The sequence below is a fragment of the Corapipo altera genome, unplaced genomic scaffold, assembly GCF_003945725.1.
Source record: "Corapipo altera isolate COAL_440 unplaced genomic scaffold, ASM394572v1 158, whole genome shotgun sequence".
NCBI lineage: Eukaryota > Metazoa > Chordata > Aves > Passeriformes > Pipridae > Corapipo > Corapipo altera.
In genome coordinates this window covers 98,147-170,235 of record NW_020884977.1, presented here as the reverse complement: position 1 = coordinate 170,235, position 72,089 = coordinate 98,147, and the positions used below count along the sequence as shown (strand labels likewise).

Here is a 72,089-nt window from a genome sequence, read left to right as displayed (position 1 = left end):
AGTTTCTAATTCTTCATTGCTTTAGGTAGAGTGAATACTTTTTCCAGAAACATATTTTTCTTCTTAGTGTTTGTTGTACACTCTTTATATTTTCATGTCTCTGCGTTTGTATTCCAATTTTTGGGAGAGGAACTAATGATTTTATTGCTACAGAGAACACACTGCAACAGCTTTTGTTCAACAATCATGTTTGGGTTTTGTGTGGCTGTTTTTAGGCTTTTGTAATTTTTTTCCTTTGTCATTGAATTTTTGCAGTGAGAAGGACCACACACTATACAGTGGATAGACTGTGTATATATATAACTGCAAATCCCAGGGAAAGGCAAGGGTAGTAAGGGATAAACACAGTATCCTGTTAGGAAATACTGCTTTGTAGAAAAAAACACCCCTTCCTATCTGTCCCAGAATAGAGTGCTACCCCACTGCTTTGGGTTTTGCTGGGAACAGTGAAAAAACCTAGTATATAGATCTCTCCTAAACTCCTGCACAAGGATTTAATGAAATATGTTAATTGGGACTTCTATTAATTTTAATGGGGTTTCCCACTGGGAATGTTAGCCTGTGAAGCCACCAGTATTTTTAGTGCACTCAGTCTGATGTTCCTTAAGGCTATTGGCAGATCCATAATGGAAATATGTTGACGGCAAGCAGGACTCCCGTGCATCCACGGTGAGTCCATAATGGGGCCACAACAACCCCCTGCAGTGCTACAGGCTGGGGACAGAGTGGCTGGAGAGCAGCCAGACAGAGAGGGACCTGGGAGTTTGGATTGACAGGAAGCTGAACAGGAGCCAGAGTGTGTCCAGGTGGCCAAGAGGGCCAATGGATCCTGGCCTGCATCAGGAACAGTGTGGCCAACAGGTCCAGGAAAGTGATTCTTGCCCTGGACTCAGTGCTGGTGAGGCCACCCCTGGAGTGCTGTGTCCAGTTCTGGGCCCTCAGTTCAGGAAGGACATTGAGGGGCTGGAGCAGGTCCAGAGAAGAGCAACGAGGCTGGGGAAGGGTCTGGAGCACAAGTCCTATGAGGAGAGGCTGAGGGAGCTGGGTCTGTTCAGCCTGGAGAAGAGGAGGCTCAGGGGAGACCTCCTCACTCTCTACAACTCCCTGACAGGAGGGGGGAGCCGGGTGGGGGTTGGTCTCTTTTCCCAGGCAACTCTCAGCAAGACAAGAGGACACAGTCTTAAGCTGTGCCAGAGGAGGTTTAGGTTGGATATTAGAAAGAATTTCTTTCCAGAGAGGGTGATCAGCCATTGGAATGGGCTGCCCAGGGGAGTGGTGGATTCTCCATCCTTGGAGGTTTTTAAGAAGAGACTGGATGTGGCATCAGTGCCATGGGCTAGTGACCTTGGCAGGGCTGGATCAAGAGTTGGACTTGATGATCTCAGAGGTCCCTCCCAACCCAGCTGATTCCATGATTCTATGATTCTATAATCCTGGTTATGGACCAGTTCTCAGTGCAGCCAGGGAGGTCTCACAAGGGTTCACATGAAGCAAAAGCAGACATGCTCCCAAGAAAACCAGATAAGCAAGACAATTCTGAGAATGTGTTCTTGAGTGAATGTGACTCTGTGTTTGTTTGTAATGTGTGTAAACACGAAGGGATAAAAAAGAGGGGCCTGAAGGAGAGCTATTGTGAGCAAAAGCAAAACTCACTGCAGAAGAGGAAAACACACCTAAAGAACCCAAACAAATGCAGGAACAAAGGGTGAGCAGGTGCAGAACTTGGAAAAAGAGATTTAAAAGTAAATCTCTGTTTCCTTATTGTTCTGAAGGACCAGAATATAATTTACACTAATTTTCTCCCCTCTTCTTTGATGCTTCTAACTGCCAAGTTGCAACTGAAAGGGATTAATTTTGAGGATGAGAGCATAATTTTCCTCTAATTTTGAATTCCCTCCTTTTTTTTGCTTACTTTTTGCATAGGTCTTTACTTCTTCCTTAATTAGGCAGTTTTAGGAACTTTATTTTGGGTCTTAGACTTAAAAAAATTAACGCTGCGATGAATATTTCCACTGTTGTTTGTAAAACGAGGAATCATTTAGAAAACCCAAACAAAATTCAAGTCACAGGGGAGTTAGACATATACAGTAAGAAAGTGATTCTGACATGGAGAATTTATATTTTGAAGGGACCAAATAATAAGAGAAATGTTGTTATCTCATTTAAGAATGTGGGATGGAGAGCAGAGCAATGAAGTTACTTGCCTAATGGTTTAGGTCTGAGCTGGGAATAGAATCCAGACTGCCTGACTCCCCTGGCAGAGCATTAAAAACATATTTCCCTTCTTCCCTCCATGAAAAATAAGTGAGGGCTACCTGTTTAACAGCCTGGATTTGATGAAATATACACTGTATATTTTACTTAATGAATTGTGTTTTATCGCAATAGGAGTATTTTCTAAAAGAATCAATATTTTAGCTCACTACTGATAAATCATTTATAGGTTCAGTGTGTCACTGCTAAGAATGATTCTTCTTCCTAATCAAAGTGACTGTATCATGTCAGAAGACACTGATGTTTATTTTTCAGGGAATGAGCACCAGAAAATACTGCACAGGATGTTCTTTCTCTGCAGCCCTTGTTAACATTTACCCCTGAAACACATGGCCTGAGCCTGAAGGACTGAAAACAAATCTGTCTCCTGTAAAATGGTTTAAAATACAGATGAAAAAAATCCATTTTTTTGGACTTTACTATTATCTACTCTGTGCTGCAGAAAGCTCATCCTTTCAAACCAGCCATGGTTTTATGTCCTAAGGAAATGCTCTTACAGTTTACCTCTATAAAGCACATTCTCCAGCAGGGAATTAGAATTAGAGGCTGAATTGGGTAGATTTTACCCTGAGAGAAACCAAACTTGGTAAAACCTGCCTGGTGTGCTGTCTCTTTCAACAGAAACAAAACAAAGTGAAAAAATTATCTAAAATTAAAAATTAAACTAAACAACATTTAGAACAAATTGGAACTCACAGAAGAGAAGAAATATGTTACTTAATTGCATAGGAAGTGCATAGAAAGGTGCATTGTACGATATGTAGAAGTGGGATTTAAAGTGGAACCTTCTTTACTCAGCACGACAACTGTAATAAAGGTTGGAGTTTGTACATTATGTATTCCCAGACATGTCCCTAAGCTGTCCTTAATGAATGCAGCTCTCATTAATTTAAATGCTACTTACATGCAGCTAGCAATAAGGTAATTAAAGAAGTTCTTAATTTAGTAGCATTTTATGTGGTTATTCCACGTGAAGTAGCAGAGCTGTAAATCGTTAAATTTGGGACAGACAGATGAATTTTCAGAGATGCATTTAACAGCTTTGGGGAGGGGGTATGAAGGTGATATAACATTTCAAGGGCCCTATATCAAAAGAGAAAAATTCCTGCTTTCTGCTGCTGGTGAGCTCAGGAACCTTCCATGTTTGTCGTTAGGACACCTGCCATCCAAAAATTAGCTTTGTGCAGAAGATTACCCCTCTTCTCATTCATTTGGATAAATTTTCCCTGGGTTCAATCCTGAGTTTGCTTTCACTTGCCTCTAATTTCCATTTCAGCAGATGTGTGAGAGTGACCCAGCATTGTAAAGCAATGGGGTTTTGTCCCCATTTTCATGTAAAAACTTTTAGGTGTAGAGAGGTTCAGCTGAACTTAGCTGGGCTTGGCTTTGTGCCATTTTATGTCAGTCTTTTACAGATATAATTGAATTCCTCATTTTGAAATGTTTCAGCAGAAGGAGCCCTTATTTTAAGTGATGTAAACATGTGAGACCTGATAATGGATTTCTACCTCTGTGTCAAAATCAGTAGTGTAGTCGTCTCTTTCAGAGTGTTTAAAAATAGAAGAATTCTGGGATTTTGTTTAAAAACAAGAGAAAAACCCCCATACTTTTGTGGTCTGTTTTTGTAATAAGTCAGGAAAAAAAGTTCAGTTTATAGTTTGCATGGTGTAAAACAACTGGATTTCAGCAAACCCGGCTTCTAGCCTGGCTTTGTAAGTCCATTTTTGCCTAATACAAGTAATTCAATGTTTAATATTGTAATTGCATAGTTCTTCATGTCTTTAAGAAAAAAAATCCCCAATCAAAACAAATAACACTGAAAAAGTGACATTTAATGTCATTAGCTCTAATGTCTAAGTGTAACAAGCCTATGGGTAATAAACTGATTTTTTAATATGCCAGGATATGTAAGGAAGCTATAATCTCTGTCACCTATACAAAAATCTGTTTTTCAATGTTCTGTTTTTGGGGTTTTTTTTAGAGATCTGGTTTATGAACTATTCTCAGCCAAGCATTGCTGACTGAGCACTGTATGTACAGACGTGTGGGTACAACTTTGACCATTATAAATGGATTTTAAATATGACTGTAAAGGTTTTACACCATGAAGATAATGAAGAGGTGAGAGATTTTTCAGTGTGGTTTAATGTCAATGCAATGAAATAATCCACTTAAAACATACATTAGGGATCTGTTTGCAGTATTTTGATGAATTTGCTGTTAGTCCAATTTTTTCCCTGTCCCAGCAGCTCTTTCTCAAAGAGATTTCCTCTGTTATTCAAGAGTAGGTGTTGTTGATGTTTAGGATTACTCACTGAAACCTTATGTTCATTTATATGATCGGAAAATAGTAAAAATGAATAAAGACTGTCTGAAAGTACTATATTTATGGCAGTGGTGGTCAAAACTTCAGGGTTAAAATCTGCTGTTCCGAGTTATATTCATCTCTTATGTATGTACTGCTTCTTAATATGTTCAGGAGGAGTCACCTACACTGTTCTTTTTTTTATTTTTTAACAATTCTCTTATTTTCAGCAGCATATAAATTCCTAAGAGTTTAGCAGTAGTTTTAAAATATTAAGTTTTCTTACAGATGACGTGAAGAAGTCTCCTGGGATATACACAACTCATGCAGTGGGACACTGAGCTGCTGCTGTAAAAGTTCAATATCTAAAGAAATCCCAACAGCCAGGTAAATGTTCTTACACTGGCAAAGATTGAATTGCAAGATGTTGCTGTTTCTATGCACGTTTTTTTTAAAATAAGTTCTTAATTTGATGTGAATCAGATAACTGCAGTGGAGCTACAGTGACCCAAACCAGCTGTAAAGCTTTTGGTGATTTCCATAAATTATATCCTGGCTCCCAAGCATTCCTGGTCTTAATTTTATAAATCAAAGCCCCGCTGGTGAGTTTTAGCTCCTAAACTCTTGTCACTCCTGAAACATCTTGCGCTGAGTAGAAAGGTGAAGTGGATTGACCGAGGAACACAGAGCAGCTTTCAACACATTTATTGGAGAGTTAGGATCCACTCTCTCTTTCATTAGGTAATAGAAGCATTCCTACATTTATGGAAACTCTTAAATCATTTTTGCAAAGTGAAACAGCTTCAACAGGCAAAATTTACACCTACTCGAGGGTTAGTATTTTTACAAGTGGAAAATCACTGAGTTTTAAGCAAGTTATAGCAGGAAAAAGTAGGAGGTTGTTGCTGAGGAGGCTGGGTCTTCTGTGATCAGAGATAGTCAGAGATTGCATTTAGAGTGAAGCATTTATGTCTCTGAGTTGCTTTACCAAAGTTTTCTTAGGAATCTGTTGTAAAAGTTGATGTAAACATCAGGACTGCAGAGAAAAAGTTTAAAAACATAAACGAATTGTGAAACGAAGAGTAAGATAAAAAGAATTTGAGCAAACGAGTACATTTGTGTTTTTTTAAAAAGTGGTTTTGATGCATGTATTGGCAATATTCCATAAATATGCAAGTATGATAACTGTATAAATAATAAGATGGATGAGCCTAAATCTGGTTGAATTTCACCTTTTGCTGTTATCCTATTAGTAGTTCACATTTTTTCGATCTTCAGCATTTTGGACCCAATTTTATAATCTTTTATAATCAGTTTTGTTGCTGGAGTCAGTAGGATTCATTTTTTTAAGGGTGTGCTCAGTAAAGGGTTCCAACATTGGGCCCCTGGCTTGCCCTGTGTGTGACATGGGCCCTTTCTTGCCTTCCCTTTAAAGAACTCTGCTTGCATTTACTAATTTGTTGGGAAAACCCTGTTCAAAAAGCTAATGCATGCAATAAGTAAACAAGGAAATGTTAAGAAAACAGAAAAGTATTTGTAGAACCGCCAAGTTATTTTAAGATTTGGAAATGACCTCATAATGCGAAAAAAAAAATAATAAAAAGGAATAAAATGACTTATTAAATGAAAGGTGAAAAATGTCAGGAGTTTAACTGGTGTAATTTTTCTTCCTCATAGAATTTCCAGTCTTTTTGATGATTGATTCAAAGGAAATCATTGTGCTTATAATTCAAAAATGCATTCATTGATTAATTTTCAGATTTTTTGGTAATCATATAAGCATATTTCCCATTCTAATATGTTAATGTGTCTGACAATGGGTAGCAAAACCAGAGCAATACAAGAAATAACCTATTGTACTTTTTTTTGGTGTATTTGAAATCACAATTCCTGCCCAACTATCAAAATCTCTTGTTTACCAGTGTGGGTTGTTCTGAACAAGCCCCATTTTTTCTCCCAGTATTTGAAACCATTTTCCCCCAACACCCAGATTACTCAGATGAGTCTTATTCTCCCCATAACTGTGGTAACTAATTAAACAGTAAATTAACACATTTATTAACGGATTACATGCCTTGGTAACAGTGCATGAGATCCTGTAATTCTTTTGTTATATCTCTGCTCTTCCTCTTGGACTTATTTTTAATTAATTGGATCAACTAACATTATAAATTCATCTTTGATTGTTATCAGAAGAAAAAAATATCTCATCTAGGGAAGTTATTCCTTAATAAAAGCAGGAGAATACTCAGGAGAATCACTGAAAAAAACCTTTTTCCTGAGAATATGTTGGACAGCATTGTCCAACAAGCATTGTCTGGTTCCTGGAAAAAATCTTGAGGCCTTACAAATTTCTTTTTCAGAAAATAGGCAAAGTTTGGGCAAACCAAAAATACTTTTGACAAAGAGAAATGACTCCCAAAGTTAAATTGCAACGTTTGAGAAGTGCATGTTTTTAATATAAGACTTCTGCTCTTAAAGCAAGTTGTGAAATGATAGTTCAGAAATCAGGTTTTTTTCACAGCCTTCCTGCCTTCTCTTTTTTTTTGCAGCTGGATTCCAGTTGGTTTAGTATTTGACATCAAGAATACTTCGAAATGAATTCTGAAGAATGACTTGGGAATTTTCTGATGATGGAAGATCAGTCCTGAATGCCCTCAATAAAAGGCAAAAATCCTTGGGTTTGATGCTTTCAAAAATACAGGTATTGGCTGATAGAGCAGCATTACATTAGCATATCAAAATGTTTCAGGGTAAATTTGCAAAGACATTAAATACATATTTTCCTGTTTAAGAATGACAGTAAATGAAAATTCACTTTGACTTTTGTTCAATTGGACAGATGGCTTGGGAAAAATCCACCTGAGTATTTGGCCTTTGAAAATGCAGAATTCAGTTGCTGAAAAGTCCATTTAGCAAACTCTGCTGCCTCTTGTCAAAACATGGGCTGAGAGCTTTATGTGGCACATAAAGCCCTATTTTTACATTGGATAACTTGGTGAGTTTCCCACAAAGTCATTCCGAGCCTGGGAATGTTCAGGAATTCTGTCCATAGCGGGACATAGCAATGGACATGGTTTTGAAACGGTGCTCAGAGTTATGTGTACTTTTCTTTTTTTTTTAATCATTCTTTGACAGAAAAATAGTCTGTGCTTATTTTGGGACTTTTATGCCATATTAAGCACTACCTATATTTAAAATCAGATCCTTTGGGATCAGCACCCAAATATAACAGGGTTGATGTAAAGACACAACCTCTGGCCTTTCACGTGGCAGTGGGTAAGATCAGCTGACCAGCACATTTCATCCAAACCTTTTTTAAAGACGCTTTCCTGAACATTCCAAAGCAACCTATTTTTTTACACTGACATCATGTACCAAAGAGGCTATTTTGGGATGTTTCATATCCTGGTATTTCATATCCTGTGATAAAATTTCTGCACCGAATGATGTTTCCACCGAATATGAAAGAAAGGAACGATGGATGTTCTTGTGTATCTTCATGTCAATGTGTTCCAGCTTGGAATTCAGTCCCTGAGTGTTCCCCATCCCTGGGGTTCGTAGGCATTGCAAGGCACTGGCTGCACAAACCTATGGCCAGGTTATTCTGCCTGGCCTTGCCTCCCTAGCCCAAGGCTGGCAGAGTATCAGAACATCTCTGGTAGGATCATTTCCTCTGCCCCTCAGGCAGAGAGTATCCTCCTTCTCAATTCTTTCTTTCCAACCCCTTGAATGTCCCTGATTTTCAGTGTATTTGGCTACATACCTACAGGCTTTTCCCCAACTAATTACTATTAACTTGAATACAGTAACAAAAATTATTATTGGGTAGAATTTTTGAGATTTTCCTTACTATTTTGACATTTGGTTGGAGGTTTTTGTGTTTATTTGGTTTGTTTTGGTATTTTTTTGGGTTTGTATTTTTCCTTTTTTTTTTTTTTTAGGGAATGATATTTGGGGTTCATTTTTTTTCTGATGAAACTCTAAACCCCTCCAGTGCAAAGGCAGTGTCTCTCCAGATTACTACAGTGTTTAGTCCTGATCCTTTATGGATTTTTGAATATTATAGAATACAAATAAATCACTATATTAAATCCACTCATTCAAGCACCAGTTATCACTCTTAAGGTGGAGCTAACAACAGTTTTGTGTGAGAGTTCAGTCTGGGTGAAAAAAAAAGCGAACAATAAACCACATCATCTCTTACTGCAGCCAAATATTTGTAAACTGAAGCTGCTGACAACGTAAGTGGTAACAGTCATCTTGCAAACAGATGGGACAGTCCTGTGTTTGTGAACTTTTGCCCTAGGAAGCCAGAGGGTAAAGGAAAGAGGAGAAAGTAGAAGAAATGCTTAGTAATTGTTACTTATTACTCAGTATTACCTTGCAGTTATTGTTTCACTCAGGCGCACGTGTATAATGAATTTATAGAAATAGTCTCAGAGTAATTCAGATGCAGCAGGCAGGTGTATTTTTGAAAACTGCCACTGATGTTTGCATAGTTGTTGGGTTGGTTCGTTTTTCTTAGTCATAGTACACAGAGTGACAGAGTGGTCACTGGACTATCAATGATGTCAGAGATTAAATTGCGTTCTCCAAACAGAAATTTACGCCCTGTACTTTCAACTGAACTGAAAAATCATTTAAAATTTGCAATAAAGAGTCTGCACTTTTTATCTTTTTAAATCTTCTACTTTGAAATCTAAATAAATTAAATTCACAGGGCTTGTGAAGGTGTCTCGGTGTGGTCTAAAATTTAGGCAAGAAGGTTATGTGCTTATCACTTTGCTGTGCGTGTTAAGTGCTCATCTACTTTAAAGCATGAACTTAGTTGCAGAATATTTTAACTTTTAATGTTCCAGAATTCCTTATACACCTTGGCTGTCATTAATGTAGGATATTGGTTTTCACTGCCGGGTTTTTTTACATCCCCTTTCCTAACTGGCAATATCACACTGTTTCATACTCAGTGAAACCTCCAACACTCCCAAAAGTGGTTAGGTAGGAAATATTTTCTACAGAGGTTGATACATGAAATCTACTGGTGTTTTTTTCATTACCTTGTGTTCTCTGAAATATGCTTTATTACTTTGCAGCATCCTAATGAGCTCATCCCGTCTCTCAAGCTCCACTGACACGATTCCTCCAACCACCACAAACTGCCCACGGGCTTTCAGCATAACCACTGAGACACATCCAGTACAAACCAGCCTGGGACAACCTGAAATTGGTGCTAATAGCAGAGATATTTCTATATTTGAAGCCTCCTGCTTCTAGTACAGAGCTGGTCAGGTTCAGTTTACAGCCCAAGAGGAAGCTGGAAACGCAGCCTGTCGATGTTGTAAAATAATCACCAAAAGTAAGAGCTATTTTAAGGTAAGGCTTAACAAATTTGGCTCTGGATGCTGCTGCCTCTTCCACAGTTCAGTTTGTGGTACCAGACTTGGTACCTGTGTTTGTTTCCATGCAGAGTTTGATATCAACTCCACTGTACCAAACAGAGGGAATATTTTAGGTTTAAAAATAATTTTCTGCCTAAAATTTGCTAGTGAACCAGCTCCTTCCTGGAGTATCAGCTCTTTAGTTCAGGGAAACACTTAGTAGGAAATAATTAGTGTAAAAACTGGTATTTTACCATTTACTTGAGTCATAATCAGTTGGGGGCTTCTAGTTGTCCAGTGAACTCTAGTTGTCTTCCCTGCAGCCTCTGTCTCTGATGCTGTGGGCAGGCCCCTGTAAGGTTTGTATTCTCCTTAACAAAACACCACATTTACACGGGGAGGATTTCCAACATTTTAGGTTGCAATGGGAATGAAGCATGTTGAGCAACAGCGTGCTGATGTACTGTCTCAAACACGTTTGCTGTTGTTGCAGCTCCTCTGTGGAACGTTCTGCTCATGTGGATGCTCTCTTTAAGCACTTCATTACAAATTCTGGCCCTTGTTGAACAAAGGTAAATTTAAAATACTTTAAGCTGTGTGTGCAGGCTCAGACTTTGTGCCTGACTGAAGTAAGTCCAGAAAGGCCATTACATCTGTCTTCAGCAGGAGAGGGCCAAGAGGGTGGTAGATTTGGTAAAGAACATTTGGAAATCTTGTTATTTCCACCTGAGAGTACATAAATTGCAGTAGCACAGTTTTTAAAATTAATTTAAGGGTGACCCCATAAAGGATTGATAGCTTTTAAGCATTAGGTTATCAGCCCTAATTCTGTAGCTGAGCACTCTAATAGGCAGAAACAGAAAGCTTTCTGGTCAGCAGAACTTTTGGGAAGGTTTTCGAGCTCATTGCTCTAAACTGAATGAGCTTTTTTAAAGTGCAACCAAATGTTCTAATTCAGAACATTTCAGACCTTAACTCAAGGTCATAACAGTGAAAAAGTAGTTACTGGAAAAGTGGAAGAGAAGAAAGCTACTCCCTCTGGCTTGGTTTCTTACAGAAGACAAAGCATTGACTACAAAGGGTCATTGACGTGATGGTAGAACATGAAAGAACTTTATTGAGGGTGGGAACTACTTCCAATATAACAGCAGGAATGGCTTTATTAAAGCTTTCAGGAAAGTTTTTTGAGATGTTTGGAGTTTGTGTGTTCCCTTCGGTTTCAGGTATACTGAAAAGTCCTGCAAATATGTTCAATGCTACTTAGGCTTATAGTCTATAGATATCATAATTTAAATCTCTTTTTATATTCTGTGGGAATAATCTTGTGCTTATTTCATTGTGAGTTTCAGGTGGAAATTGTGGTTTCTTGGGGTTTTTTGTGTGTGCCTGTGTTTTGAACATATTTTATGAAAATATGGTTTATTACCTGCCAAACCTGCTGAGGTGAAGGCTTCACTTTGGGAAAGAAAATAAAAACAAAGGTTAAGGTTGAAGGCAGTGTTGAGATCTTTGACAGTGGTTTCTTGTAAATGGTTTTACCCCTTTGAGTGTAGGAAACTGAATACTTCAAGACATTCATAATGTTCTTATTTGGCTTGTACATATTGTTTAGAAGTAAATAACACAGGTTGTCTTAGTCATAATGATACTGCACCAGTTGTGACTCTCTCGTTCATTTTAGCAAATTAGTTTGGCTGCTTATCAGGAAGTGACTTCAGTAAGGAAGCACAGTAATTCAGTTATCAAGCACTCCTTTTCTAACCCTTTCAACAAAATGCATATGAACTCAATGTAAGAAAAGCATTTATTTTCAGCTTCTTGTCTTCAATAACTCATTTTGTTACATGCATGATTCACCCTAGAAGGTTTATCTGTCATGGGGGAAGCAGGAGGAAGAATGAAAAGATCTAACAGCACCCGAAATATATCATTGCATTGTAGGCAAGTAATACTATTTCCAGGCAAAATAGCTCACTGATCTTTTAGGAGGAAATTCCTCCAGCCCCTGGGCCTTGTACCCTTTGATCCTGATCATCTTGAGACAAGCAATTAGAAAATCTCTAGCTTGGGAACCGTGTTGCCCCCAGGGTGGCTCTTGCTCATTGTGAATAATTGAATTTGGGTTGCTGAAATTGCAGTGTGTCCTCTGAACATTACTGTTGGTACAGTTTAAGAAACTGAAATAATGGTAATAACCTGAGAGTGTTTTGAGCATTTCACAGTCACTGTTCAAAGTTTGCATTCCCTCGCTGTCAGTGAGAAGGAAAAAAGCCACATAAGAGTAAATTCACAAAATTACATGACAGGTAGTGTAAGTATCTTTCTTAGGAGAAAATCTATCTTTGGAGAAAACTTCTGATGTCTTTCTGATTTTTTTGCCAGTTTTACTTGGCTTTATTTCACACATATAAATTCACTATGAGTTGAAAAAAAACCAGTGTCGAATTAATCTGTATTTTCATCTTGATAGACAAGGCATCTTCACTCCACTTTGAGTATTATGCATGGCTTCAACATACAACTACCTCACCTAAGCCCATCATATTGGAAGCTAGAAAGAATTTCTTAAATCTTTTTAATATCAGTTTAAAGTAGAGGGACCATCTGGGGGTTTTTGTGGCCAAGAACACTTAGCCTCTCCAATGTGCTTTTCATGCATGTTCAACCATGGACCAGCAGGATTTGTTAAGTGTCCATTCTGAAGGTGACATGAAGAAAGCTGTAAGGAGAGCCTAGCACTCCTGTGTCCACAGTTGGATAGTTATCATTCTGTGGAGAAACACAGAAAAACAAGAATGAGCCCTTGTTGCAGGAAAGAGCAAATTCATCCAAAGGGCTGTGTTGTATGAACAGACTGAAAAATAATTAAATAAAAAAGGGAATATTTTCACTTCTTTAAAAAATATTATTTGAAAGATAACCATGTCAGATATTTTTCCAACAGCTGGTATTTTTCTATACTAATTTAAAGAAACAGAGCACAAACTTGTGGCCTTTCAGACTCTCCCTTGCAACAGGCTACGATTTGCCAGATACATTTGCCCCGTGTTCAGCAACAAAATAATATAGGGATTTAGTTAGAAACCTAAAAAAGGAAACAGGAGATCATCACAGAGGCTCAGAACAACGTTGGAAAGAAACAGGAATGTCAGTGTAGCTAAAGGATAGTGTAATTTATGACACTGGATATAACAACCCTGGGAAAGAGGTGAGTGCACAGATTTACGAGCAGGTCAGAGTAGGTCGAAGTCCTGCCTGCCTGAGCTGCCAGAGTGTATCAATTCCCTTGGAAAGGTGCCTTAATGGAGACATTTTTGCCCAGTGCAGCTGCATGAATCAGCAATGTGACACTGCTGCTTTGCAATGGGATGGGAGCTGGACCGAGGTCTGGGTGACTGGTCTGAGCAGTTCTGTAACCCAGACAACATGGGTAAACTTCAGCTGTTTGGAGATTTTTCCAAGAAAAGTACTGGCACTGTCCAGCTGCAAGCAAAACTGGACTTTTGTGGCTTGTGCATCACAGGCACTAACAAATCTTAGTGCTCTTGTGATCAGATGAAGAAAAATGTTTGTAATTTAATTGGATTGGGCCGGGGAAAAGAAAGTCTGGCGTCACGGACGGGCCACGCTGTTTGAAACTGTCTGAAAGGAAAAGAATTCTATGGCAGAAATTATCCTGGCAAATTCTTCTCTTTCCAAGAGTAGACAGATGAGTGTTTTAGATACAAAAGCATGATTCGCAAATTGAATACAAACCTGGAATTGTTTAAGGATTTGAGCACACTGGCTAAAAGGACAAAGCCCAAAGGATCTCTTTGCTTTAGTGACGCCAGAAAAAACATGAAACAAACCCACAGTTTTCTTTTTTTTCCTAAATTATGAATGTTATATTAATGATTTTTTGATAAAATCTAGGACTATTGTTCAAGGTAGGAAGATCCAAAATGTTATTAAAGACATTAAGCCAGCATGCTGTTATCTCTTATAGGGTGTTCAAACTGACAGAGGGCAGATTTAGATTAGATATTAGGAAGAAATTCTTCACTGTGAGGGTGGTGAGGTCCCAGCAAAGGTTGCCCAGAGAAGTTGTGGCTGTCCCACCCCTGTCCAAGGCCAGGTTAGATGGGGCTTGGAGCAACCTGATCTAGTGGAAGGTGTTCCTGCCCGTGGCAGGGGCTTGGAATGAGATAACCTTTAAGGTCCCTTCCAACCAGACCATTCTGTGGTTCTATGAATATAATGTTATCTGTTATCAGATTAACAGTGATATATAAACCCCAGGTGTGTTGATCTTAATGACAAAAGACCAGAGAGAAGGGAATATGGGAAATTTCTGGCATTTCAGAATTTTGCTTTTTGTGTTCTGTATTTTTGATGTGCCAAGCGTATTGAGTTTTGTGTTCTGTATTTTACCATAGCCTCTGAAAAATAATGAACTTCACTCCCAACAAAATGATTTTTTAGTGACTAACTTCAACTTGTTCTGAAAGGAAACAATTATTTCCTTCACTATCTTCAATACTTGGAAACTACAATTTAAATAACTTTAATAAAAGTAAATAACTTTAAAAATAACTTTAAAAAGTTAATAAAGTAAATAACTTTTAAAAAAAAACACTTTAGTTGATTGATATCTTAGAGGGGAGTTTAATTACTGTATTTTTTCAGGAGTGATGGAAATGGAGTTTAGTCTGTAATATTTTATTTTACTGCTATTCCATTTAGAATCTAATCTTTCATGTACTAAAAAATCACCTCTGATAAAGATCCCAGTAGCAGATGAACCAAGAGCAGCAATTCTGCATCCTGTCCCATATGAAGGGCACTGATTTCCACCAAAGAGTGCAGGTCTGGCATGTTTCTTTTAGACTTCTTATACAACATATTTCTCTCTGTGTTGCAAACGATAAAGTATGACAGACCAGGAGCTTGCACAGGTGAGGCAGTCTTGAAAATTCCTGTGGATTTGATTCCTCACAGCTTTTTGCTGATTGAAAGCTCGCTGGTTAACACGTGCAGCTGCTGTTAACAGAAAAACATGTTGAATTCATGTGGCCTAAACTGAGAAAAGAATAGGTTTGTTTCTTTGTCTCCAAGTAGGCTCCTCCAGGGTGAAGATTCTGATGTCAGATACACTGAAGCCTGTTGAGTTCAGAGGAGTTGCATGGGAGCCAAGCCAAAGTTAGGGGGGAATTGGCTGGAGCATCCAGCCTTTAGTGCTCCTACAAATGCTGGTTGCAGTGTCTGTGCTTTTGTGCAGTTGTAAAACACACAGATTTTTAGTGGCACGGTCCTTGAGGGCTTATAAATAAATATAAGCTTTCTGCAATATTTTTTTTTCATTCTGTCTTTCAACAAACCCAGATATCTTCCCTTTGCTTTGTCTAGGAAAATGATAAGCTAAACCAGTGCATTTTTACCATCATGGCTATTTGCTGAATGCTAGGCCATACATGGAGTCATGTGGCAACTGTATAAGAACAGTTAATTTTTAGCACAAAATTACTAAACAAAGATTCTTCAAGGGCCTAATACTAGGGTATGCTGATTTATAGGTTCAAAATATGCCCTGCACTCCTGGAGAGCTTTGTTTTGCTTCCCCATTAGCTGCTGATGGCACAACTGTGCTTGGAATTCTGCCAGAGTAGATATTCCAGAAAAAAATAGTTTATGGTTTAAAATGTTTTCTTACAACATAAATAAAGCAATTTAGGGATGAAAGAAACACGACCCTTTTTTATTCTGGAGGAACAGTGTTTACAATGGGAGTTCTGGAACAACTAGTGTGGAATAGCTGTTGTGGTCAACTGCCAGTGTGTGCAGGAAGCACTTGCTGATGGGTGCTGCAGAAGATTTACAAAAAAACTTAAAAAAAGATATTAGCTGTTGAAAAGAAACATCTTGGCTCTTAGAACAGAGCCAAGATAGACTCAAAGGAGGCAAGTTAGCTAAATAAACTAAATATATAAACAAAAGAAGATCAGACTATGTTTGGTCCCATTCACATGAGAGGCGGAAGCCTCAAGGAGCTTTCCTCTTGCAGGTGTTCCTATATGGCTTACAGGAAAGAAGAGGAAAAATCCAGTGTCAGACAGTGTCAGCTAAAAAGGATCCCTGAAGTAGTTTACTGCCAGGATGGCTGGGTGGTCAGAGACCTTGAGGTAAAAATGGATCTTGTTGTGAGCGATTATCTTTGAGAGCTCAGGGCCTGCCTGCAGCTTTCGGAGCTCTGGCAGGACAGGTCCTCCTCTGCTGCACTCCCACTGCAAGGCTTGGTAGATCTGGGGCTCACAGCAATCTGCAGAGGAATTAACTGTGAGCCTCAAAGCAGAGAGGGATAATTTTAATGACACATAGTTGGAGGCACTATAATATTGCAATTTCCTATCACATGCCCATGCCAAGGATTTAGAGATGATGAAGAGAGTTTGCAAAAATATAATGCACAAGTTCAAAGCCAGTGGGGAGAAACAAAGCATTTTTTGCTGAATTGTACTTTCTGTCATCACTGAAAATGAGAACATGCTGCTTTCACCATCTATTTGTAACGGAGGGCATCTCATGTTCTCAATTTTTAAATAGGTATTTATACTGTACAAGAGGAAAAGCCAGTTTGGCATTTGTCTGCATTCAAAAGAACATACTGAATCATGTTTCATGTGTCTTTAGTATGTCCCTTGAGATGTGTTATTTGAAAAACAGAGTATGAAGATGATGACACAGAAATATCTGCCAGGATTGTCCTTTAAATTTAATCATCTCTTATGCAATGAAGTGTAATCTTAGACCTGTAATTATCAAGCCAGTACATTATCTGGGCTGTTAAAAATCACATGGGGTCCAGAAAAGGAGATCTACTACAGTATCCTGACAATGATTGCATTGAGGCAGCAATGATAAAAACCCTCTAATCTTAGCAAAAGGGAACCCATTTTTGTGAGGTACCACTTTTCTTCTTTCCAGCTGTGCCCTGCAGCCTGATGTACATACAGTGATTTCATTGCATCACAGCTTTCAGTTCACTCTGGACCTGAAAACATTTAATACAACAGGCCTGGAAAAGGTGATAATTTTGGTGTCCGTTTTCTGAAGGCACTGTTAATTTTATATTTCACTGTGTATTTTAATGCACCTCAGAAAAAATTCTCTCCCTTTGAGGTAACTCACATTTCCTGCCTGTAGGGTGATAATGCACTTTCAGAGGCTCCTTTAAATAAATGCTTTGAAAGAGATGTATAGGGCCTCAAAGACAGTGCAGAACACATATAAGAAAGTTAAAATGAACACAGAGGCTGCAGGGTCAGCATTGGTTGAAATCTGTGGTCTCAGTGGTTGTTGAGAAGTCAGTGAATGGAACGTGCCAAGAAGGTGTTCCATGGGTAGACTGCAGAGATGCTGCTGATTTGTGACTGTGGCAACAGTGCCAATGCAAGGATTAAGTGAAAGTAAGCAAGGAAAACGATTTTTTTAAAATTCTTTTTATTTAATGATGCATACCCACAAGTATTTAATCCAAACCCATACCAGTTCTGTACAATTTACTTAGTTACAGTTCAGAATGAATCATTACTAGGCTAATCAATCTCATTATATTGTTACTTTCAGTTGCAACCAAAGGAGGCATTATTAAAAAAGAAAGTATTTTCAAGCTTTAAATAGTTTGTGCTGACTTCAAGACAGTTAGGATGGTCCAGACATCTTATTTACTTATTTACTTTTTTTTTACTTATTTACTGTTTTACTTAAGTCTGTGGGAATCTCTTTCTTATCTAGTCTAGAAACAGGAGATAGTATTTAAACTTGACAGTCAATACCTTTAACAGAAAATGTTGCTTTAACAGAAATAGGAATGATTTCTTTGTCTTGGCACCCATTGTAGGGAACTGGGCTGAATGGCTGAGTTCATCACCATGTCTAATCACTGCAGTTGAGGCCAGGTGATATTATGTTGTGCATAAAAGAAGGGAAATTAGGGAAGGGAAAGGAAAAAGAGAAGTATGTGTGAAGTTGCTACCCTATCCTTTCTCCTGAGCATATGGGCTGTGCCCACTGGTACTGGTGGAAAATACCTCAGCTTCACTTTTAACTTTGCCTCTCATCAGCATGTCTGTGTCTGCAAAACCAGTGGAGAATGTCTGCAAACAGAGGGACATGTAATTTTCCTTTATTCTAAAGTACAATTCTTTTGCAATGACAGAAGGGAGACTCTTTTTGGAGTTAAATCAGTGACAGTCCGTATCTCTACGAGTATCTTTTTTTGTTCGTTTTTCTCTTTGGTGTTTTGGGGTTTGTTTGTTTGTTTTTAATAACACTGCTCTATAGGCTTTGTACTTTCCTTTAGAAAGTGGCAAGGCTTGGTGAGGGAAAGAAAACTTTAAAATGATCTTTAGGAGTTGTAGTTGCAAATAACTTTGCATTTTAGGGGTGAACATTTTTATTTTGGGTGTAGTGATAACACTGAGTTTAATTTAAAAAGCAATCCTGTATGCCATTTGTCTCAAATGAAGCATGAACTCCATGTGGATGAATTGAAATTGTTCATTTGGGCACTATGTTTAAAAAGGTATTAAAGACATACAGCTGTAGGGTGACTGATAGATAATAATTCTGATTATAACAGGGGTCTGTCACCTCTGACCTTCCAGTCAGTCTCTTGTTACAGCTTAAAGCTGGGCTCTTGTAAAAAAGAGAATGTCCACAGCACGTGAGGATGGAATGACAAGAAAAACCATTTGCTTTGTTCATTGATGATTATTTATAGGAGCAGGTTACATGAAACTATGTCTGCATGTTAATATTGTCTTTGGTCACAATCAGAGAAGGGACGGGACCCGGTTGGAAGGGACCCACAAAGACCATTGAGTCCAACTCTTTAGTGAATGGCCTGTACAGGGATTGCACCCGCGCTCTTGGCGTTGTTTGCTTGCAGTGTGTTCATGCTGTCTGTGTACATTCAGTAATTCCAGGCTTTATTTATTTTATGCTTCTGCTGGATTAGAAATATGATGAATTCTTAGATTTTTCTGGCTTTCGACTCGCAGCTGCCGCTGCATGTTAAAAACTGGTGGGGATTCCTGCTCCCTTCAGTTGTTTCAACAGCATTAAAAAGACATAAACAGGGAGTGATTGAGGAGAAGGCCAGAGATTCCACAGCACAGCGAGGAGAGCACAGCCAGCAGACCAGCTCAGTGCATTCTTCCCTGCTGGAAGGAGCAATGCCAGTTATTCCAGAGTGCCAGAACAGCTTTGCTGGGGAAATGGGTGTGAGTTAAAGAGTCTCCGAGGCTCCACCTCCTTCATCCCTGTACCAAGTGCACCTCAGCTGAGATCAGTGGGTGCTGGTGACTGCCCTGTGGTCCTGGCACAGCTGGCAGGGCTGGGAAAAGGTGCTGGCCTGGAGCAATATGACCTCCAGTTTCCAAGACCTTTGGAGATAACTGGTGGAAAGGAAAGTATCTTGCAGCAATGTGGATAACTGCTGGGTGCTGATCTTTGGTGAATGCTAAGAAATGAGAGGAAGATATAATTTGAAATAATAACAAATCATGCCAGTGCTAGTGAAGTACTGAGGTCTGAAGTGATGGAAAAGACAGCGAGGTGCAAAACTCAAAGTATTTTGCTAGAACTTACATAAAGACACGCATTACCACGTTAAGTGTTTGTATTTCTGAAAAACTGCCACATTACATGGCTTAAGAGATAAAAATCTTTTTCCATTATATAATGAAAGAACGTAAGTGTAAGTAGTCCTGTAGTTGTCTGCAGCAGAGTTCTGGTGCTAGCATGTTTCCATTTTTACTCCCAATATTTTTCTTATTTCTGTGGAAGCTTCTTGATTCAACCTCCTTCTCTGAGAATTTTTTACATTTCAGCTACAGATCATTTTAATTAGCTTTTTAATTATAGCTAGAGCAGGCTATTTACAGCACTCCTGTCATAAACAAGTCCATGTGAGGAAAAATAAGAGGTGATTAGCTACTGCCATTTTCCTCTAACAGAAAGGGGGAAGCGTTTTCTCTGTCTTGTAGCAAATACAAACCTGTTATGATTTTTCAGGTCATCTCAGACTGAGATCTCTTGCTGTGAACTTGGTTCTTGTTGCAGATTCTGAACTACCCTGGTGGCTAAATGCCCAGAGAGCATTGAAAGAAACCCTTGAATAAGGGAAATCCTACTGTCATCACCTGCCCAAAATGTGACAGGAGGGCCCAGTGCTTAAGGACAGTTCCTGAAGTCCACCAGTAGTCACAAGGTGGGAGTTCTTTGTGAATAGCAGGAACAAATTGGGCTATGGACACTATTCTGTGAAATATATGGCTGCAGATCCTTCTGGGAAACCCAGCCAAATGTGCTTTGGAGCTCTCTGTTAAATGCACGTATTTGGTTCATATTCAGGGTTAGCTGAGGAAAATGTGAAAGTATTTGTGTTCCCAGCTCTTCTCCAAGGTGTAAGGTCTTACATCCAGGGAACTCAAAGGACCAAGTCATGATAATTTGTCTGAGTCTATAAATGTACGGTATGAAAGGTAACAGTACTCTGATCTTAAACCTCTTTTTACCAGGCACAAAATAGCTTATTCTACTTCCCCCACCCCCCTTTAATTCCATCATATCCTGCCAAGTTTTTATTAACATCTTTATTGTCTGTAAAATAACAGAACTCTTTGACAGCTATTTTTGTGCAGTGCAATATACTTTCTGTAGCATCTAAATATTGTTGTTCCCTACTAATTCAGCATTTTGTTTTCTTAAATATTTATATGCAATACTGAGTGTGAAACCTGAATTTCCAGGAAAGCTTGTTCATCTTAAATCAGGAATTAGCAATAATATGCAAGCACTTTTTCAGCAACCAAGCTCTGAGTTTTCTGTATTTGTGTTCTGTTAAATTTGCACAGAACAATGTATTAAACTTTGTGTGAGTTAGCACTAATCACATGATGTTTTTCCCTTTCTAACAGTTTTCCTTTAGAAAGTGGCAAAGCTTGGTGAGGGAAAGTAAACTCAGTGTTATCACCACACCCAAAATAAAAATGTTCACTCCTAAATGTAAAGGTATTTGCAACTACAACTCCTAAAGATTATTTTAAAGTTTTATTTAAAAAGCAATCCTGTATGCCATTTGTCTCAAATGAAGCATGAACTCCATGTGGATGAATTGAAATTGTTCATTTGGGCACTATGTTTAAAAAGGTATTAAAGACATACAGCTGTAGGGTGACTGATAGATAATAATTCTAATTATAAACAGGGGTCTGTCACCTCTGACCTTCCAGTCAGGCTCTTGTTACAGTTTAGAACTGTAAAAAAGAGAATGTCCCCAGCACATAAGGATGGAATGACAAGAAAAACCTTTTGCTTTGCTCATTCATGATTATTTATAGGAGCAGGTTATGTGAAACCAGCCATTACTGAGGCTTTTGTGGGGGATTTGAAAAAATTGGGGTTTTTTTCTCCCTGAGTTTTTTTATGTTCTGATCTGTGTTTCCTTATGCATCGGAGGCGTTTTTTGTGTTATCGCTATTTCAGTTACAAGAAAGAATTATCCTCCGTTCCCAAAGAACATTTGGGTTCTTTATTCCTTTATTCTTTACTTTTTATTCTGAGCTCTTTATTCCTCCCTTCTGTCCTGGTACAGTAGCAGTGCAGTGGTGCTACACGATCCTCCCAGCAGCCACATTCCCGAGGGCTGCAGGGCGCTTGTGTCGGTACAACCACGGGCGCACCGCCCTGGCTTCCAGCGTGGCTTTGAACACAAACTGGTGTGCTGAACAAAACGTGATACGATGCACTTTCCCACTGAGTTGCAGCTTGTCCTTCCTCAAGAGTTATTGATGACTCTCAGTGCACAGAGAGCTCACTCTGTGGTCCAGCACTAGCTCCAAAGCAGCTTACTCACGGTCACCAGGGTTTTAATTTTAACACCGTTGCTTTAAGCCTGTTAAATTATCTTCAGCGTGCAGCAGATCAGCTTGCAGGCTGTGTTTAATTACTCACTTTTGGTATGTTTTGCTCCACCAGTTCAAAGGGAGTTTAGTATTTTCTTGGCACATAGGTTTTTTGGCTCAGATAACTATCAAATGCTAACACTTTGGATTAGACTTTGACTTCGATGGTGACTGCCATCACAAGCACATGCAAGACATACTATTAGAGCACTTGACGTATTTTCAAAGGCAGTAATCTTTGTGTCTTGCAGAAAGTAGAATGGCATCCTGTGACAATCGGTTTGTTTTCTTTATTTTCTCATGTATTTGTTGCCATGCCTAAATATTGCGAGACTACTTGTGCTGTAAGAGCATTTCCTCTTTTAAAATTATTTAGAAGGTGTAAGAACCACTGTTTACTTTTATCTAGACAGGTAAGGATACTGTATGTTATTTTTCTTTCATTTTTCTTTCTGGATTAAAAGACTGTGTTTAATTGCTTTTGGGCACTTATCCTCCAATTGCAAATGCTACTGTAGATACAACTTGTGTTACTTTTCTACTTTCTCTACTGCTGGGCATTGAGTACAAAATATTGTAAGCAGTAGCATTTCCACTGACTGATATTTGGCCCTAGGAACTAAAGATCAACAAAATAACCTGGAACAACAGGCTCCTGCTCAAAAGTCAGGAATGAGAGTCAGGTGATTGTGCATTTTTTGATTGGACATTAACAGACTTTAAATACAGGTAACGTGCAGACAGTAGTATTAAGATTCAGTATTTAGGATCTCCTTGTGTGTTTAAATATTTGGCTTAAAAAGAAAATAAGACTGCCTACTTTTCTTGAACTCAGATTTGCTTATCTACCTTCACCTAGACTGATAGAATGAAGAAGACAGGTACGTTTAATTTAGACTCTATTCTGCTGCTAGTTCACAATGAAACAGAAAATTTGGCTTAACATAAGTAAGTATTAATAACTTTTTATTAAAAAGGTGGATTAGAAGACAAGAAATTGAAATATGAACCTTTGAGTAAATGATTTTAAGTCCAGTCCTCTTATATTATCCCCCAGAAATGCAACGCTCTACTATGCATTAAAAAAATAAGTATTAAATAAACAAACGCTTAAAAGTAGAATTGTTAGTAATTCTATGTAATTACTTTCTCCCTGGGTTAATATTTAATTACCACACAGTTAAGACATCTGGGAAAGCCTAGTTTAGATCAGCTTTGTTATTTCTATACTACAGCACAAGAGATGTGAATAATTGGAGTAATATTTTATTGATCTCAAACAATACTTCTTTCAGCAATTAAAATGCATGATGAGTCATATGAACGAGGTGAAAATAAAGCACAACCAAAAAAAAAATAACTTCACATTTTTTTCCATTTCATTCTTAGTGTAAGCAATAAATACAATGCTATAGCTTCTATTAATCTTATTTACATAGTACAATATGTGAGTGGTGTCTGGTTTCCAGCCCAAATGTTTCTTGACATGAAAAGGAGTACGTGTTGCAGCATTTCTACAGCCAAAATAGTCGAGCAGATCATCACCATGAAAAACTACACAGCAGAAATGCTACCATTAAACAAACAACTGAGGGGATCCTGCAGTAGAGCATTTTATTAATTGAAGACAGTAGCATAAAAAATAGACATTTTCTCTCATAGAATCCTAACATGCTGGTGTTACAGATAACAAATATAAGACAACTATTTCTGTAGCCCCTGGAGATTGATACAATAAATCCTTGCTAAATTAAAAAAGGAAAAAAAAAGAAAGAGCAAACAATAACAGGTAACTATTTGCATGTTCAAAGGAATCTCACAGCCCCACCAAAACCTTTTACTTCCATTCCAGAGAATACAGATAAAGACTTACAACCTTCTGCAAAGTAGAAGATCAGCCACGAGAAATGAGCACAAGGATTTGATTTTAGTTTATGGTGACAGGAAAACATATTAGGAAGCAGGTGCTTCTCTCAGTTATGTAGAAAGTGAAAAAGGTGAGGTAGGAAGACAAAATAAGGAATTGGTATTTTCCAATGCAAATTAGAAAATAGGGTATCTAAATTCATAAAGAGAGGGGAAAGAGAGCTCTCCACAGCCACAAATATTTTCTTGCACATCCAGCTGGATGTATGTTTCTTTTCCAAAGTGAAGACAGATGTGTGCCTAGAAGCGTGCTGTGAGTGTCCACCTACAAGAAGGATAATTTCTGTGGAAAAAACAATTTTTTTCCCCTAAATTACCATTACAGGTTTCTCTAATAGAGGACAGAGAGCAAACAGCAATTAGTATTTATTTGGCATTAAATGATAAAATTCTATAGGCTATGAAATTTTAACTGCCTCGCTGAGAAGCTAAATTAAAGTCTAATATCGTGTCACACTCTAAACCATCACTTATGTTTTAATGACAACAACCCACCAGGTACCATGAAATAATTGTCTAATAATAAGCCATCAGGAATTTAAAGTACTTTAAAATGGACAGATACCTGCCTGGACTTTGATTCTCAGCTGGTACCAGTTGGTTCTGCAAATGGAACTCAAGACAGATTTGTACCAGTTGATGATCTGGTCCCACAAGTGTAAAGCTGCTACGCCAGAGCAGGGATTTTCTGCACCTCTAATATTTTCAGAACATTGCACCAATTTTAAGTAACACTACATAGATCAGCAAGCAGAGTTGTAAGTGGCCTCTAATCATGTACATCCTTACTGTATTCTCACAGTTTTAGAGTCTGTGACATCTGGTTGCCAGATTTCACACTGCTCTACAGTACAGAATCCAACAGATTTTCCAAATCATTCCCATCAGCCAACCAGGCAGCCTTGCAGAAGAAGAGAAGGGATTTGTGCGTCCTAGCTGAGATTCTATATTGTGAAACTAAATCATTAATAAAACACTTTCTAAATTCAAACTCCAGACGTAAGAACTGTAAAAACAATATGGAAAGGTGCAAGTGGCGTGAACTTCCCACATCCTCCTAATGTTTTCCTTCTAAATACAAAATATTTAAAGCCTTATGAAGTCACAAACTAATAAACACTGTGACATTAAGTTACCTAGATGCTAGTGAAGCTTACAGAAAAGCTACTGACAAAAAAATGTTTAAATGTTAGCTTCAAGGTGTTCATATACAAAATTAAGTATTTAAAACTGAAATGGTCTCAGAAAGAACTGTCTTTCGATTTTAGGACTGGTTTACGTGCACCAGATATACATTAATTAGCATAATAGTCTGTCTGTTCCAGCATCTGCTTTTTCTTCCACTTCATTTTGTTTTTTCCCCACTTCAAGTAGACTTATCTGCAAATTAAATGTATAAAATTTTTTCTTACAGTTTTAATTTTCAGTAGGACTTTTCTGAACTCACCTCATTTCATGCCCTCATTCTTGAGAGCATTTTTGTCATTTCACTTCACAAAACTACGATTGCTTTAAAGCATAAAGATTTAACAAAAACATAGATTTCTATAAAGACATATTTCCTCAAGACCTTCCTGACAACCTCCTTGGTTTCAGTGAGACCTTTATGCACCAGTAGAACCAAAGAAACAACATATAAAGTACTGTTCTAAGCTGAGTAACTGAGGCAGATTCAGAATCAAGCGGTCCAAAATATTATTAAAAGTCTCAATCCACAATGTTTGGACTCTTTATAAAACAAACTTGATATTGGATTTTCCAAATAATGACAATTACTAACAGTAGTTTGCTTGATTAGTCTGAACCTCATACACTGGCTTTAAAGGTAGTATGTCATGTGCACTGTGTTCAGTCTTGCATGATTCTCTGAGACAACAAAAAAAAAGCCACAAAATTAATCAAAACCTTGCCCAAGAATGAAGGAATAAGTTACCAAGCATATGGACAGGGAAATACTTAAAAATAAAATGAGAACAATGCTACAACAAATCCTGTACATGATCTTCTCCGGGTTGAATGAATTCCTTCAGCACTCAGTGAAGTTCCATCAGCTGCAATTACGTGTTAGTGTCTGGAAGGGTTTGCAGTTATTCAGGTTACTCCTTTTCTTTCTGGCAGTGAGGCCTCGTCAGTCTTGTCTGTGTTAAAGCCAGGAAGAAACTTCCATACGCTTCAGGAGAAGGAGGTGTCTCTAAATGTGCCAAAATAGCTAAAATAAAATTGCTCAAAGCTTGCTGCAAGATATTACCTTGCAGCACGTAGAGACTCAACCTTGAACTGGTGTCTCTATGCTTGATGTAAAAAAGTTTGGGAAAAAACCCAAACTGGCCAAACCAAACTGTCAATATCTTTAACCAAACCAGCAATATCTGTTTCCTCAGACTACCTGTTGGGCTTTTTTTGACAGCCAAATAAATGCTGGACACAAAAAATAACCTGGATAACCTATTGTTATTATTGCACCTACTTTAACCATTTTGTTTTGTCCTATTTTAGGTTGAATTAAGACAATAGAGTCTGGTATAAGATTCTATAGGCAAATGAAGTGGCTTCAACATAGCACAGTCTTACAACAAACTCCCAAGAAAATAAGAAATCCTTCATTGATTCCCTTTGTACAAAAAATTGCCAACTTTGTCTACACAGTAGAAACTGAAGAGGCAAAGTTTGTAACCTTATATAAATGCACATACATATATAGATATATATGTACAGATGTCCATACTCGATACACAGAAACACAAACAAATGTATATATGCATATATATATATATATATGTATACATACGTACAAAAAACGCGCCGGTTTAGTTTGCGTCGTTTGGGGAAAGAACATCATCCCAAGTTAGGTAAAAAATCTTCTGGCCATGAAGTCACTCAATCCGACTGGGAGTTCGGGAGGGCGAGCGCGCCAGCACGGGCCGGGCCTCGGCAGTTCAGCCGTAGAGCTTCTCAGTCTTTAAAACCACGCTCTCCATGTCGTGGTAGCCCTTCCCGTTGAGGTGCTCGCTGGTGCAGTCGTGGTTGTAGCTGTAGCCCGGCACGTCGCTGATGGTGGACACGGTGTAGGACGCCGTGCGCATGGCGTCCGAGTGGCTGAAGCTGTGCTCAAACTGGATTTTGTACTGGTTCCAGTGTCTCCTCAAAACAGCCTGGACCTGTGGTAGAAGGCAAGAAGAGATTCATGTAAACTGGGTTTTGTTCTGTGCTACGTGAGGGCCGTGATAAAGGTGTCTCGTCGGATTAGACGGAGTGGCTCGGTAATACCCACACGTCACTTGTCTCTTGAGGGGCAATATAAGTAATGTTGCCTCAGGGTTTTTTTGATTTTTTTGATTTTTAAATTTTTATAGGTTTTAGAAGTAGTTCATAGAATCATAGAATCAGTTGGTTTGGAAGGGACCTCTGAGATCATCAAGTCCAATCCTTGATCCACTATCGTTGCAGTTGCTAGACCATGGTGCTAAGTGCCACATCCAGTCCCATCTTAAAAACCTCCAGGGATGGAGAATCCACCACTTCCCTGGGCAGCCCATTCCAATGGCTGATCACCCTCTCTGGAAAGAAATTCTTTCTAACATCCAACCTAAACCTCCCCTGGCACAGCTTAAGACCAAGCCCTCTTGTCTTGCTGATCATTGCCTGGGAGAAGAGACCAACCCCCACCTGGCTCCCCCCTCCTGTCAGGGAATTGTAGAGAGTGAGGAGGTCTCCCCTGAGCCTCCTCTTCTCCAGGCTGAACAGCCCCAGCTCCCTCAGCCTCTCCTCACAGCACTTGTGCTCCAGTCCCTTCCCCAGCCTCGTTGCTCTTCTCTGGACCTGCTCCAGCCCCTCAATGTCCTTCCTGAACTGAGGGCCCAGAACTGGACACAGCACTCCAGGGGTGGCCTCACCAGCACTGAGTCCAGGGGAAGAATCACTTCCCTGGACCTGTTGGCCACACTGTTCCTGATCCAGGCCAGGATGCCATTGGCCTTCTTGGCCACCTGGGCACACTGCTGGCTCCTGTTCAGCTTCTTGTCAATCCAAACTCCCAGGTCCCTCCCTGCCTTACCCTTTAGCATAGTAGTTACACACATCCAACACTATTACCCCATTTCACATCAATTCCCCCTAAATTCCAGTAGCATATTTAGTCTCTTTTTCAAGGTAGGCCTTCATTCTGTTTAAAGACATCTGCACCCTGGCCTGGACAACAAGATATCACCCAGGACTTTGGAAAGCCTCTAAGGACTGTACGTGCTCCGAAGAACATGAAGATGAGGAAGAGGGGGTCTTAAAATTCCCCCAGATTCAGTTCCTGAGGGGCAGAATGGGGCAAAGGTCGAGGGGTGGACGAACAGTGATTGGATGAACATCATTATAAAAACTATTGCACCTGGGTCAGGAGGCACACGTGGTTTGTATTCTCAGAGCCTGAGAGGCTTCATTAAAACCTTCCCTTATCTTACCTCCTACTTAAATTGCCCTGGAGTTTTTTCTCCCTGAATTTTTAGGCAAGAGTAAGCATTATTTTTCAGCAAATTTGGTGTGAAATAATGACATTTTACAATTGCAGTGTGCCAGTTGCTCAGAAAAAGCACAGGTTACGGGAGGAACAGCAGCAACACAATTTTCTGCTTAATCCCTTGTCAACTCCAGTCCAGTGTGGACAGATCAGATTCAGAGATGAAAAAGGTAATTTGTGTTCACCCTTAAGTTCAAAAGGCCACATCCTCAGCACCTGTAAATTCATTTACTCTCAACGAACCATAATTTACATTTGCTATGGTTCTGACACAAGCAAGTCTTTCCTAATTTCTGAACATACCTTAAGCCAATGACTAGAAGGACAATTTCCCAAACTCCACATTTCTACCAGAGTTAAAAATAAAGCTAGTAAAATAGCTGAAGGGCCCAGCTGGTTTACGTGTCTCCATTGAAAGGATATGATGTTTTGTCATAACCTTCCTCCCCTGCAATCTGGTTAAACACCTGGGCATACTGGGGGGATGAAGTGTCATATTCATGAAGTTCGCACGGAATTAGGCTTTCAGTGAAGATGCCAAGTGAGGAATGCCAAGAATGGTGATGGTTGTTGCTTTTTCAAGAGGTTTTTTATGTTTAAAAATCCCACAGATCATGAATATTTAATTTCCTCTTCAGCCAAAATTTGTACAGAAAATACTCCTGCATTGACTGGCCAGGCTGTGACTCAGGAAATACTGGGGAGTGCTGATACCTCCATGTATCCAGCAGTGACCCCCCAAATCACAGGCACCATTCAAAAACATGGCCTTCATTTCACTTTTTGACATACAAAAGAACTAACCAGTGAACAGTGAGTGCCCCAGTTAACTGTTTATATTGTGCATAAGTATTTTTAGGATTTTCCATATGTCTTCAGGGTTTCTTTTGTGTCTGCTTCTAATTTCCCTCACACAACGGTTTCTTTTGTCTAATTTTACTCTGGCTTTAATTATGAAAAATAAGAATAAATAGAAGAAAAGGGATGTAGTTTTTAGACTTCCTGCAGTCTGGTATCAGAAACCACTGTTTAAAGGAAAACTTCATATTTCCCAAAACCCTTACAAAGAAGATGTCAAAGCGTAAGGAAAGAAGCATCAACTGATTAACATAAGAAATTAGCATTTTAGGGCAAAGGAGATGCTCTCTTACTGTTCGTAAAACCTTTCTAATCCACTCTAAACATCTAAGTACAAATCTCCAAATCTTTGGAGAAAAATCAAGTATCTCAATACTTCTGAGTATCAGATCTTGCTGCTTTTCATATCAAAATATCAGAGTCTAAAGGCAGAGTTTGTGTTTCAGCACAGGAAGTTTTGATTAATTAATATATGCATTACACAGCAATACAGACCCTTCTGTAATCTGTCCTAAAGCCAAGAGAAGAAGCATATTCAAAATTCCATCTTTTCCAAGAAGGAAGCTTCAAATTGAGTTTGAAATCCTATCAATGAATCTGTGCCTATTACTAAGCTATGTTCTATTTGTTCTCCTTCCCACAGTCAATGACCTCAATAAGATTATTTCTGGCATTCTTCACGAGGCCTCTCTGTTACTGCTGTGTCAGGATTTCATCCCTGTCCTGCTCCATGTCTGTTCTTGTAGGGTGTTAACACCTTTCAGATTTTTATCACTGTCTTTCAGTCTCCTCTAACCTTCCAATCAACCATTTGTAGGAGAGGATGGGAAAAATCAACGAGACAACTAATTTTCACTAGTAACTCTAACAATATGAGTATCTACTCACGACCTGAGAATAGAACTTTTACCACTCAGCTTTGAACAGTTGCATAGAGCTGTAAATGCAGCTCAGGACGGGTAGCATTTTGGGACTTTGTTACAAGAAAGGATATTAAGCAATGCATTTAATGAAAAAAGGTAATGGAATAATATAATTCTATTTCTCAGTCATTTACAGAGATGTTAGTTCCAGCTGGAATACTCTTGCTTCCATACCTTATTAGTTGGTAATGGCTCTTTTTGATGAGTTTTCATGAACGGGTCCTTTCAGTCAGCCCTTAACAGCTTGATGTTCAATAGCACACAAATCAAACAGCTCAGGAGGGAAAAAAAAAAAAAAGGAAAAAACACCCAAAAACCCACAACAAAAGCTCATCTATCTCATCTATTATTCAAGAGATTGTATAAACCTGTAAACTCAAGACCATGATCTTCATGGCAACATTTCTGCACTCCTGTGAAATGAAAGAAAAAAACCCACAAACCCCACAAACCTAACATGGATCACATAGGTCATTATTAGCACTGTAATTAATAGCTCAACAGGAACCTTTCTATTGATTTATCAGAGATCTGGGACAAGCCTCTGCTCTGACCACAGCCTGTATCACCCCAGAAGCCTCTCCAGGCCATCTCAGACTGGAAAACATGATGAGGTAGTTGGGAAGCATCCTGCTCTGTGGGATGCTGGGCCATGAGCAGAATGTGAGTGTCCTTAGGGAAGCCCTGCCAGGGTAGATCAAGATGAAGGGCTTGCACATACTCCCCTGTCTGTAGGAGGTTTGTGACAAACATCTGCAGTGCCTGTTAGAACAGGACTGGACAGGCAGCCCTGGCTGGACTGCTCAGAAAGCTGGAGAAGTTCCTTGGCTACGGTCAGCAGGACATACCACCTATTTTTCTTACATTTCTTGGTTTATTTTCACTGAACTTCTCTGCTAGTAGATCACATTTATTTACTTCTTGGCCAGAGGTATCTGCTTGAACATGATTTGGATCCTGATATTTGGTACAGAAGATACTAAAATGTACAGTAACAGTTGGGAAATGTGAAGATGTAGACAGAAAGAAATTGGTGCTTTTAGCATTTTTAATTGCTAAAAAACCCACTAGTAAAATCTTTGCCCACTGTCACTTCAAGTGTTGACTCCAACATCAGCATTCACCTTTAAACCATTCACCTTTAAAGCACAGAGGTGCTGCAGAGGAGCTCTTACACCACTCCCTGGTGCCTCTAATTATGCAGAGGCTCTAATGAGGTGTGGCTGTGACAGGTGACACCAGCCAAGCCAAAGTTCCTGCCTCAGTTCAGGCATTGGTGTGACAGCAAAGGGACTGTGATGGATGTGGAACACAAGTGTTCCTGGAGGCTTTCCTGCCACGGGGACAATCTTTTAGTATTCAAAGGAAACACATCTTTTCTGTGCAGGCATTTTTCTCTACCTACAGTGTCGTTCTCCCCCTGGGTTTCCTTACTGATACAGCTGTTTATAAAGCACTAAGTCCCTTCTTGAACAAGATGTACTGGAAAAGTCCTTGAATCACTGAACCCAAAAGTGGTTTAAAAGGCATAAGTTTTCACTCTAAAGAGAGTTAATACAGACAAACTTGTTTTACTCACAAAGTCAAGTTCTACGGTCTAAAAATTAACTGTCTAAATTAATAAATGTTAAAATGCCTAAATCCTCCTTTTAGCATTACCCTGCCAGCAGAAGTTCGAGCAGTCATTCACCTGTTACCATTTGTAAGTGTTGTGGAAGAGCTCATCTTTTATCACTGATCAGCCCAGGGTGAATTTAGGATACTGAACTGGGGGGTTGACTCGGGTGTGCTTTTCTTACATAGCAGAAGAGAATATGTAAAAACTATGAGTTTGTAACAATGAAATGTTAACACATCCAGGATCATATTTTAAAATTTCATATTTTAAAATTAATCATAACTTAAAATAAAAAAACTGCCTTGGAAGAGCCACAAGGATTAAAAGACAGAACGTAGCAGTGAACAATGTTGTTGCATAAAAACTGGAGAGATTTCAAGGTTTCCCATCCCTCCTCCCATATTTTGCACTGCAGCAGAACAAACTCTGTTTGATTTTTTCCAAATACCTGTTTTAGAAGGCATTCTGACCTATACAATCTAGAAGGGAAAGAGTGTGTGAACTTGGGACTTGAACAATAATTTACTTTATGGTAAAATCAGATCAAACACAGTGCCCCACACCCACTGAATTGTGAGAAAGTTCATCTTCATCTGTTCTACCTCCTTGGCAAAAACAAACAAACAAAAAAAAATCAGTGATACTCATACATTTGGGGGGGACACACACAACGACACAAAACTAAACCTTCAAACCCCATTGCAATCTAATCAGCTTTAGACTTAGGAGGAGAAGGAAGGGCAATGTGCTGGAATCAATTCTGGTATTCGCCAAATAATTACCTGTAAGTAAATATTACTGTCCAATAGCATTATGTAACCACACTGACACAATTTTACAGCATCTGATAAAAGAAACTTAGGGTTCAGTCACATGGAAACATCTGGTTACTCCCACACATCTGCTTACAGCCATGTACTGTAACCACACTAAATGCAGAGCAAATGAACAAACAGATGTGTAGGAATAAGTGTAGGATTGTAATTGTTCCTCTGTCAAAACTGCTGGAAAAGTACCAGTTAGCCTTTTGGTAGGGTGGGTTTTTTTGTTTGTTCGTTTGTTTTGGTGTTGCCAAGATTTTTTTGGAAGAGCAATATCGACAATTTCATTTATATTTTTTAGCCTTTCTTTCACTCTGACACTGCAATCCTCTCTAAGTGTACTTTCTACAGCACGGGACAGGGGGTTCTAAGTGACAGTCACTGTGTGCACTCCAGGGGTACAGGACTTGACCATTCAAGATAACAGCAAAGCTTATTAACTGTAATGGGATCAATACAATCCATTACTGAAACGTGGCACAATCCTCTAATGTAAGAATAAAGAAGTTTGTCCTTGGAATTGGTGGTTTCTTAGAGGTGCACTTATCCCACACAAATTCCTGACCCAAGCACACCAACCTGTTGAGGTCTGATTTTTTTGAATGATACTTTTCATCTGTGTGAAGTTTTCCAAACCTCAGCCTAGAATTTTCCCAGAGAGACATCGTAACAGAGTCACAGGATCATGGAAGGGTTTGGGTTGGAAGGGACCTTAAAGATCATGTTCTTCCAAGCCCCTGCCATAGGATATAACCATACCCCAACCCAGTGTGCTCTATTCCTGCTACAGAAGGACGAGTGATTCTCCAAGATAACATCCTATACAGCTTCTAACACAGACAAACATGCCTTTGGAGTACTGAACAGCATTTTACTTTTATGATATTTATTGAGAATTTATATCAAAGTAACAAGTGTCTTCAGTTTCTTATATATGTAAGAAAAATGTACATTGCTCAGCACCAAAGAGTCAGTCCTAATGCTTTTAATGATGTGCCATGAATGATGGCACACTCCTTCCCAAGCTCTGCTCTTGGCATGCTGATGCTTTGTTTCCTTTTTTTGAGCTCAAAAAATTTAGACATAAAATAATGAAAAAAAAATTGCCATCTCAGTTGCTGAAACAAAACTATGTAAAATGGAAAATTATTAAAAATACACTAAAAGAAGTTGTTACCTACCTCACCATTAAAGAAGCAGAAAATTGTAGCCACCAGTAGACCCTATAAAATAAAAATAAAGGTTCTGTTTTATTACACATACCTATGGGATATTTCAGGTGTGAGATAATTTCAGATAAAATTCAGATATAGTCAGCAAAGACAATGCAGGACAAATCTAAATGTGGTGGCTTATCTCTGAAAATATGGGACCAGTTACCTACCATGACCTATCTTTAGGAATTTCCTCAGGGAAATTAATATTTGGTATGATGAGAAAATCAAAGTATTTTATAGGAATATCACATTAAGGCCTCTAAAAATTAAAACAACATGATCATTTCTCCTTTTTTTGCTTCACATGCCAAGTGCTCTCTGGCTCAGAGGGGTGAGAGCCGTGTAACAACTCTCCCTACCTGGTAGTGCATGAGGATGTGCATCACATAGTCATACACCTCCTCGGCGATCCGGCCCTCTGGTCGCCATGGAAACAGCACAAATTCGATGCCAAGGAGCGGAACAAGAATCAGGGTGGCTCTCACTGCTTTCATGTACAGGTTGGATTCGGCCTTGTGGGTGTCTTTGAGCTTGGTGATGAGGACACGAACGATGTTTAGCAGGAAGAAAAGGTTCACCTGTTGGAAAAGGAAATGGCACTGAGGGCACCCTGAAAAATAAGCCCACACACACTGACCTGGGAGACTAAAAACCAGACAAAAAACTCATACTGTATGATTGTGATTGTACAAGTAACAGCAGTTAAACCTCTTTAAACCTCAGTTACCTTTTAAATAACTGAGATGTGGCTCTACTGGTATCCACATCCATTCCTCTAATTTACAAAACAAGTGTGCATCCAGATATCTACTGTCTATCAGTCCTAACAATCCACAGACCTTTCTCTCTGGTCTCCCAGTAGCAGTGAAGGATTAGGGGTTTTTTTGAATGATTGTTTCTTTTCAGGTTGGTCAAGAAAGAGGATGACACTCTTCCGTCCTTGCATTTAAACACGGTTCTTCCAAAAGCTACTTTCTATTTTTCAAACATGGACTTGACAAATTTATAGAAAAGAAAAAAAATCAGAATGAAAAAAATAAAATAAGTAAAAGACCAAATGCTGCTGCAAGGAAGTGTGTATACTCCTCTAGACAAACAGGGGATTTAACATTCTCACAGTGGCCAGTGGCTGGATTTTTTATTCATTCAGCAGAACTTGCAAATGTGGCAAGCACTGAGATGGTGCCCTAAATATTCTCGTGCACTACAGATTCTTGATTATTTCCATAGCTACTAAGGCTTTTCTTGTTAGAAGTGGTGACCAAAATAATAATCCCAAACTGAAATCACAGTGGTTCAGAGTAGATCTTTCAACATGTGAGTATTCACTGTAAGCAGCCACAAAACTAATACACACACGTACCTATATATGTATGTAGACACACACACACAGAGCCAAAGGATGTCACTAGCCAGGGCAACAGCAGCAACAAGGGATGCTGACACTCAACTTTCACCTCCTGTGCAGTGCTGGCAGCCCCTGAGAAGCTGCAGCTGGAAGAGACCTGGAGAGCTCAGCCCAAGGGCACCGAGGCAGGACAGTGCTGCTTCAGGGACCCACTGCGGAAGGGAGAGACACAGAACCCACTCCTATCTCAGCTTCCTGATAACTCTCTGTCCCTGTTAACAATAGAGACAAAGGGGAGGGAGGGAGGAAGAAGGTAGCAGACAGACAGACAACTCCCTTCTAAAAAGCCTTAGAATTCCTGGTCTAGGAGGAAGCCTGCCTTGCTGTAGGACAAATGCAAGCAGGGAAGCCTTTTCAGACCACGTGTGTCACAATGCCTCCACAGCCCCAGCAGAATTCTCTATGTCAGATCAGGTTTTCAGAATAAACAGCTGTGTACTGTTATAGAAACACGGCCCTTGACAGATATGGGATGTTATTTATATGCTACTTGCATGCTATTTAAATCATTTTAACAGGAAATTGTTTTACATAGGAAACTACTGCATGAATTTCTCCTGGAAGCCTCCAGCTACCTTTAAGCTTTGTTTACACAACCAAGGTCTTCTGATTCTTTCTCAAGGGATTTATTTAGATTTTATGTAGCCCATCATCCCATCCAACTTCCTATAGTACACACAGACAATAAGTCCTTCCTCCATTTCTAAATTTAATCCTTCTCAAATCTGCTTGTTCAACATCAACATGTGTCAAACACTGAGTTTTCAGCCCTCTCGAGTTTTGGTAGCACAGCCAATTCCTCTAACACTGTCTTTGAATGCTAACTGAAGATGAAAGTTGCAACAGCCAGGCATGAAACACCACTCAACAAGCTGTTTCTTTTACAATGTGGAATTTTTTCTGTTTGCTTCACTTACCCACCAAAAAGCACAAAATTAAACATGCAGAGTTTGCAAATAGCTAAGAGGGCAAACAGAAAGCTGGATGAGGCAAAGCAGAGACTAGAGCTGAGAGCTGTCACTCACTGACACTCTGAATGTCAGTAGGAGTATGCAGTATTTTTGATGCTTATCTCTTCTGTCACAAAATAGAGTGAGATTGGGATGAACTGAATTCCTAATTGAAGTAATGAAAACAGGTCCTGATTTTAGCAAGGTAGCAAGTAGATTTTTACACTTAAGCAAAAGTAGGCCAGTGGAACTACTGGCAAGCATATGATCATCAAATTGACTGTGGTGGTTTGGAAAAGCCCAAAAGAGCCCTGTAGTGCTGGCTGCAGTGTGAACACGGAGCAGCACAGTGACAGCTCCACTGTGTCCTGAAAACTGAACCAGGCAAGTGAACAAAAGTGGGAATAAAGGTAGAGAAGGCAATCCAAGCTACAAAGAATGTTGGTCCCTATACTGGAAATTTAGTAGCCTATGAGGAGAGGCTGGGAGAGCCTATGAGGAGCTGGGGCTGTTCAGCCTGGAGAAGAGAAGGCTCAGGGGAGACCTCCTCACTCTCTACAACTCCCTGACAAGAGGTTGTAGCCAGGTGGGGGTTGGTCTCTTTTCCCAGGCAATGATCAGCAAGACAAGAGGGCTGGGTCTTTAGCTGTGCCAGGGGAGGTTTAGGTTGGATATTAGAAAGAATTTCTTTCCAGAGAGGGTGATCAGCCATTGGAATGGGCTGCCCAGGGAAGTGGTGGATTCTCTGTCCCTGGAGGTTTTTAAGATAAGACTGGATGTGGCATCAGTGCCATGGACTGGGAACCACAGTGGGGTTGGATCAAGGGTTGGACTTGATGATCTCGGAGGTCCCTTCCAACCCAGCTGATGCTATGATTTTATGATTCTATGATTTAGGTTCTGCCTTAAGAGTGGCTGTGAACTTAGCTGAGCTTTTAGGTGCTGCAGTTCTTGAATTAAACTCTCCCCATATCTCGGATATTTCTACTTCTCTCCATGTTGAGTTTGCATTAAGCAGCATGGCAATCCTTATTAGCACAGAGGTTTAAATTCCGTTTAAATTCCTCCTTAGCATGATATAAACAGACCATTCTCAGCTCAAGGCACTCGGAGAGTGGCTGGTGGCCACTGCTTGGCTTCAATGCAGTTCTGCAGCTTCAGATCCTGACTTGCTTGGGCACAACACCTGTATGTGCTCATGAAGACATGTATTCATGGTCTGGGGACATTCCCAAGGCCAAGTGCTGAGCATTAAACTTCTAAACTCCTAAGCCTTGCACTGAGTCATTAAATATAAGGACATTAAAAACAAAGCTTGGACCTCCTGAACATCCTTCTAGCACACGTTCACTCAGAACTTGCTAAAAGAACTCACACCTCTAAAAGCCTGTCCAACTAAGACACCAATATATAACATTATTATTGGGAGAAATAAACATCCCTGTAGCATTATTTATACAAATAATGGCATAAATAAATAAGACTCTTTCAGTGGCATCAGTGCAAATGAAATTGCTTGTGCATTGGCACGTCTGAAGTCTCTACACTGAAATCACTCCTGCTTTCACTAAAATGCAAACCCATTCCTTTTCACCCTCCCCCCCGCCCCCCCCAATTTTGGTCAATATTTGTCTAGCATGAAAACTAACATCACCCTCTACTGTTTAATTCCCACACTGTTTCTTTAATTGTGGTTGGTTGGGCAAAGAGTTGTAATTTAATGGTCAGCTGAAGAGAATTCCAATCAAAGTGCAACCTATGTCTGCTGCCTTCCTGTTTCTTTGGCAGAGATCTGACCACAGTTATGTAATAGCAGGGACCATAAAAGCAGCGTTGTTGTTAACTTTATGTAATTGTAGGATTTTCAGTGATGTGCAGTAGTTAAATTCCCATTGGCTTCTGCCAATTCTCCCTGGCACTCACTTGACAGTCCCCTTCATGTTCTTTGAGATCTTACTCCTGAAAATAGAAACAGTGTCTTCTGCCTCGTTATCTAATTTGCAGTTTAATATTGTTGCTTAAATGTCTACTAAAGCAGGTCATGCTTAGCAAAGTGTGGAAATTGTATCTGGCAAGCAAGCTGCTTAAGCAAATGAGGGTTCTGTTCACAAAGCCTAAACACATGCATTTAATCTAACATCTTTATCCCTGCCTTGTCTTTTCTGAATTGATATCCTACATTTTTTTGTTTCCAGAAAGGAAAGCAACTCCTTTAAAGTACTTTCACATCACAGGCAAGATGTGCAGTTGTGTTCAGTCTCTGTTATTCCTACATGATTTTCAAATAAATTTACTGACTGCACCGAGGCAAAAAAAATACAAGAGAAACACCTTTAGTCACCTCATTAAAAATATAAGAATATCAAAGGTGTACATAATTGTAAATTGCAAAGAGAATGGACAAAGGCACTGCCCAAAACAGCTCCACAGAGACAATTATTATGCCCCCAGTAAAATCAAAGAACATTCCTAGTGTTGCCTTGAACGGAAAGAAGACTTGATCCTTTGGGACAGATCCAGTGCATTTGAAGCCTGTAGGATTCTGGCCACCTGTAGTGTGATTTTGTGGAGGCCACTGCTTGGAAGGATAAAATGATCTTTCCTCTTAAAATGAGGTCACTTCATGGAAAATTAGTACAGTCTTATAGCTTTTACACATTTTTTTACATTGTTAGTTGAAGCAATTCTGACTAATTATTCTGACTAACACAAATTACAGCTCAGCTTTGAAGAGCTTTACTTAAGTGGTATATCTGTGAAGAGACACCTGAACAATACAAGTGACAAGCCACAAAAAAACCCCCTATACCTTTCTGTGAAAACAAGGTTTCATCTTTTGTTGGAATAAAAAAAAAATTAAAAGATTCAGAACTGGATTTAAGTTTACAGATCAGAGCACAGCAGATCAGTTAGTGTGTTTACATGAAGATACATGGCAGACCTGACTGGCAGGACAAGAGATTATCAGCAATAATTCACACCCCAAGGGCCAGAGATCTCAGTAACGTCGTGGGGATTGCCTCTGGCTTCCCATGCAGAGGGTCTCAGGTGTGCCATGGTATCATCACAGCCTTCAAAATGCAGGTTCATTAGTTAATTTTACTGTAAATGAAAAGGGGAGTCAGAAGAACCATGGGATTTACACAATTGCCTTCTGAGAGAACTCTCTCTGCACAGAATGCTCTCTACAAATATTCATTAACAATTTAATGTAAGAGGAAGCTCACGTAGATCAGAAACAGAAATTGTTTCCAAAAGTTGCTTAAGGCTTTAATTCTTCATGAAATCTCCTTGAATGAACTGAAAAGCTGTGATAAAATCAGCAGACATGTACCCAGTAGTTTTGCCAGATCAGCTTGAAGTTTCTGTTACAATAAAATAAATGACTGTCATACAGTGTCTGTGGCTAATTCCAGTCACATACACAATGTCTCCGTGCTACAGCATTCCTTGCATTATGCATCCATAGACATTAATTACATGGATAATTGTTTAAGTAGGCACCTATTTCTAAGAAGCAACAATCTACTGACTGAATTTCACAGGTTAAATCCAGTCCTAGTATAACGGAAGCGCAACATTGATTTTTATGCAGTAACGTCCTCAGTGGCAAACATTTAACAGAGCTGGCATTAACTTGCAGTGTGAGACAGAACTCTGCACTCCAAGGGTTCACGAGGGCCACAGAAGCAGAGGAGCTGCAATACCCCAGTGGCCAGAGCACACATTGCCAGATTGGTGTCAGAACAGGGGCAGTCACAGGCACCTGCAGAATTATTTGCACTGGTTCTCTCCCGGGGACCTGTTCTAATTTCTTTCCATCCCGTATTCCCATGCACAGCCAGGCCTGGCATTGAAGAGCCCTCTTCTTCCTGAACCTCAGGGAGCTCCAGTCCAGGAGCTGTTTGGCCACAGAACAGTGACACAAAGAGTAGGCTCAGCCTGGCAATCAGTCTGGGCACAAGAAAGCATTCTCAGTTAAAGGAAGGATTTGAAAGTGCCCTCCAGTACTCCAGGTAATATTGAGTCCTTCCTTGTCAGCAGCATTTAAGTGGAATGATAATCAACGTTGCAAAACCTCAGTTTCTCTACAGAGCAGAGGTACAGCTCTTTAACAGGGCCAAGACTTCTTGGATCTTCTGTGCCTAAGGCACCTACTGGGGTAAATGGGAGACCCACAAAAGACAGCGGCCTCCAAATGTTGGCTTCAGGCTCTTACCAACTTCACAAGCCCATCAAGAGCAGCCAGAAAACAAAGAGGAAAAAAACCAAAATATCATCCAAAAAATGCTTACCAGCAGAGCAGCACAAATAGGGCCGTGGATTATGTACAGCAGATGAGTATCAGAGCTGATCCAACAACTAGAGAAAACAAACAGGAAAATTGAAAGAAGAGTTGGCATTATTATCTTTGTATTTCTTTCCTTTCTTTTTTTCTCTCTTTAAAGAAAATATAAATGTTTTGCAAAGCAAGTTGAAATGCTACTTACTTGTCATTATAATACAAAGTTCTAGCAACAGCATGTATGCAGGCAGGGATCAATGGGAAACCTGTGATGAAAAAAAAATATTTTCTTCATAAGAAAACCTGGCTTATAACTAAGTAATTTGGGTATCTTGCAGGAATCTTCTGTATTTTCACCTAAACCAAACTATACACCTGCAGAGCAAATAAACGAACAGGGAGCAATTTAGTTTTTCTTTTCTTAGATTTCTTTCTGAGGGGTGTACGAAACCTTATTCCCATTCACTTGCCAGAAAATCCATACCAACACACAGAAAGAAAAAGCAAATCAAATTATAACTTTTTAGAATGCAACAATTGACCTTCATTAGCACAGATTCTTTTCAGGTTCCAGTCTGCAATAACGTCAAATAGGTAGGTAATATTAAAATGGTAACTGTATATATGATCACAGCTTTAACAGTAGGGTTAGCAATGTTGTTCATACCTCACTGGTGTGAGGACAAGTCACAAATATCTTGCTGGGTATTCCAAAAAGAAATTTGAGATTAGGGAATCAGGCTGAATTAAAAATTTTAAAATTAGTTATCTAATAAATAAAATCAACACTGTGGTGGTACCTCATCTTCAGAAACTGCTGAGCACCTGTGAGCCCTCAGCCACACCTCAGCCATGGCTGCAGCAGGACAGCAGTGACCCAGGGACCAAGTCACGTTGTAGCTGAGTGTGCCAATGCACCGAGGATGAGGAGAGAGCCCTCACTTTGTGAATGAGCTGTTGTGCACTGTCTGAAGTGACCAGGTCTGGCCTGTTGGTTTTGATATCGATGCCACTTGAGATCTTCGGCTACAGCTGTCCTGTGTTTGCTCAGTGAACAATACAGGTCAAATGGAACTGCTGGAAAAATAAATCTTTGGCCATCCCTAGCTCAGTTCTGACCCTCCACCCTAGACATGGTGAGACTTCTCTGAAAACAAACATTCATTCCTGAATAAACATCTTCGAGATGGGGAACAATGAATAATTACTTCTTAATGTCTTTTTTATAATAGGAGACTATTTTCTCTATACAAAGGAGGAGTCACTTCCTGACTCCAGAAATGCATAATCTCTCTTTCAAGCAAAGACAGAAGTACATACAACTTCCTACATTAATATCTCTGAGCTTGTTAAAACACCCCAGACAAAGAGCAGGGGTGTGGCACCGTCATTCAAAGCTTTCAGCTCAGAGGAGCAAAGGTACAGATGTTCAAAGGAGGAAGAGACTGCAGTGGTCTGAAAATAGAGCACATGAAATCACATACCCCAGCCAAGAAGGTAATACCACATCAAGTGCTGTTTCTCAGCAAAAACAGCCACCACGATCAGAGTGTGCAGGTAAATGCCTTCACACAGCATCCAAAAGTAGTTGCAACCCATCAGGTACAGGTAGATGAACTGTGACACTTTGCAACTAATCTGTAGGAGGAGGAAAAAAAAAAAAAGGCAGAGTATAATATAAATTTTTAATTTACAAAAAATCTCAGAGCTTTATTTGCCAAGTGGAAAGAGTCCAATGTTAATATTTATTCTGTTTCTCACTAAAATTACATATTTGTTTACTTTTTAAAATACAATTTTTGTGGAATTACAATTCCATACTTTATGATGACAGAAAACTTTATAACTGAATCTGTTTTTCAGTTATTGACACAAGAGGACCTTGAGATCCTCAAGCACAGCAGAAAGCTGTAATGATATTTTTCCCTATTGCAAACCTTGCCACACTTGACCATTCAAAATCCTTAAATTGTCTGATGATAACCACACAAGAAAATGTATTTGATGTGGGTAATCCCCTCTCAGTCTTACCAATCACAACACATAACCACTCCAGAGAACAATTTATGGGTTTAGGATGCTTACAAGACTTGCAATTTTAACCCACTCGGAACTGCACTTTGGTCCCTTTGAGAACTCACATTGCAGGTTCTGAAGGAACCTGGCAATTATTTGTATTTACCTTCCTTCAAAATATATTCTACAATTTAAATGTTATAATACAATTTATTGTGAAGTCTAAAATGTGAGGTTGTGAAAAAGCAGCAACAGTTAACTTGTAGATTTGGTCACAACACATTCTTTTTTTCCTCCCTCTGAAATTGCTGTCTGATTGTTCTATTTTTGGCACTTGGATTAAAAAAAAAAACCCAAATCAATACTGTTATACCATTTTCTGCTACCTAACTCACTTGATGATGGTTATTAACAGCTATCTCAAGTATATTTTCCAGTACATTGATGACAGCTTCTGCAGGAGAAAGAGAAAAATCATCCTTTTACTTCATTCAGTTTCTGGAGTTTTGCCCTAACTTTCACAGAATTTAAATTTATCTTCCAGCTCTAAATAAAAACAAAACCAGAGCTACGGATTTGTTTGTTTCTGTATTTCATCTTCAGGTTTTCCTGTTGCTATAGCTCCTAGATTTTTGGGAGAGGCTACTGATTCACACTCACCCCAGTATTATCAGGAAATGAAAGTCAGAGAAATCAGACCCAAAGGGAAGGGTTTTTTTTAATTTATTTTGCTTTTTACTTTTGGTATGTAAGGGTCATTTTTAACTTGGCCATCTTCAGTTGAAATGAAAACAACTGAATTTTTTTTTGGTGAAAGGAGGTAAAGCCATCAGAAGGCAGTTGACAGATCCAAAATACCTTGCAAAGCATTTTTTTACTGCCCTTCCTTGGTGAATTCAGCTGTCAGCCTCACTGACATCATCCAGAACAAGCTCCTCTCCTGCAGTTGTTTCAGTGCAAAAGCAGTTCTGTGGAGCTGGGAAGAGGAGCTCAGTTTCCTGAGTTTCTCAGAGCATTGTTACTATTTCACAACCTCAAATGTGAAGTGCCCAAATCTCTGTGAGACATCTGTTGTCCCACATCACACAGACACAGAACGTTTGCACCTCATCACACGCAGCATTTCAGCAACTGCTCAGGTCTCCCCTCTTCTGTGCTGCTGGAATTATTCCCCTGCAGATAAACGAGGCGCCAAATACACTTTCACTTACTGGATTCGTCGCGACCAACTCCTGGTTGTTGGCAACCGCCGTCAGCGAAATTATTGTTACAACAGAGTTGCAAACAAAGGAGAAAAACAGATTTTTGTGCAGGGTAATCCTTTGGCAACTCAAGCTCCTAGAAAAGGGAAACAAGAACAGATGAGCATGTGGGAAGGCAGCTGTGTGTACTTGGGGACAACTTGGACATTTTGAAATGCTAGAGCTCTTTATTTCACTGACAGATCCTACATCTACCCTTTCTTCAGGCTCAGACCAAATGTAATACAACGATGTGAAAGGTACCACCTTTCCTTAAACACAAACAAGAGGAAAGCAAGTACATTTAGTTCTGTTATGTTTACAGGGGAGGACCTGCTTTATAGGGGCCAGCTAAAAAAAATTTGAATACTGATAATATAAAAATTTTCAGAAGATTTACACCTTTTTTTTTGTTAGTACCTGAAGAATTTCCCAATTACCTATCACACCTGAGCGTGAAGAAGCTGTCTTACCCTATGTGTCCGTTTACCCGAACCTGTTAAATTTTTTGAGGATAATTCCCTTTTACTCATATTCTTGTTATTTTTTTTTCCCTAATCCTATAGCTAGAGAAATAGCCAAATAAGTAAAATAACACAAATCTCATCCTGACTTTTGTGTATAACTAAGTTATAGACAGTACACAGGATACAATTATAAAATTCCCATATAACTGCATTTGATTGTGTTAATTTTCAAGGTTTGCTTTTAAACTTGCAGTAAAATTAAAGAGAAAATATCTTTGGAAAGGCTTTTTTTTTTTAAAACAGAGCTTCAATAGTATTAAAGAATACTAGAAAACAGGTAGGCTTGCAGCAAATTTCTTTTTGTCTGCCACTACAGAGGAAGCAGGTCTAACTCAGTGCTATTTCAAGAGGCATGACTGCTTCTCGTTCAAGGTTTTCCAATGAAATTCAGCTTTATGGGCAACCCCAAAAGAAGACAAAAAGCTTTAACTGTTAATCCTTAAAATCCCCAAAAGAAGCAAGTAACATCCATTTTGTTATGAGAGCAGATGATGGGTAAAAATGATCTCTTTAATCAGAAATACATTGAAAAGGTCAGCAGGGGACAAGTCTGAACTGTCACACAAGTGGGGGAAAAATAAAAATCAAGTTTTTTAGCCTTTTCAAAGAGCATGTCTGGAAGAAAAGATAAAGTAGGGACGTCGGTGATTCATTTGTAATTTGGGAGGTAGGAGGGAGAAGACCTTTATGTTTTAACAGAAAAACGCAGATATGAAATAGGACAAAGGCTGGAGGAGTCTATGGAAAACCATTGAGAATGTGACATAAAATACATTTAAGGGATAAAATACATCCCATTAGGCTTTTTTAAGATTTTATTTTAGTCTTTTGTTTTAATGCCCCCAAACGCATAAACTTAGACTGTCGTAATAAGGTTTTTTGTATGTTGTTTGAAAATGTATATTTATATTTTTTTCTCCTGTACGGTTTATATACGAAAAGAGAGACAACGGTAGATTCCAACGAAGGGCCTCGTGTAAACAAGTCCTGGAGAACTCTGGAATTCTGTCTGCTTATTGTTACAGGACTCAAGGCACAGGCAAGGAAGAGCACGTACAGCTAATGGGGCCATCTCTCGGGTCATCCAGCAGCTGTTCCTGTTGAATATTCAAACACACCCATCCACACCCACCTCCACCCAGGCATAAAAGGATTGAAAGGATCACCGGACATGAAATAAGAAAGCAAGACTGATGACATTTAAAAACCGAGACTGCTTTTGGTAATAAAAGGATTTTTCCTAAGCCTCCCCACCCTCCCTCTTCTGTTATCCTTCCTATAGTACTTTTTCTGACTGTTTTTCTTAACGATGTAATACCCTTTAATCACTTAATTCTTGTATTTATGATCTAAGGATGTCTGAATGATCAACCCCGGGATTAAACCACGTGTAGTAAAATAAAAACAGGCCTCCTGCTAAATTATTTATTTCTCTTCCTCTTTTGAGTCCCGCATGACTTGGACATTGGGAAAAAATTAATTTCTCCAATAATATTTCTCCAAAAGAAAAACGGTGACATTTTCAAAAACCCCTAAATGAGTTTGAGATCTAAGTTTTTAAGGTATTCCAGTACTGCAAAATTCAACCAGTGAGGTCCACATATGCACTGAAGGGGAGTTATCCATTTAGGTGAAACTAAAAATGACTTAGGAACCTCCTGTCTCCCTAACAATCCATCAATCAGTGGTTTGCCCACTCTTTCTTTAAGCACAGTGTTGTTGTCCTCTGTCATGGGATTTGACAGGACACTTGGGGCTTTTTTGTTTGGGTTGATGTGGGGGCATATTTCAAATTGCAGCTCCATTTTCTCCTAAATCACTGCTTTTTTAAGTCTTCTCTTGCCTTGTTTCTCTCTCTTTATGAAAACCACACAACTATTTTAACAGAAGGTTTTTAACAAACACATGTATGATCTAAAGTGTGTAACAGAAAGAGAGAGCAGAGACACTACAAGAAGTTATTTTTATGTCTCACTGATGAATTCTCAGAGAAGAAGATCAGAGTTCCAAGTCAGTGGCCCATTGGATGCCATTAAACCAAGAACTCCAATGCACTTGGACAAGATAAGTCACAAGACTGGACAAGGATTTCCAATGAGACAATTTTCTGAAGAAAAAAACCCTCAAAATTTCAAATGCAAACAGAAAATACAGAAAAATTTTAATCCTGAAGAAGATAATTCAAAACGCAAATAGTTGTTATTTGGAAAAAAGAGTCTTTTTTCTCATGGAGAAAAGTGCCAAACTTTTAGTCAAGCCTCAAGCAATTCTAATGATCATCAATCCAGCAAAGGTTGTCTGGAAAGTGTTAGTCAACTAACAGAATAAATTTTTTGGAAACTACAAATTCAAAGGCACCCTCCACAATAGCAAAAGGAAAAAAAGTCCACCTGTTAAAGCTATGAATAATTACACAGGCTTTAGCTGATACATAATACATCCTGGTATTAATCTAGGTCCTTAAATACCCTCCTGGTACTAAAAATACTTCAGAGGAACTGTACATCCCAAGAGAACAGCTTGTAGAGGACTTTTCTTTAGCTTCCTTTAAATTTTGTAATTTCCTTTTATATCCCAACACGACCACAGCGAAGAAGATGTGGTTTGTGGGTCTGGATTAATTCCACGAGGTTCTCTGAGGAAAGATGATCCTTCTGCCAGAGGGAGGAAGAAAAATCCCTGGATGGTTAGACAAACCTGACATATTATGTCAGATCACCTGCTTTTGCAGTAAGTGCCACAAGCCAAGATGAAATAACCTTGGTTTTCATATTACAGTCCAGAATAATCATGCTTGACTGTCTCTGAGATTATAAAATTAAATCCTATTCCCAGGTTTTTTGTTCTCCCCCAAGAAATCTGTCAAAGCATTTTCCCTGTCACGTTAGATATTTAGTCTGCTAAACTTTATGTGACATTCACTGTAACAGCATAGACCTTTTTTATGCAAAATCAAACTTCTTATAAGGACTCAGAGCCTTTTCATGTGTTGATGTTTTGGAAGTAAAGTGAACTTGGAAATGGTAAGCGTTGCAAACAAATTTATTAAAAGCCAAATATTCGGGTTTTCCTCATGAAAGCAGAGCAGAAAAAGCTGAAAAGTCATCTTGAATACTGGATTTCATAAAGGGAAGCTACAAAGACCCTGGGATTAGCTCAGTTGGTTAGAGCATGGTGCTAATTACACCAAAGTTGTGGGTTTGATCCACCATATGGGCCATTCACTTAAGATCTTTGTGGGTCACTTCCAACCCAGAATATTCTGTGATTCTGTGAAGCTGAAACATTCTGGTTTGTTGAGGGATTTGTGGGAACGTTGTGGAAACCTGGAGAAATAACGCACAGCTAAACTGGAAACACTATTTCCCACCAGATGGGGCTAAAACTGATAATTGTTTTTATCAGATATCATCTGCCCCCACCTAATCAGAGTCCACAGCATGAGAAAAGCCGAATCAATGGCCAGTGAATGTGCCATTCATATTGAAATGTTAGGAGGAAATTAAAGATGGAGTGAGACAGCAGGGCACAGAGGTGAGAAATAGGCAAGGTTGAAGAGCAGATGTGCATTATCCAGTGAGAAAAAAAGGAGGAATGATTAAACTAGAGCCAGCTAACAAGGGGAGCCCACACTGTGCCCTGCAGCCGCTGGCAGAGGGAACAGCTTGTCCCTCCCAGCTCTGCTCATGTGGCATCACTCCTGGTTTTCACCTTTCTGCTAAGCCTCTTGAAAGGCTCTTAAAGAAAAAACAAAGACAAGGAGCCTTTTCACAGGGGAAGAAAAGTAAGTTCACAAAATATGATGTAATAACACTAATTTTAAAAGACATTATATTGTGAGCTGTTGTGACAGTGGTGATACACTGCTCAAAGTTTTTTTCAAGGAAATAATACTGTAATACATAAAACTGTTAGTGGATGACATGCCTGTCATACACATAGTGCAGTGAATAAAAGAAGGGATTATATTTATTATTCCCACTTCTACTGTAGCTCTTTGCCTTACTTTCTTTACAGTTTGCCATATTTGTGAGCACTCACTTTGGAATGTTACTGTATGTATCACGTGTCATCAGTATTTTGGTTTCCATTTGCTCTTTAGTTTGGCATAACATAGAATCATAGAAAATCCTGAGTTGGAAGGGACCCACAAGGACCACTGAGCCCAATTCCTAGAATCCACACTATAATTTTATCACTAAAATAACCCAAACATCACGGACCCAAAAAACAAACAAACATTTTCCCATGTCCTATTTTCAATATATTCTACAGCTTTTGGTTCACAGGTTTTTAATTTTAGATCTCTGAGCAAATAAACCTACACATTTATTAAAACACAATGCTCAGTTGCCAAACCAATGCAGTGGTTTTCTTCATCTCCTTGCTCAACCTAATTTCATTTGGATGGCTGGTGGTTCAAAGTATTGAAAGCAGGGTTGTGGCAACCACTGATATTTGATAAAGGATCTTAAATATACTTACTTAAAATAAAAGAATATGCCAAGAGAAATCAGAAGTGATGCAATGGAGAGACCGTGTCCAATGATGGCCAAGTAATACAAGTTCAGAGCTGTCTGCAACACAAGAACAAAGCCAAGCACTTGTGATTCATGCAGAGCTATTCTGGATGAAGCACATATTTATACATCACTTCTGCACATAAAATGACTGTAACAGCATAAAGAAAAGAAAAACGTTTCAGATAATGATAAGACGAGACCAGAACCCTGCAAAACAACATCTTACTAAACCCCTTCTCTGTAGGAAACACAACAGGTTAATGGGAATCATCACTGGAATGTACCTTTTACCAGTTAAAACACCAGGTTTCTAATATGTCCTGCTATGGGGTTTTATGAGTGTTTATATAAATCTGGCTATTTAAGCTACTGCACTGGGTGCCTTCCCGTCTGAGGTTGGATTCTTTTAGTAAGACAGCTCCTAAGTAAAACGTGCCCCCCAAAGGAATTTACTTTTTTTTCCCCTCACAGGAGGTTTTTTCCTTATCATTCAAAGATACTTCCTTTAAAGAAAGCCATGAATTTGATATTGGAAATTCAGTTCTCATTCAGCTTGTAAAAAATTAACAACTCAAAACCAGTGAAGGCTGAACAGACTCGTTAAATAAGCCTACAGCCAAATTATAGAATCCTGAAAATCTGGCCAGATAAAAAAAGATTAAAAAGGATCTGGTAAACTAATATTTGCAATAAGTTCATGTTATCATTAATTCTTTTAGTTAATAAATAAATTAAATAATAATTAATAAATTATAATAAAAAGTAACAAACCTCTGCTTTCAGTTATGGAATCTGTCTCACAAAATCTCTCTTGTTGCATTAAATGTAAGATTATCATTTGGCACACCAGGAAATGAAGATTTATATTCTCACAATAAAGTATAACTATCTGGATTCTGTAGGGAGAACTAGAGCATGCACAGAAATGCTCACATACTGCAAACTCCTTGTATCCCTTGAACTTATCATTTCAACTTAAGACAGACTAACAGCTTGTTATATATATGGACTTTTGAAATAATATAAAAAGATTCCAGGTGAAGCTTTAAGTAGATTGTAAGATGACAACCTGTACACATGACAACCATGTATACATGCTACAAATTTTCCAATTGTCATTACTTCTAAAAACGAGATAACTTTTTTTTAAAAAAAAAAAGAAAAAAGAAAAAAGAAAAAACAATGCAAGAAGTATAATTGAAACTTCCATTCGGAAGAGAGAAAAAACAAGGGTTACCCTGACATGCTAAAATTTGGGCTGCATAAATGACAACAGCCCTTTTATAACAGGTTCCTACCCCACATCACCACTTCATTCAGTGACCAGTTTAGCCAAACGTGCAGGTTAAGGATTTAGGGGAGTTCTGCACAATTTAGAGCTGTGGTAGAGCAGGGACTGCTGCTGAGAGCAGTAACAATAAGAGTTGAACAATGCCCAGCAGTCAGATTTATTGTGCAATATCTCACCCGCCTTCTGAGCAGAGTGAAGAGATAATGCTGCTTAATATAACAACATATTGAATTGTAGCAAGCAGTGAGGTTTTGTTCAGAGCTATTATTCCACTTTAACAATAGCTTCTGATGTGGGACAGAGTTGGAATATGCAGGCAAAACAGCCTGAGGGAAAATACCTCATTATTCATGAAGAAGGACCTTCAGAGATCTGCTCCTGTCTGAATAAAATCCTCAGTTCCAAGCCAAATGTTAGCAAGAATCAGTGAATACAGCAATTCTGCTAATAGAATTAAACTGTCTTTTGTGAACTCAGGGTCTCATGATTTGAGGAAAAGCAATAAAAAAGTGTCTTATTATCATCTGTTACCACCTCTTGCTCAATATGGTTTCTAGGTAAATACCCTAAAGTATTCAACAACAATGATGTGGGAAGTTAGAATCTCTATTACATGTCAGATTTCTTGATACAATCTGCTGCTATTGAGCCATTTTCCATGAGGTCCAAGTTAATTTACAGCCTACTCTGATATGTATTTTAAATTCCTAGTTCTTAGGCATTTACAGTTTCCATTTACTGCTTCTTCCCATGACTGACTGTTTGATAAACATAAAGAATATTAGTGGAAATACAGTTAGGGGAAGGTAAAATACACATTTTTGCCCATTGTATGCTCACATATCACAAAGTAGTTAAAAAAGAGCTCATTTGGAGATAGTTTTTTTCTTTTTCTACATTATCTTGAACATATGCTGAAGTATATAAAAATAGCATCTATACATATTCCCACGTGTGTGTGTGTGTGTAGAGTCTATCTTTGATATATAGAAAACAACTCAAAGCATTTTGCTGCCTGACATTTTTTGCTGCCTGATAATTTTGGATGCTTGCAAAATTTCATGTAAATAAATTCAAAGTATAAACTTTTTGTAAATGCATATAAAATATAAGTATAAAATATAAAAGAGTATAAATAAACTCTTCTATTCATGCGGGTAGCTCAATATCTCAGAAATCGAAAAAAAGGCATTTGGGAATCAGGTCACAAAGGAAAAGGAGCACAGGGTAAGAGAGACCCTATCTAACAGTTCTCATAATTTAGTTCCCTTTGGTCTCCAAAGATCCTGTGGTGAATCTACTCAATTACAGCTTGCCTGTAAAAACAGATAGATCAGGTCTGCTTTTCACACTGGGAAAAAAAATAAATCTAAACCCTCAACATCTGAACTCTGCTGAAAGCTGCCTTGAAGATGTATTAATTAATCTCAAGTAAAAACTCTGCCTGTGCACCTGCTGAAAATCTGTCCCTTAGTTCACTGCATAAACCCACATTCTCAGCATGGAGATAGACAAACCTCCCGCAGTTCTGCTCAACTTGGACCCTACCTGGAAATTCCAGAGCAAAACACAAAGATCTGCTCTTACAAGGCACACACTTCACTTACCAACAGATGGCTGTGGATGGCCTAGAAAAGTACTGCACATTTAAAATACCCATGAACAAAAAATATTATCATATTATTTAAGCAGTTGAAATCAGCTGTATAAGACAAAGCAGGTAGACTGGGTTTTTTTGAGTCTGTTTTGCACAATTCAGCCTTTTTGTTCAACATCCTTTCTTCTTTTTGTAATCTGGAGCTGCATCAACTCTGCTGCCGCTTGAGTTTTGACACTTGTGAAATTTTTTCTTGACACTGGTAAGATGCATTTTATTCCTTTCCTACCTTCACTTTTTCATGTGTGTAGCTGTTACACTGGGTATAGTTTGTCCACGTCCTGTTGCTTTCAGGGTGTCTAAACCAATTCCCATTTGGATCACAGATCTTCGTCACTTTTTCTGCAATTGAAGTCGAGGGAACGAAAAACAAAAGAAGAAAAACGAAAGAAAAATGCAATAGTCAGCACTGAAGTTCTATTTCCTGATGCCAAGTATTTAATAAAGATTGGCAAACAAATGACAGCTTTATTAATATGACTAGAGAGACTTTGCTTGTTACTATGAATTCTGAGAAACTAGAGGCTGTTGCTTTCGCTTGGCAAGAGCAAATGATGATGTGATTTTGCTTAAGAAAACAAATAGATTTTCCTCCTCCAATCCAGTAAGTATCAAAATATATTGAACTAACTGTTAGAGAACTACCAGATGAAGTGACAATACTACTTAAATGGCTTGTTTAACATCCAAGATCTAAGCTGAAGTTTGACATCCTGTAAATTAGGATTGGACAGATAGGAAAACAGCAATAGGAAAACTGCTAAAGAACCAAACTGGAAATTTTCTGGAACCACAATAATTTCTATCCTCAAATAGAAAGAGGCATGAGAGGACCCTGGGAAATAAAAAATGGGCAGAAAGGGACATGACTGTACATCTATAACATTTTTCACACGCTTACAAAGTTTAGCCCACAGAAACAGGAAATGATTCAAAGTGAGAGAAACTCTTTGTTGACTTCAACTGCTAAAGTGAGGTAAAAGAGTAAGTCCTATTTCTGTTTGTCTGTCAGAGAGAAAAGATTTTCTGAGGGAAAAGCTCATCTCTAAGAGGAAAAAAGTATGATCTCACTTCAGTTCCTACTCCCTAATCTACAGAATTCCTCAAGGACATAGGTCAGAAAAGAAAATAAGTAGTTGTCAGTTTTCTATGGGATAAAAGGAAAATGCAAGTATGGGTCTTGAGTTTCTGAAATTCTGGAGCATTAATGACTTGAGTGGGGCAAACAAGAGACATCAAGCACCCAAACCCTCATTTCATTGAGAAATAAGTTGATGTAGAAGTCAATGCACACTTACCTGATGGGTTGAAATCCTGAAAGTAGTCGGGACAGCGTTGCACTGACACAGTTCCAGCAGCAACATCACTCCAGCACAACCAGCCATCCCATGTCCTATTACAGTAGGGACCTGCAAACAAGTAGAGACCTGGTAATAAAATAACAACCCTTCTTTCATAATGGTCTTCTGAAAGTAGAGACTGGATAATGCGAGTTTGCAGCAGTGAGAAAAAAAACCAAAAAAGGAAACAGAAAAATAAGATTTAGCAGTAGTTGATTAAAACCCCACTTAATAGAGGTAGTTCTTTATACATATGTTTCTTCAAAAACATTTTAAAATTCAATCTCATTCTACATCCGTAATTTATAAACTTCTGATCTAGAACACAGTGGGTAAAAATCCCTAAATCAACTCATAGTTAATGATGTCCCTTAGCAAAGAGTCTTACGCTTTCAAAGACCATTTTACTGAATTGCTTTATATCTGAATGTGTACCAAGCCTACAAATATGTTTTCTAGTCCATTAAAAACGTAGAGGTGTCCCAGAAGCCTTGAGAAAGCTTGGCTGGGAGACAGGCACAGCTCCTCTTCCTCAGGCTGGGCTGAGCCTGCAGCAATCCCTGGGCATACACTCCTGTAAGTACTCCAGAAACTGGGAATCCACAGTGACCCTCAAGAGCCCGTTCCAGTGCCTCACTGCACTCACACAAATTTCAACATCTAAAATAAACTTCCCTTGAGAACGGGCCGGGGTTTTATAAACAAATCCTTTCCCAAAAGGCACACAGAATAGTGACTGACCATCTCTACAAATTCGAAGATGTTTTCAGTGTCTTGCTTCGGTTTTCTTGTAAAGGCTTAATAATGACCTTGTTTCAAAGGCTGCAGTTTTCAAGCATCTTGTAATTCCTCCTCATCTGAGGTTTTTCCATTTTGTTCCAGACCCTTCTGAAGAGGTCCCAAGCTGGACATAAACTTACACTGTCACTCATACACATGTATTCATTTTGGACCTCCAGGCATTCAGTTCCTCCAAAGAATCATTTCAGAAGAGGAAAATCTCTTTGTAAAAGAACATAATTACCCTTTTCTTGCCTCAAAAGCCATTCAGTGTTTCCAGAAGTTATCAAGTGAGAACCAGTGAATACAGTGAGAGGTAGAATCACTGAGGTCAGATCTGAGTGAGTTATCAGAAAAAGCCACAACAACACTAACACAGCCCTTAGAGCAGGGAAACTGTGTGGAGCAAGACAATTCCAATTTTTAAAGGCACATATGACCAGGCAGACAGAGCTATCACAAGACCATGAAATGAAATAAAGTGGCAAGAGTACTTAGTCAATTTTTTCTTTTTTTTTTTAGCATAAATATCTATCTAAATTAACTTTTTCTCATCAGAAATAACAGCTTTGTGTTATATAAGAAGCGGTGTTACGGGCAGGTAATGTAACATATTGCTTTATCCTCGTGCATCCCAAACTGAGGTTTCTAAAAAATTATACAAATTTTTTTTTACAATTTTTTATACAAATACAATTTATTTATACAAATACAACCTGAAAAATACTTGCCAGCAAGACAGGAATTTAATATAACTAAGGGATCCTGAATTAGTGTAATTGCATCTGTTGACCATCTGCCTCAGGAAAATCCCATAAAAAATAATTTCTACCTTCTTTCCTGTGAATAGGATCTTGCATAATTTTCTGGTAGCATTCATACTGTGCTGTCATGATTTTATTCCGTGTGACACTCAGTTGTGAGGAGTCCTCTGTGATGTTCTGATGCCCCTCAGATGGTACAGCAGTGGCCAAAAACTAAGAGGAAAGAGACTTCTTTCAGCAAATCACATATAAGCTCCAACATAAACTTCTTCAACATCAATCTTTTTAAATATTGTATTTTAAAATATTATTTTACCCAAGAAAAGCGATCTTCCAGTCTTATTACTGACAGTGTGATTTTTGTGTTTTGCTGGTTAATTTAGCAATTCTTACCACTGAATCTTGACAAATGTCTCCTGAATGAGCACGGGGGAGTAACCAATTGGCAAGATTTGTAAATAAGAATGGCAGCACTGAGACAGTCAAGAGGCATATAAGCATATTTTTGTAAAATCCAGTGAAATATATCAAATTTTAGTCTAAAAGGTATTTCAGTCAGATCCAAAATGATCCCTTATAAAAAAAAGACTTTCCATATACTTTATGCACCGAAGCACTTGGCTTGTCCAGAGCTATTTCGTTTCTCTAGTCTGGTGAACCATAAAGTCAACCCTCAGAATACAAAAAGATATTCAAAAGACACAATATGCACTTTTATAGATACTAAAATTAAAAAAATCTTAGGATTCTTGACCATAATCTGTATTTTTTCAAGTGCATTTTTAGTAGTAATTACATACTTTATGGGAAGCCACTAAACTTCACTGGAAAACAAAGCTGAAGATTGAAATACCACTGTCATACAAGGGTACAACTTAAAAGTCCTGAGGATGTCCTCTGAATCTCAGATGTCTCCTCCACTCTTCCTGGGGTCTGTAGGGTATTGCTTATATGTCACTTAACAACTATTATTGTTCTCAGCCAGCAAAGGATATGCTGGGTTCAGCAGAGGGAAACACTATTTCTGTTCCTTTACTACAGGAATTTAAAGGAGAACAGAAGGTAGGTGAAGATCCTGCCATGCAGAAGCCACGTCTGAGCACAAGATTAGTTATTTCTGCATTTCCTTATTAATAATTTCTATGGTATTCTCTATATGCTAGTTAAAACTGCAAGGGATTTAAAAAATTCATAAGACTCACCATAGTAACCGACAAGAAGAACAAAAACATGATCCAGTTTTTTGTCATTTCTGTGGCCGGCGCAGTGAATTTTCTGTTGTAGTTAAATGAACTCAAACTGCAATGGGGAAAAAAAAAAATTAGGAAGAAATTTAGCAATTAAAATGAAAGCCAAAAGGGTTAAAAGACTTATTTTATTTCTGAATTAAAACAAGTCAGTGGAGGTCCTCTCGATTTTTTTTCACACATGTGAACACTGTCATGTGATAACCATGGTGATGGACAACTTGGTGTTGAAATGAGGCACTCAGTTCACCAGGAGTGAACTTCAGCAGAAAGTTTCGTCTTGCCCTGCTGCCTCCATTGCCTCAACCAACATCTGCCAAGGTTTTGCATCGGCCAGGTGCCAACTCTAAGAACAATCAGCCCTGAGATACGAGTGGACTCCTTGACACCTCTGCCACCAGTTTCCTTAAAGTAGACTCAGATCTTCACAAGCACACACACACAATTGTTTTGTATTTTCTTCATACCAGCTGATATTTAATTTTGCCATCTCTGGAATAACTGATGTAGTAAGTAGCCACTTGATCCTGAAGTTACAACTTTGCAAGGATGACAACGACGCTGCAAGAGTTAACTGTGAGCTGTAAAAGAGTTTTTGTACCTGCAGTAGCTGTAAAGTAGTTTCTTTATCTGTCATTTGAAGAAAATACAGCTACCCAAAGCAGGTCTGATTGCCTTACAGTGCAGACTATTCTTGGAATTGAATCTTGAAGTGGGAAATGCACCTAATGCATAACATATACAAAATTATTTATTAAATATGTAGACCATCTATCCAGAGTAAACCTGCTGTGACAACTGCCTCAAAAGGAAGGGATATTTCTAAGAGATTTGTCATGCAATATTTCACTGTGTCCTGAAGTATCCTGAGAAGATCACAGAGCTGGGCCTGGAACTGAGATAAGAGCTTTTCTTCTGCTTGCACTGTGGAAAAAGGCCTCTCCATATTTATTTTAAACTATTACAACTAAACCACACTTTAAAAATCTAAGTATCTCACTGTACTACCATTAATGAAGTTATTTTCAGCTGAAATAAAGATGATAACACATTTGTGAGTGTAGCTCACTTGTACAGATTAATTCAGTGTGAATTAAGACCCAAATCTCACACACTCCAGAAGTCCCTCATCCAGCCAGCTCAAAGATCCCACAGAATAAGGAGGACTGTTGGGTGCTGAGTACAGAGAAACCTGTATCCTGACCTCAGATCACACTTGTTGTTGTCTTTGGAAGTTTTTCTTATCCAGCAGTCCCGTCCTATGAGGGACTGGAGGATGACAAACAACTGGCAGGACGTTGGCACGTAGAGGTAATTGTAAAAAAGCTCATTCTTTCTAAAAATCCCCCTATCTTAGTCACAAAAAGCAACTATTCTGTATCTACTTTTCTGCTTTTACACTGAAACCGAGTCCTCTTAATACAACAATAATACAATCAACAGCATTTTGTAGGATGTGCTAACTACAAAATATGAGATCACTGCTGTTCACTGGACAGCCTGATGCAGATACAAGAAATGTTTTGTAAAATCAGTTACTTTTTGTGCCTGTTTCACCGAGACTAAAACTGTATCCATAGTCTTCCTTCTCTTTTTACCAGTGGCACACAATCCTGTAGCACTGATTGCTGCAAATTGCACGGGTAATTCCATGAGACGCTGCAATCCAAATACAATGTTCTGGAGGCTCTTAAAACACTTATAGAAAGACCAATTAGCACCCCTGAAATATATTAGTTTGAGCAAATACTACTCTGGAAAATCCACATGTGGTGAGAATTAAAGTAAGTGGATAATTGTAAGGACCATGATCTGTTCACTAAAGAAAAGTCTAAATATCTATATGTAGTAACTAAGGTTGCCTAAAGCCAAATATCTACAAATATCTAAATTAGATATCTAAGCTAGCAAAAGGACAATAGGATTTCAACTCTGCATGACAACTGGGGGTAAGGATGATTAATTCAAACCTCTAACAAGTTTCATTCATTTACAGGTGTGGCTGTTTTCCTAGGAGAGGGAAAAAACTGGCACTTCTAAGGAAACTGGAAATAATAACTTGACTGTTTAGTAAGTCAATGATCTTTTCTCTCCAAAGTATGACAAAGCACATCTGTGCAGAGTTAAAATCCACAAATGATGTGCACAGGACAGGCCAAGAGATCAGTCAAGTAGAAAACAGCAACCACAATTTGGGTATGTTTTCCCATACATGTATACAAGAGTTCAAAATAATTTTCTCCACAATAGCTCCAAAAATCCTTGTGCTAAAACTAATGTTGAATGGAAAATTTAAAATGCATATTCATATACTGCCCTCACTTAGCCTTGCTTATCTGGGCTTTTTAATTTATTTAAAAAGATACAATTTATCTAAAAGATACAATATCATATAAACAAAAGCAGAAATGATCTGCTTTGATTCACAGTCCAAGTTTATTTCTATTTCACAATATCAAAAGTCATCCCTTAGCTCAGTTCCTTTAATGGTCCAAATCTTCTAATACCTAGTGATTTTGTAAACATTTCCTATCAACTGTTCCAGTATCCACTGTTAAATTATTGAGTCTTCCCAGAAGATAAAATGTTAAGTCAAGCCTATAACTCACTCTATGCTTTCAACTCATTTCTCTCAAGTTGCACACTTCAAGAAAATGTATATAGAGAAAAAAAATCCTTTTTCTAAACATCCCTACTTGTGGACCAAAGCACAAAATGCAGGATGAAGGTCATTCAGATGCCTATTTGGACTTCAGGAAAGCATTTCTTGCATCACTACATGAATTCATTCACTCAACATTTATTATAGTTGGTCTAGAGAAGAAATTTGGACGATTTGGACCTCTCTTGGGGATGGATGGACGGCAAAATCCAGCCCATGGACTGAGGCAGCAAGCCAGTGCTGCTGAGAAAGTCAGGCTTCTTTTCTCAATCATCTGCTCTGATGAGACACAAACCAAACACAGTTCTCAGGAAGTTCTTTCCCTCCCAAAGCTGTGAGGTATTAGGCACACGAGGAAAAGAAATTAATAGTAAAAAGAGACCCACTGTGCTGCTGCTACAAGTCTGACAGTTTTACTGTGGGGAAGAGAAGATAACTGTTAGGTTGAGATTAATCTATCTTGAATGGTAGCTGGAGGGAAAAGATGGTGGAAGCTTAGACAGAATCCCTTGACTTCGCTCTGTGACAATGGGGACCTGCACAAAATCCAGTAGGACCATGATTTACGTGATAGGTACAGAATGAAATTGTAAATGGTGTAAACCCAACATCACAGCTACCAGCACTGTTCTGGCTTAATCTTCCCTGTAAAAGGGATCATCAGATCTTCACAATGTCATTTTTATTTGCACTGAAGACAGTGAAGACTGGGATAACTTAAAAAAAAAAAAAGGGAACTTCCTGATTTTCCTCTTTATTACGTTCTCTGTTACCCACATTAATGATGCTCCTGAGGCCAACATTGTGTTTGTCACTGATAGCAGTGACATCTACTGAAGAAGGAGGAATTCAAAAGGAACTGCAAGCTGAACTTAGCCAAAATAGCCACTGGTATGGCTTTAACAGATGTTCACATTTCTCTTCCTTCTGCTTTCTCTACAGAGCCATCCTGCTTAATCAGCTGTTTCTACTTTTAACCTTTCCCCATCCTCCCAAGAATAAATGGGATCCTTGCTGAGCTCCAGACACTTCCCATTTCAATGACACAGTAAAAGGGTTAAAAAAAGTAATCAGCAAGAAAAATCTTTTTTTTTTGAACTTGAAAACCACATTTAACACAAAATCAAAACCGCAGACAGCTTCTACCTTAGCAGCTGCCCTCGAGTCTGCCTTCGAGTCAGAATGTAACTCTGTGGGAGTGGGATAGGAGGGACATTGTCTTTGCAGGGACATTCATAGACATGCCCAAACATTTTTCGCTAGTTGGTAATCTTTTTGCCCAGGAAAAAGAAGCCAAACACATAAACCAACCCCAACAACAAAACCACAAAACATTTTCAGTATAAATGACACACCTTGCAGTATGCTTGTAACGTTGAAGTTAAACAGGTGTGGATATAGATGTGTATCCTTCCTCTGTGACTGAAAATGGGGTCAGAACAGGTATTTTCTAGACCATGTCTCCCCCCTTTTTGTTGTTCTGTCAGTCCCTGATTTTTTTTGTTGCAATATCTCTCAGAAAGAGCTGTACATGCTACATGATTACTTCTGGTTCTTTTTAGAGAGGAGCATGTAACTCAAAGTATTTAAAATCCCAAGACATGTTTGGTTGTTTCTGCCCAAGGTACAGGCAAAAGCAACGAGCTGGAAAATGCCCTATACTTCTCCCTAATTTGAACTGCTGTAGTACAGTGTTATAAAAAACAACCCCAAAACCAGTAGCCTCAAATGGAATTACATCTCCACTTACATAAACTGTCTGGGAAATACTCTTCTGACTAAAAGGCTTAGCAAGTGGGCAGTACCAGCCCAACATTAGTGCATACCAGATCCACTGATTCCTTAAAAGTGGACTACAGAATCTCCACACTTATCTTAGAGAACAACACAGGGCAGTTTGGAAATCTTCCTATTTGGGTAAAATGCCCAAATCACTTCTGTCAACATTTATCAAACTGCTCTAATGGTATTCCATAACAGCTCACAGCTGTATGTGTGGGAATTACTCCATCCTTCTCATAATTATGGAGCTAAGAAAATAATAGTTATGGAACAAATTTAATGAACTCTGCATAGCACAGTTTCATGGCACTGGAATTCCCTGCTGGCTGCCACTTTGAATTAAGGCCCAGGCACCAGCAGTTACAGACTCCCAAAACAGGTGAGACAGATCCAAAGAGTGGGATCCTCCCTGAAATAATGGTTATATTTCAGAAGCATGAGTTCTTCATAGCTTCCAACATGTTTCATGGCACTGCTCCCTTCATTCTGGTATTGACAGGGTTGGGTTTTATTCAAATGTATTCTCCTTCACTTGAAGAAACTGGCCTGTTACCCAAATATGTCAGATCTGTATGTTGCTGCATTTCACAATAAATTCAATTTAACTCTACTATACTGCCTTACAACACTGATACAGCCCAACTGTGATGCTTATGGAATGGGTACAAGAGGCATTTCCATCCTCACAGCCATTATCCGTTCAAGTACCCCCTGTGACCTCCTCTCTTCACATCAGGAAAAATGGAACAAGAAGAATAAAAAAATACTCCTAAAACTATTTTGAACTCATTAGAACTACTGGAATAGACCATTGTGTGTACAGAACCCTGAAAAGAGCTCACCTGAGAAGCAGAGTGGCTTACAAAGGATGACAAAACTGAGACCACTCCCCTCTTGCACTGCAGAATAAAGATGCTTCTAGGCCACAAGTGAATTAGTAATTAGGAAAATACTCACAATACTCATATAACCATCATGAAAATTAGGAAATAAATAGGATGTAAGCCCCAAGTTTAAAAAGGAACCAAGTTTCTTTAGTCATCTCATCCTCTGAACATAGAGCATTGCTCAGATGCATGGAGACATTATAAAAAAATGCCACACTGAAAAATCCCTCCTTCTCTCTTTCCTTCCAGGAATTTTTTCCTAGGAAGCAGTTGTGGCACAATGGCATTGACTGTCTTCTTGAGGATTAACAGAAATAAGGAAGCAACAGAGTGGCACATCTCAATTTACCCTTCAATTTATAACAGCTTTGTCATGCAGGTTCACTAGGAAAAAGTGCTGGCTGTTTAATTCTTGGGCCCTGTGCTACCCTGGTCTCTCCATGCAAGTAGAAAATTAGGTCTAGTTCAAAGATGTTTCCACATCTTTTATTCTCTCCATTACCACACTTTTTGTTTTTGTTTTTGCATCACTCTGGTTTCTTGCCAGAGGCCTTGCAGAGATTGGAGAACCATTTGCATATGAGATTGCACAGATTAAATTACTCCTGTGGGCTTCTTCCCATTAATAGCTTTTGGCCACCACTCAGATAAGTTTTATCACCTGCACCCAACAGAAATTACCAGCAGCAGTTGACAACGCTCGTGGCCAGTTCCAGTAATACCTAAAATTATAAGAACCCATCACAGAGCGATGGTGGTGCTAGGTTTTTTTCTGGGTAGGAGGAAACCCTCTGTTTTCTAACACTTTTCTTCTTTTGCTCAGTTCACAGGTTTGTATGGCATGGTGAACTATCCTGAGGAGAAACAATGTTATGGAGGTCCAGTTAAAATCCAAACCAACCAACAAAAAACATTAAAAAAACCCCACCAAAAGAAAACTCTCCAAATGAGGGTTTGGGGGAGGAGATGCCCACAAGGTTCTTCCCTTGGAATATTCTGCAATTTCTGCTCTTGGGCAACATTATTCCTTTCCACACAGCAGACTGCAGAGCTAAGACGTTTCTGTGGTTTTGTCCATCACACCAGTTTTGGCTCTTTAAGACAATATTTCCACTGATAAAAAAGGGTAAGAGGATTTCTTCCTGGCTTTTACATGGGTAGATCTTCTCAAGAAAAGATCTTTCACTTTCCCTGTGCTTTCCATAAATTATGAAGGCTCTACCCATAAATTATGAAGGCTCTACCCCCTCCTTCTCAAATATGGTGAACCTTCTACCTGCCTTAAGGACATGTGAAACCAGCAGCAGCAAATGCTGCAATGGCACGTGGAAGACAGGTAAGGATTCAATCAGGGTTATGGTTACAAGTTGGCAGGATATTTAATTATGCCAAAAAAATGCATCACATGAATGTTAAAACTACCAAAGCAAAGTAAAATTATTTCTCTCACTCGAGGAATTAGTTGTTTAAATTAAAGCAATGGAGAATCTGGCAAAGTAAAATCTTTACCAACAGAGTGACAGGGCTTTGCTCTCAGAGATGCAATTGTGATTTCCAATTTACAGTTTATAGTTATGAATGCCTCCAGATTTTTTAGTGAGTGCTATTTGGCTACCATTGTGTAAGCATATTGTTATGCTTATTTTACAAACTTAAGCTTTTTCACCCCATAGCCCTAGTCCAAACTGTGTCCCAGCAAAGACTATTAACAGAAATTAGGATGATGCCAGACTGATGAATGACTAAATCCTAATAGCTGACAGATCAAGATGAATTAATGCTGGTATTTCTCTTTTCTTTCTTTCTTTTTTTTTTTTTTTAAACTATTAATTTCTTGCTATAGCAATTTAAAAAAAAATTAGTTAAAAAAAAATTAGTAAATTTTTCTGAAAGTTTACTTCGTCCAAAACAACTGGAGCAAGATACCCACAGACACATGGAGCAAAAATTCTTGGGAATTCTGGGAAAACTCTAAAATTCATTGGGATGTGACCTTGAACTCAATGACACAATCCAGCAAAGCACCACAAGGATGCCAATGGAACTGTTGAATCTTCCTGCCTGAGCCCGAATTCTATCATTTAATTCCAGATGCATTATTAAGATCAGTGGGTATCTTAGAGATTTTAGGAGAGGCCTCCAGTCCTCTGGAGGGTGTGAGAGCAGCCCTTGACTGAGAGTGGGCATTGACTTCTTTGCTGTGTCTCTAAGGGAGAGAAGAGAAGCCCCTAAGGACATGCCCCAGTTTAGAGAAAACAAAAATGTTTTCCATCTTGCTTTCCCTCAGCATGCACCTGCTGATACCAATAACAAAAATGTAACCTAAAAAAAATAATTAAATATAGTTAATAGTTACCTAGGTATAATTGTTTGTGGATGGAGCAAGGAGGTGGATTCAAGGAGCCTTATGGTTCCTTTTAACTTCAGACACAGCATGATATATGTGAAAAATATGGTATATCCCTCCAAAAAAAATTTCTCCACCTCCAAGCAAAATTATTTGGTTTGGATTTATGAATTCATCAAATAGACCCTACCACGTGTATAACCCCCCTTGTTCAGGTGCCTGAAGGGGATTTTTTTCCCAGACACTGCTGTTTACAAGCTGAACTGCTGCACTGTGTACCCCTCTCAGTCAGTGTTTTTTTATTTGAGTGACTCTGCCTGATGCTGTTTACCAAGTAACGAACCAAAAGAGATCCAAAGGTTTCTTTGTGAAAATGTTTACGGCATGAAGTCATTTTTCTCAACTGGCCGAGTTTTAAAAGTTTTTTTTGTTATTTCTTCATTGACACGTGCTAATTTTACAAGAACGCTATTTCCCCAGTTCAAAGACTTTTCTCAAGGTCAGAACAAGGCAATGGGAACAGGAGAATGGGTAAAGCAAAATGTACCAGGACTTTTGTTTTTTTTTTTCAGAGCTTACCACTCAGGCTTTTTCTCACTGGCCCCAACCCAGTCTGGCAGCTGTCTATGAACCTTACAGGTTTCACACCAGTTTCCTCTAGATTCACATTTAGAAATGCAAATATTTACACACAAATATAGGTAAATATATTCTCATTCGGTTATGGATAAAGTTACAAGTTTTAAAATATTACTTTTTAAAAGAAATTGTTAATTTTTTAGGTGGCCCATGCCACGCCAGCAGCTCAGAGCAGGATGGGGAAGGAGTAGGTGGCCAGGAAAGGGAACTGCTTGTGCATAAACACAGTGCTGCTACAGCCACTGCATCAGAACCAGTGTCCTAACTTTGGGATCACCACTGGTCAATGACTTGAACAGAATTGATGAACCAAATATAGATAAACTCTTCATGGAAATGTCAGAATCACCACAGCCTCCTGATTTTGTGCTGGGTTTCTTTCTTTTGCTTAAAAAAAAAAAACAACCAAGAAATCCCACTAACAAAAAAAGCCAACAAACAAACCCAAACAAAAACCTGAAGCATAATACAGGGAACTAAAATATCCCCAAAGCAGCTTTCTTTTCACTGGTAATAATTTTTGTCTGGCAAAGGATGAAATTTCAGATGGGAGGTTCATGTCAACATTTTCTCTCCTGGGATATTCCTGATGCATTTACTATTCCAAAAAAAAGTTCAGGTAAATTTAAGGCAGCTTTAGAAATATTCAGCTTAGTATACTTACTCAAAACAAAATAAACCACCAGCTACTTCAAAGCCTTTACCAGGTCAGCCTCAGTCACCACAGTTCAGAACATTTCCTCTTAAATTTAAAATTTCACATGCCAGAGGTCAAAAGTGCAAGCTCTGGAATATTTCACCCTTTGAATATTGGACAATACATGTTACACTGAGCAAAATTATCAAAACTACTAATCCATCCTGTAGAAAAGCCAAAACCAAACAGCAGCCAAAACCAACCTTTTGAATTCTAGTCATCTGCAGTTTGTCTCCTTTGCTTTAATTAGCTGCAGATACTTCCCAGCTTTCCCATGTTTTTTTCATCTCTTCTATTCCTAAAATGGCATTTGAACAGCAAACGGTTTGAATTGTGCTCACACGGAGTATGCCAGGCATAAAGGAGTTTGTGAGACTCGAGAAAGTTAAACCACAGCTATTTAATCTCAATAGTATGGGAAGAAATTATATTTATATATTTCTAAAGTCTATAACTGTATGCCAGTGTATGCACATCTTCTTGAGACCCCCAAGAACAGGGACTTAACTTCCAAGGCTCCCATGGGCCTCAGCAAAGTGAGGAAGGGCAAAGGCTTGGGAAAGACTTCTAGTGAAAGAATGGATGCACATACTCAGAGGACAGAGTAAGAACACAAAAATGTCAAAGCTTTTGTCTTTACATTTATAGCAGAGCTTTCATTTTTACACCTCTCTCTTTTTCTCCTCACAGACCAGCTGCAGAAATCATCTTAAAGTAGTCATAAAGTAGGCAGAGGGATAAAGGATTTTTCTGTCCTCTATCTATATTGCCTTCAAATGAGGATATGTACCTTCAAATGAGGATAGGATATTGCTATAGCCAATGATATCTTACATTAACTCCATTTTCTGTCCACCTGAGTTCACATTAGTGTTGACAAATGGGGGAAAGTATCCATCAGTGTATCTAAGTCTTCTAAATCGGAACTCCCTTCAGCTTCATCCACACATTGACACATCCCTAGGAATATTGACAAAAGTCTGATACAGACTGAAGCACCCAGGAGTAAAGAAACAGTTGCTTTGCCAGAGGTGTTTTCAGTTTAAAAGTTAATTATAGGATCAAAGCAGTAAACTAAAGAGCTTAAAATGAGAAGTGAGATCCTTTGAATGGAAGCAAACTGCTCCTAAGTGACTACAGTGACCTCTTGGTATCAGCCCTGGGCATTTCTGATCTGAAAGTGTACACAGAGGACACAACTTGCAGTATAAACATGAGAGTCTCAACTTGTATGAGATACAATCCCTCAAAAGGCACTGATGGCAGCTTGGACAGCCATTTTCAACCACATGGGACAAATTTAAATGGTGATCTTTATCAATTATCTTTGATGATGTGCCCTTATTTTTAAAAGAATAATTTCTCTTTTGCATTAGCTCAGCCTTTTAGTCTGAATAAGAGCATCTAAGTAGAAATCTTTAGCACTGACTGAAATAATACACGTGTATATCTTTTCTGAAACACCACTTAGGGATAATTTCTCCCACCTGAAATTGTAGACATCAGTCCTTACCTGAAAGTAAGAAGCTGAACCCTTTCTAAGTTTAAAATCTGTTCATCAATTGTCTCTTGCAAAGTCTTAATTCATTTTTTTTTTGAAACACCAGATGCTAACAACTGCAGAGAACACATCCCATCTGTCTCACACTGCTGGATAGCAACACCGAGGCAGAATGAGATGTGTCGTTGCACATTATCCCTTAAAACCCTCTGCTCTTTGTGAAGCAGAGGTTTTATAGGCAGTGCCAGCTGCAATCTGTAGGAAGCAGTGTGAATGTTTCCATGAATTCAGTTGAAGATCATATGCTCAGGGTGTGGCCGTGGGAAAGACTAGTGTATCTTACACACAGTCCCTAAAGTCCAATTAGCGTTCCTTTAATTACAAACAGACTTTTCCATATCCTTTTGCAGTGTTCCACCCTCCCTCACCTGAATGAAAAGCAAAATAAAATATTGTGAACATTAAAATATTACATGGGTTGGACACAAAAAATCACTGCTGTGATAAATTTGAGTCTCACTTGGACAAGATACTTCAGGAAGATGAAATATTACATAACAAAAGCAGTCAAACATTACACAGACTGTAGCAACAGCAGAGGAGCGAGTCTCAAGCACAGTTCTTCTGGATTTATATAAAATATAAATTATATACATACATAGTATGTATAAAAGTATAAATTTTATTTATACATAATTTACGAATTGAAGCACATTATCTCCCCTCCAAATGTAATAATAATAATAATAATAATAATAATAATAATAATAATAATAATAATAATAGAGGAAATAGAGTGGAAAAATCTCTTGTCAAAATTGCAAGCAACTGAAAATTTCCACTGCAAGCACGGAAAATATTAGGCAGCTTTAATATAGGTGCCTATGTTTTCTGCACACTCACATCCTGCATTTATTTTCCTCCAGAAAAATAAAACCTGCAGAAGTCTCACGCTCCAGAAAAAAAAAAAAAAATCCTTGGCTGAAACAAAATGCATGGAATCTGATGGGAAGCTTTTATAAAGATTCGATTGAGTTTGTAATTCTGCAGATCCTGCCATTGGTCTGCCAGTGTCTCATACACAAGTGCAGTGCTCATATTTATTAGTTTGGCTAACTGGCTTTGATGCACAGTTTGGACATCAAACTGCCAGGCATTACTTACCTCAGACTGAGGCACCAAAAGCCACTATGAAAAAACCCCCACCTTTGCACAGATTTTTTCCATTTTTTCCTGCACCCTTTAACTTAGTAAGACACCTTAAAAGGCTCATCCTTTTCATTTGATTCAGACAGTCTGGACTTGCACCCCTCAAGTGTCACCCTCTCAAAGCTGTATGTGTGCATCCTGTTCCACAGAGCATGTGAAAATTCAAATTCATCTCGCTGAGAAGTTTTGTTCCCAGCTGCTTGCTTGGCACAGATCTGGTTGAGGGCGGGGGGAAGGGAGGGAGGGGAGAGAAAATTTTCCAAGCAATGGGGGAAAAACAGTACAAAACTTTCATCATCAATGGCCTTGACATTGCTGGAGCCAAAGGAAACAACATCACCCAACTGCTTCCATGCGAGGGAACCATTCAGAAACAAACATTTATTTCTATCGTGGTAGCTCATGCCAAGCTTCCTTTGGTGAAATCCAGATTTCTCCTGCATTGGCTTCCTCCTGCTGTTGATAGAACAGGATATTTGCTGAAACGAGCAAGTAATGAATGTGATATTCTGAATTAATCAGCATATATGCTGGAGAGAGAATTCTGTTCTCTTCTGAAGCTGCAAGAACAACCATCTTTGTTTTTCCCAAGGAGCTACCAAGGTAACACATGTGACCGGGCCAAGACATAAAATTCCTATACTAAATCTTAACTGGATGCAAGTCTTGCTGGGCGATGAATTCCTTAACAGGCCTTACTGACCCTGTAAGTAATTTTATAGAAATAAAAATGCTTGGCTATTGCTACAGACCTACACCACACAGAGAACAGGGCATTTCATGAGCTAACTCCTCATTGCCCTAACTTCCCCAGGCTTCCAAAAGAAATAAAAATATGGTTGGTTTCCTCTCCAGCCAGTAAACATATTTCCCTTTCTCAAGAGAGTATTAGAAAAACAACTACTGCACGAGTATATTTTATTACTGTTCACTGATAACGTACAAAAAAAATCACAAAATCATTTTTATTCTTCACTTTCTTTTGCAACGTCCCAAGTCTTTACTGGCTATGCACTGCTAAACAGTTGTTGCACATCATTCTGAAACTAGTGGCATTTTAATGGTGGCATTAATTATTTTAGATGTCATATAAATGTTTTATGGACTAGGAAGCAAAGCACTTTTTGCTGTGTCTAAGCAAAGCATAGACTAGGTTAGATACAGACCCTGGTCAAGACGGACATGTACAACTTTATGTATATTGAGTTTTCTTACTCTGAAAGACCTAATTTGCCTCATATTAATTCAGTAAGATGTTGAGAAATCAGTAAGCATCATTTGCAACCACCAGAATAAATAAATCCCCTCTCATGTCACTGTTATCAGGTAACTTCTAACTTTGAAGCAATTATTGATCCTGAGTCTGGTTCATTACAACACTGTACATGGCTTGGGGGAACAGAAATAAACTGTCTTCGAGAAAGAGAGAATTTCAAATCTGAAGTGGCCATCACCCAGAGATTTGAACTCTGAACCTCACTTGGCTGGTGATCTCTAGAGGTCAGACATTACAAGGAATATGACCCTAAAGCATCTGTTGAAAATCAGACTACCAAACTGGTGGGAAATTCAGACTAATCCAAGTGTGGGAGCCAAGTCAGCTACTGAAATTATATAGTGCTACCAAATACAGAATCATTACTCTATGGAGAAAAAGGGTACAGTTCTAGAATCAAGAAACGAATAAGAGTTACACCTTCAATGTAGTTTTTCCTTCAAGGTCACACAGAAGAACCAAAAAGAGAATACAAAAGGAAGGTGAGAGTAAGAGAATTAAAAATACTGATCCTGAATCAAAGAGCTGAGAGTAAGCTGATATATTCAGTAAGGGCTTTGTGAAAGAATTCTTAAGCAATGTCTGGCTCTTATTGTGGGATGTATTTTAGCCAGCTTCATGTCTCACAGACAGTCCTTGAAATCTAAATGTCTTTCAACTTCTAATACAGATAAAATTTTCCTTCTCTGTAGGAGAGAACACTGGTGAGAAGTGTAGTGTTTAGAATCAATCTCCTTAGATTTACAGTTTTTGAGAAGCCTACAAAGACTAACAGACAAATATTGAAGGCCAGAAGGAATCAACCCCCCGGTGTGCTGGAGAAAAATAAAAAGAAAGGAATTTAACTGATTTGCCCACCACCACTTCGCACATTGTGTCACAACTGAGGTTTAAAGATCCATTCAGTAACTAGTAATGGATTTACCATCCATTTCTGTAGGGATTGTCATCAAAGGGACTGTAAATAGAGAGCAAAAATCCTTGGGTAAAGTAGGGGAAAACCCAAACAAACGAAAAGTCTGGCAAATATAAACAAATATTTCTGCTAATAAATTATCAGTCATTTATGGTCTACACCAGTCTTTCACCTGTAATTGCACTTGCTTGTCTGTGAGATGGTCTCAAAACAAAAACCCCTTCTCAGGCTGTAGTTTGGGCATTAATGTCTCTTGCTGGGGACACCTCAGCTGCTGAGTTTAAAGGAATTTAAACTTAAATTTAAGAAATTTCCAGTGTTAAGTGTTATCTACCTAAATATTCCCTTTGCACCTAAGAAACACAAAGTAGACTCTTCCCAGCAACTCTTCTGTACAGTGAAGGCATAATCATCACCTAAAGTGACCTCCTGCATCCAGCTCTATCCCATTCTAACCTCTTGCTGCCCGTTTCAAGCCCTCACCCTACAGATTGAATAGCACAGAACAGTGTAGTGGGTGTCAGGTTTTTCAGCCATCTAAATAATGACTTACAGGCTCTGCCCCAATAACCAAAGAGATAAATCTTCACATCGTGTCCTACTTGCAGTTTTCTACTGATGGCTGAAGATCACCCACCCTGTAGTGTAATGAAACACTAATGCCACATTCCACCAGGTAACAGTCACCTGCAAGAGGCAGGTGCTAATAAAGGTCACTGAAATACCTGATTTTAATAATCTGGTAAGCAGTCACATTGATTTTCCTGATTCCTTCATTTCTCTCATAAAGGCTTAAGAGGAATTAGGAATCTTTTCCTAGACACAAAACCACAAAGGAATCGCAGCTCTTAATCCTGAGAATCCTGAATGCACCTCTACTGCACCCCAGACAAAATAAAAGCACCTGAAACATATGAGGTTTTGAATACTTCTTGATTTTAAAAGTGATCATCTAGTGAGAACAGCCAAACTCATTGCCTCATCATTAGTATTATAATTTATATAATTATGTTGTCAAATGAACTACAGTGAATAAGTAGTCTGAACTGTTAAACATGTGCCAGAGGATGAGGATGTTAAGAAGGGACAGGAACCATGAGAAAATTACTTGACAAAGCAGGTATTCCTAGAGGAAAAATTTGAAAAATATTACAAATACAACAGTGTGAAATAGAATACAACTTGCATTAAAAGAGCATGCATAATGTATGTTAGAGCTAGATTCAGTGTTACACCACAGTGGATTAAAAAACTAGTACCTGGTAATTATCATTACCGAGCATCAATTTAAAAAAAGCTGCAGAAGGAAGATTAAAGCTTTCATTGGGATTTTGAAGCCCTCAGACTAACAGTGATTTTGAACAGCTCTACAGTCCTTTTATTTGGGGAAATTTATTCATAGTGGTTGCAGTACACCAAGGAATTCTCAAATCTCTGCACTCAAAACAATAGAACTGAAAGGCTGTTAACTATAGATGCTAATTATAGCTTTTTAAGTACTAGCACCATTAACTATTTTACTCTCAAAAAAATACCCTGGGGACAATCCACAACACAAGCAGTGGAAATGGACCTGCCGAGCTAATCATGATCATTCTTTTTACTTTTAATTGGTCTTTTACGGTAGCAAAAGGTGAAGAACACACATGGCTATTGCAGGGAGTACAAAAATCAGAAATAAAACCACTGTGTCTCATTTTGATTTTTGTACAAGCTGCTGGAATCATAATCAGTCCCTGGCACTACCTCCATTTATAGCACGGTTGCAATCAGCTGAACTACACCTTGCCAGTGCTACTCCTCACCTCTGTAGGGAAGCGGAGAGATCAAGACCAAGGGGTAAATTCACTGGCCCTTACATGGGCTCCCAGTGCCCTTTGAGATGCCCTATTAAGGGCTTCCCTATAAACAGCTGAGCTGTAGGAGCAGGGAGAAAGAAAAAAAAAACCACCAAACCAAACCAAATAAAAAACAAAACAAAAACCAAACCCACCCACCCACACACAAATAAAATCAAAATTTGATGAAGAATAAAAAATAAACAACGTGTTTGTGTTCTGGGTTTCCTAGCAGACTTTCACTGAAGTCACTAACTCAGGATGTGCACAGAGCAGAATCAAACGGCTCAGAAACACAGGTCATGTGAAAAGGGTGTCACACTCACAGACTAGACCACCTCCAAAGTCTGCAAAGAAAGGGCAAATTGGTAAGTAAAATTTTCAGAGAGACCCCAACAACAGCCAGAAGAACAGTATGAAAATTTGGGGTGAGATCCCAACAAAGAGCTGAACCATGGTCCTGGCATGGTTGTCACGTCCAGAGGGCAGCTGGAGGAACATTCCAAACTTGTGCAGTTTTCCAGCAAC

At 38.8% G+C, this 72,089-nt stretch overlaps 1 protein-coding gene across 1 annotated transcript; it reads right to left on the bottom strand.

Annotated features, from left to right (window-relative positions):
- Positions 1-23,156: 23,156 nt before the first annotated feature.
- CALCRL (calcitonin receptor like receptor) lies at positions 23,157-55,855 on the bottom strand. Its single transcript, XM_027665538.1, has 12 exons — positions 55,763-55,855; positions 54,629-54,773; positions 52,975-53,085; positions 51,906-52,018; positions 48,691-48,782; positions 43,649-43,775; positions 41,906-42,059; positions 40,627-40,687; positions 40,432-40,498; positions 34,138-34,356; positions 33,743-33,784; positions 23,157-26,992 (listed from the first exon to the last, which is right to left on the bottom strand). The coding sequence occupies exons 1-12, from the start codon at positions 55,808-55,810 to the stop codon at positions 26,771-26,773; spliced, it is 1,401 nt and encodes a 466-aa protein (XP_027521339.1). The 5' UTR covers positions 55,811-55,855; the 3' UTR covers positions 23,157-26,770.
- Positions 55,856-72,089: the final 16,234 nt, after the last annotated feature.

Coding starts and splice junctions, on each gene's coding strand:
- CALCRL (XM_027665538.1), bottom strand. CDS start 55,810: ATGACAAAAAACTGGATCATGTTTTTGTTCTTCTTGTCGGTTACTATG. Junction 52,019..52,974: donor TCAGGATTTCAACCCATCAG/GTAAGTGTGCAT, acceptor CTTCAATTGCAG/AAAAAGTGACGAAGATCTGT. Junction 40,499..40,626: donor ACTTTGTATTATAATGACAA/GTAAGTAGCATT, acceptor TGTTTTCTCTAG/TTGTTGGATCAGCTCTGATA.